Genomic DNA, 72089 nt, shown 5'->3' on the forward strand with positions numbered 1-72089 from the left:
GAAATCCTGGAATCTCTGTTGGGTGAAAGTGAAAATACAGTAATAGAAAAAATATATGATGTGAATACAGGACAAAATAGGACATTTAGGAATCCCTCAAACTTCTATCCCCTTCAATATCAGGGCCCCTTTGTTGAAAGTTTCTACTCTTCTACATTAGAGGAATTTAAGACCCTGTGTAAAAAACCGGGCTCCTTTAATAGTAAGGATAATTTATCTAAGAAAGAAAGGCAGGCACTTAAAAAGTTAATGGGTGATAAAAATATAATTATTAAACAGGCCGATAAGGGGGGTGGGTTGGTTATACAGAACATGCAGGACTATTTAGATGAAGCATGGAGACAACTCACTAATGATAAATTCTATAGGAAACTTGGGCATAATCCGACATTAGAATTCCAAATGGAATTAAAAGTAATGCTAGATAAAGCCCTGGAACAGCATGTAATTACAAAGGAAGTCTGGCAGTTTTTGTTTAATCGATACCCGGTAACACCAGTTTACTATCATTTGCCCAAAATACATAAGTGCCTTATACAACCCCCAGGACGCCCGATCATCTCAGGGATAAATTCGATGACCTCAAACTTATCCTCATATGTGGATGCCCAGTTACAGGAACATGTATTATCTTTAAAATCCCATATTAGAGACACCACGCACTTCTTGCAGAAGTTAGAAAGTGTTGAGTGGAAGAGTACATATAAACTCCTTTCGTGTGATGTGGAGGCTCTGTATACAAATATCCCACATTCCACAGGATTGTCTGCAGTAGATTATTATCTGAAGCAGGATACCACAAGGTCAGAAATATCACGGGAATTTATTTTGACAGCCATTAATTATATACTCATGCACAATTATTTTTTGTTTGATACACATTATTATTTACAGTTGCACGGGACCGCGATGGGGACCAGGTTCGCTCCGAGTTTCGCCAACCTATATATGGGACTGTATGAAGAACGTCTCATTTGGGGGGGTGGACTCGGGGCGAGCCTGGTCCTTTATGGCAGGTATATAGATGATTTGTTTTTTATTTGGGATGGGGATTTTGAATCCATTACACGTTTTGTTGAGCACCTTAATACTAATGATTTTGGATTAAAGTTTACGAGTACATGTAGCGACACGGCTTTGAATTATTTAGATATATCAATAAATATAATTGATGGGAAGATATGCACGTCAACTTTTACAAAAAGTGTGGACTGCAATAGATATTTGAACTATCAAAGCTGCCACCACAAAAAATGGAAGGAAAATATTCCAAAAGGACAGTTCCTGCGATTGAAAAGAAACTGCTCCAGACAGGATGTATTTGAAACACAAGTAGATGTATTATATAAATCCTTTTTAGAACAAGGATATCCGGATCACCTTCTCCAAAAAGCCATGAAAGACATAGAACAGGTAGAGAGAACAACACTCATTAAAGAGAAGTCACCTAAGAAAAGTAAAGATAATAATACAGTATCCTTTATCACGCAGTATAACTCAGAGGCACATAAAATAAAAAAGATTGTAGAGAAGAATTTGGGGATATTAAAACATGACAGAATTTTAGCCCCCCTGCTAGAGGATAAAAGGAAAATAGTGTTTAGAAAATCCAGAAATTTAAAACAAAAATTGGCACCTAGCATGCTACGGCGAAAGAAACTAGAGGACCCATTAATTGAGAATTTACACTGGTTACCGCCTAAACCTAAGGGATTTTTCAAATGTGGGAGAAATGGGTGTATAACCTGTAAACATGCAGAACATAGGAGCACAGTGATTGTGTCTAATACGGATGGAATTTCCTATCCGTTAGAAGATTTTATGAATTGCCAGTTCTCTTATGTCATCTATGTTCTGACATGTGGATGTGGGATTCAATATGTAGGTAGGACCATTCGAAATTTGAACGTTAGGTTTTTGGAGCATAGGAGGGGGGTTATAAATGGGTCCAAAATTCATAATGTACCAAGGCATCTTTTGAATTGCAGTAAGGGTTTGATTGGAAACCTGAAAGTCAAAGCGATTGAACAGGTTAAAGTTACAGCTAGAGGAGGTGATAGATACCAAGAGTTATGCAGAAAAGAGGCTTTCTGGATATTCAAGTTGGGTTCCTTGGAACCACAGGGTCTGAATGACACCATAGAATTAAATAACATATAGGATGCCATTGACTATCAGCTGTAGGAATACATAAAATGAGGATGAGTTTGAGGTATTGAAATAAAACTAGGGGGTCAAAATATAAGATGGGGATTAATTATGAACATATTTGAGGTTATTATAGGGTAATGGTAGTAAACTGGAATATATATTTCTAGGTACATCAAGCTCTCATGATGTACCAGTTTAAGGTAAGGCCTGCGTAATGCATCAAATTTGAAAATAAAAATAAAAATAATAATATAAATATAAATAAAAATAAAAATAAAAATAATAAAAATAATTAAAATATTGATAATCTAAGATCTAATATTAATAATCAAAACTAACAATAAACAAATAGTAACAAAAGGATAAAGATTAGAATAAGAAATTGGATATTTATCTAATATCGAAAATAGTATTGTCTGTCTCTGTCTGAATTGATATTATATGAATTCAATGTCTACAATTCCCTATAGATGGTGTATTTTGGCATATGCAGAGTGACGTAAAAATTATAACATATGCGTCCTCTCTCCCAAAAATCACTAATCCCAAAAATCATTAATTCTAAAAATCATTAATTCCAAAAAGCATTAATTCTGTATGCTTTGACAACATTGGATGGATTAATTATACATATGCACAGTGTGTTTATGTATAGGGATATATAATAAGTGGATATCCCTTCTCTCTCCCTGAATTTTGTAACTACATGATTGCATTTAAATGCTAGATAGAGGATAATAAATGGGTTGAATTTATTTATTTATAGAGTAGACGTCCATTGCTTATTCTGTATGTGCAAAGGGCCAGAAAAAACCTTTAGGACAACCAGAATTGGAGTCGTTCAAGTAGGTTGCAGTTATTTGCATTTAATTCTGTGTACGAATGATGGTTTGTGTGTGTCGGCTATTTTCTCTCTAAGATTTATTAAACAATTACTGTGATCATGTGTTTTAAATGGTATATTGATTGTGGTTGAATACGTTTTTATACTGAAATTAAAGGGTTAAAATAAACTAATGAGGTGCTAAGTGATTGGTACACCTGGTAGATAAGAATAGTGGATGGGAAAGGGAGTGTATTCTTCTGAGGAAACAGCCGTGATAACTGGGCTGAGAAACGCGTCAAGAGTTGCTCCCGAGCATTGTGGATAAAAGTTTTAAAAGCGGCATAGGAGTATCCTGCACGGGCTTCTAATCCTGCCAACCAAAGTAGATGTGACACGGTGAGCCCGGCCTAGAATACAGCTACCCGTCCTGAGGTCTGCAGTGAATGCTGACAGCGCGACCTGGACAGTGGAAGGCGGGCCATTTTACTTGGGACGGCAAAGGATAAGTTCCAACGAGAGGCGCAGCCGCAAGTAACACTCTGCCGGATACTGCAAGGTGATTGCCGAATCACCAACGGCGAGGAGACGGTGCAGTGCGCTTGGAATAAGAACTACATGCCCTTGGAGAGACGCAGCCGCAACTACATGGTGAGATACAACCAGTTTATTTTGAATACAGCCTGATAAGGATCACACCGATTACTGCTATCTTAAAAAAGGGGATCAGACTATACATTATCTAAAGACACGGGGACGCCCGTGAAAGATTACTAGATAAACATTCTGAACATTCCCGATAAAGCATGCACTGATTAAGCAACTATTGGTGATCCCAAACAAATTATTAGTGAAAATTCAGAGACACTGAAAGTTCAGAACAACAGAAATTCCCGGTCACGGGACCCTTCAAATTACCTATTATTTCAGATCTGACACTAACAACTGGGACTGTGGTTCTTTGAATCTAGGAGAATTAGAAAGGATTTTCAGTCACTATTTATTGTTGTAAATGGAGGGGAATATTTATGTCTAGGCTATAGAATACTGGTTGCTCTAATGAGATGATAAGATCTATTGAAACTGTATCCACTGTGTATAGTCATAATATCTAGAAGTGGTGTGGGGACACAAAAGGAGTCCCCAAAATACATATGAATATTGATTGATTTAATGGATACCTTTTAGATAATATTAATGTGGATGTATTCAGCATTTTTAGAAATTCATTTTTAATAAAAATACTCTTATAATTTGGACAGCGCTTTCATTATTTTCTGTTTCTTGTGTTAAAAAATTTGGGATTCAACACCCCATATTTGAGAGCAGCAGTCCATCTTTGGGAGGAATTGATTTGTTAAAAATCAAGGAGGTTGGATAGCCGACACACACCAGTCAGTTTAGCGCTTTCTCAGATTTTTTTTGTCTCTAACAAAAGACTGAGACTTGCGTGAGCAATCCAAAGGCCGACGCACGCAGCATATATTACGCAACGGAGCGTACGGGTATGCCCACGTAACTCAAATCACAAGTTTTTTTTCTCTCCTCTCAACGCGATAAGTAGCGCCACGCGGTAAATAACGCCAGGCGATAAATCGCGCAAATCTATTTTTTTTTAAATTCAAAATTTAAATTAATAGATCCTTCTCCTAATTTGTAACACATCTGGTCTAAAGAGAAATTTCTGCGCAGAAATAGAAATAGAAACAAAAGTGTATATGCGGTGAATGAGTGTTTGTTTTTACAATTTTAAAGGTTGAACCACAAGAAAAGTCGAGTTCTCGTGAGGTACATGCGTGTAAGTGACGTACATGGTGGCTAGGGAGGCATCCCTGGTTAAAACATACAATTTGAGCATTAGAGTGTAGCAGACCAGGAGGTCATACTGTAACAGACCAGGAGGTCATAGCAGACCAGCAGGTTCAGGTACAGCAGACAAGGAAGTCCGCTATACAGTCCACAGGCACAACACCAAGAAAGGGTTGGTGCAACACCCATATAGGCCATACAAACTCTTGCTGAAGGAATTCGCAGCCGCAATTTTCGATTCCACTGGTCGCTCCGTACATAAGATTAGTTGCTTATGTGCTGAACGATTGTACCACACGTAATTGTGTACATTAGTAAACCTGACCGGTACTATTTGTGTACGAAGGTCATAAACGCTATTTGTACATTCTAACGTGATTTGTGTAATTTTTTTTATTTTAAGGGAAGTTCGCTGCTCACTCAGGAACTATCCAGCAACCAATAGTTACTGGAAAGAGTAAGTGTTCTTCGGATCACCCTCACAGGTTCCAGTAAATAGAGGTTCAGGTCGCAGGGGCCCTAGGTCGAGTACGCCAGCACCATATCGGTGTGATCAGGTCGTATTGGTCGGCGTGGGCGAGTGAGTGGGGTACTCGGTAAACCGCCACCGTCAGCCTATTTTGGACATTTGGTTTGCGTAAGGGTTGGCTGGATAAAGCAACACTTTCGAACTATGGGGGCCACTTGTTCAGGTAGGGGGCGATCAACCTCGGTTCGGGTTGATTCAGTGAACCGACCAATTGGGTCGGCAAGGTATGTAATGTGTGAGAAATACGGAAGTCACACAGAAGCTTTATGTGATGAATGGGAGAGAATGACAGTACATGACGGGGAGAAATTCCCAAGAGTAGGTAGCTTCAGCACAGAAGTGTTAACGAATTTAAGGAGAAGGATATGTCTCATTAAATCAGCAAAGAGACGAATCAAGCATTATGATTATTTGCAGTTGTGGCAACAGGAGGGTGACATACAGAGAGGATTGGCTCAGGCGGCGGGATCTGGCTCAATCAGAAAACTGATAGCCACGGCCCCACCACCACCATATATATCGGGAGAGAAATTGGTTGCGGAGAATGACGCACTAAGGTGTAACACACAAACACTTAGCAACTGTGTAAATGTTAAAGATAATGTTAACCAATTAACCAATGCAAGTATTAACCCGTGCAAGTTGTACCCTGTTTTGAACTTTCCTCAGGAGTGTGATCAAGAAGACGAATCGGCAACAATTTCAGCGCTCTCTCTAGCAGCCACCATAGCAGAGACCACAGTAGGCACAGCTCCACCCACGAGATTAATAACAAGGGCCCCTAGCGGAGGGATAGGTGAGGTCGTATCTACAGGTAAGTACGGCACCATACACTATGCTGAAGCCATTTCACCACAGGCTGTAGAACCCACACAGAGTGATGTTGTTAGAGTTACTCCTGTTAGAGTAATAGCTGTTCCAAATGGGAAAACTGACACATCAGGAGTCACCCCTGTGAGGAACATTGCCATGTATAGCCCATTTTCCAGAATGGAATTAAGGACCATAGTGTCTGAATTCCCTGACCCTAGAAAAGACTTAGTTGCCAGTCAAAAATACATCAGAGATTTAGGTAACACTGTAGAGCCCAACAATAAAGACTGGCAGATATTGCTGAGAGCATGTTTACCCTCCAATGTTGACGCAACTCAATTTTTAGCTGATTGCGGATTAGATCAGGATGTACCTCTTACAGATGTGTACAACAAAGATAATGTAAAAAGAATAAACTTACAGTTAAAAGAGTATTTCCCAGCGGTAGTCAGATGGAACAAGATATTCTCCATTAAACAGAAGGAGTCAGAGACAGCTGCAGAGTATTTTCACAGAGCATTATAAGAAATGGCAAAATACACAGGCATAGAGGACATTAAAACAAACATAAACCATCGAGAAGTAGCAGTATCGGTACTGATGGATGGTTTAAAAGAATCATTAAAGACTAGGGTACAGACCACACAACCATGTTGGCGAGGTCTGTCTGTGGCTACTTTGAGAGAGGCTGCTATTGATCACGATAGGAACATCACCAGACACAGGGAACAACAAAGTGATAAGTTAATGGCAGTAAGTATACAGGCCCTGACCACAAAACAGCCTGTGTTAACATCACCAAACCCTGTGGGTAAGTCAAATGTGGTAACATGTTATTTTTGTCACAGACAGGGACACTTTGCACGAGACCGTAGATCGAGAAATGTACAAAAATCTTATCAACCCCCTAGACAACGACACGACACACGACATTGGGAGCAAGGTCCGCAGAAACGGAGTTATGAGCCACATGCAGGGGAAACAAAAAGATACCCCCCAAACAGAGATTGGCAAACCTCTGGTAGTTCCCAGCTAACTCCCTCACAAGTAGTTGCTGCCAGCAGGATTCAGGGAGGTCACCATACCCAATAGGGGTGTGGCCATACCTGTAATCTGCAGCCAGTAAAATTGATTGCAAGTCTTGGAAGTGAACCAGAAATTGCAATCAATGTAGCTGGTAAATCATTAAACTTTCTTGTAGACACAGGGGCGGCCAAATCAGTGATAAATTCGACAGTGGGCATGAGGACCACTGGTAGGACAATTCCAGCCGTAGGAGTAACAGGAGTAGTCCAGCATTACCCTGTTAGCAAACCAGCAGAGATTACAATAGGGCCTTTACATACCAAGCATTCCTTTTTGCTGGCTGCATCGGCACCGACCAATCTCCTGGGAAGAGACTTACTGTGTAAAATGGGGTGCGTCATTTATTGTACTCCTGAAGGTGTATTCTTGGACATACCTGAGAATCACGCTCAGGAAGTACGAGACATGTTAGACTCCCCGTCAAAATTAATGTCACATACCGTTATGACAAATAGGACTCCCTCCCAAGTAGAAGAAATGACATCTCAGATACCAGAGTCACTTTGGACAAAAGATGGACAGGACACTGGATTAATGGCAAACGTAGCTCCGGTAGTTGTACAAGTAAAAGATGGTAGGATAGCTCCAAAAATCCCACAGTACCCTCTGAAGCCAGAGGTGGAGTTAGGAGTTTACCCAGTAATAGAGCGCTTGCTACAACAGGGCATTCTGGTAAGAACGTCCAGCACTGCTAATAGTCCCATCTTCCCTGTGAAAAAGAGTGGGGGGAGGGGTTTACAGGCTAGTGCAGGATCTAAGGGGGATTAACAAAATAGTTGAGAGTCAGTTCCCCGTAGTGCCAAATCCAGCTGTCATCCTAATGCAAATCCCTCCCACTGCGAAATTTTTCACTGTTATTGACCTCTGCTCCGCTTTCTTTTCGGTACCTCTGCACCCTGACAGTCAATATTTGTTTGCATTCACATACAGAGGAGTCCAATACACATGGACTCGATTACCACAAGGTTTCATAGACAGCCCAAGTATATTTTCTCAGGCTTTGCATGATTGTTTACAGTCTTTCCAACCAGTGAGTGGATCAGTATTAATACAGTACGTGGATGATCTACTACTGTGTTCTGATTCATTGGAGGCATCCCTGAAGGATACGAAACAGCTCCTGTTTCATCTTTCAGACACAGGACACAAGGTTTCCAAAGACAAGTTGCAATTATGCCAAACTAAGGTAAAATATTTGGGAACTGTTTAACACAAGGACTGAGACACCTGACCGCTGATAGAATTCAAGCAATTAGAGACATGACTCTGCCACAAACCCAGCAACAGATCAGAAAATTTTTAGGAATGTGTGGGTATTGCCGTAATTGGATCCCAGGGTTTTCCATTTTAGCGTTACCTTTGCAGGAGATGGTCTCCTCAAACAAACCTGATCGGATTTCGCATACAGACGAGTCTGAGGCAGCATTTGAGAGACTTAAACAGTGCCTAACACAGGCACCAGCATTAGGTATGCCGGACTATGGGAAACCCTTTGAACTATACGGAACAGAAAGTGCTGGTTGCGCGGCAGGCGTACTAACCCAAAAGCACGGTGATGCCAGCAGGCCGGTAGCATATTACAGCGCTCAGCTAGATACGGTAGCGCGATCCCTCCCCACATGCTTGCGAAGCGTTGCTGCGATAGCATTGCTAGTAACGAAAAGCGAAGACGTCGTGCTAGGTCACAACCTCACAATTCATACACCACATGCAGTGTCAGCCTTGTTAAATTCTGCCCAAACCAGGCACGTCTCATCAGCGCGGTTTACAAGATGGGAATTGGCACTAATGGCCCCCGTAAACATCACCATAAGGAGATGCAGTGCATTAAATCCTGCAACATATCTCCCAGGTGTGCCTGGACAGGCACAAAGGGTGGAGGATGAGAGTGGTGGGGAAGGAGGATTTAATACAAAGGAAGACACTCATGATTGTATGGAATATTTGACCCAAAATTTTACCGCAAGGCCTGACATCAGTGACAACCCACTGGAAGATGTAGAACTTACGTTCTACACGGACGGTAGTTGTCATAGACAGTCAGACTCGGGAGACTTGTGTACTGGATACGCAGTCGTAGATGACCAAGGCACCATAGAAGCAGAACCGCTAGGCCCACCTCACTCAGCCCAGGTTGCTGAACTGGTCGCCCTAACCAGAGCATGTGAATTGGCTAAGGGAAAATCAGCCAATATCTACACCGATTCTAGATACGCATTCGGGGTAGTCCATGATTTCGGAGCCCTATGGCGCCTCAGAAATTTCATGACGGCAGCTGGTACACCGGTAGCGCATGCAGCTCACATAAAAAGGCTTCTAACAGCGATACAGGAACCCGACAGAGTGGCTGTTATCAAATGTAAAGCACATACATATAGCCAAGACCCAGTATCGCTTGGTAACAGCCGAGCAGACGAAGCTGCTAAATTAGCAGCTGCTACCCCCAGACAGACAGACACCACACAACTGATGGTATTTAATACCATCAACACACAGAAGTTGTGTGAGATGCAAAATTTGTGTTCCACACAGGAAAAGGCAGTCTGGAAGGCAAAGGGATATGGCCAGGAGTCCTCAGGACTCTGGACGGATGGACATGGTAAACCAGTGGCCCCCAGAGCATATCTTCCGTGTTTGGCTGAAGCAGCTCACGGGCTGACTCATCTAGGCAAGGAAGGGATGTGCAAGTTGGTAAGAGCATATTGATGCGCCCCAGGATTCTCCTCTCATGCGAGTAAAAGAGCCATGTCATGCCTTACCTGTTTGAGAAAGAATATTGGAAAGGCAATACCTACAGAACCATCCCATATCCCACCTGCCGGCGGTCCTTTCCAGGTAATACAGATTGACTTCATTCAATTACCCCCTTGTCGAAATTTGAAATATGTACTTGTTTGTATAGATGTTTTCTCAAATTGGGTCGAAGCATTTCCGGCGGCCACAAATACCGCTATGTTTACTGCTAAGAAAATTGTGCAGGAATTTGTATGTAGATATGGTATCCCTAGAATTATCGAAAGTGATAGGGGTACCCATTTTACAGGTGATGTCTTTCAAGGAATGTGTAAATTGATGGGAATTGATAGCAAGCTGCACACTCCATACCGTCCACAGGCGAGTGTGAAAGTGGAAAGAGTGAACAGCACTATTAAAAATAAACTGAGTAAAGTGATGGCAGAGACAGGATTGACATGGCCAGAAGCTTTACCCATTGTACTGTACAGCATCAGAACCACTCCCAGGTCCCCTCTTAATCTGTCTCCCTTTGAAATCTTGTTTGGTCGACAACCGCATGTTATGATTAACCCTCAGGATGATTTGAAGTGTAACAATGAAGTGACTGTAAAATACTTGATTAACATGAGTAAACAGTTAAGGAATCAAAATGATAATCTGAAGTTAGTGATTCCTGATTTACCAGATAGTAATTGTCATGACATTGAACCTGGGGATTATGTAATGATACGGAATTTTCTACGCTCAGGTTGCCTTATTGACAGATGGGAAGGACCATACCAGGTCTTATTGACTAGCACTACAGCATTGAAGGTTGCTGAGAGAGAGACTTGGGTTAATTCGTCCCACTGTAAGAAGGTCATTGATCCAGAGAAATCCTGTGATAAGGAACAGACGGTAGAGGTTGTATCACTAGAGTGTCTGTTCCAGGAGGACTAAGGCGGCACCTGAGCATCGAGAACCACAAGATCAAAAGCAGTTGTCGATCCCCTGTTCCCTTTTATTGTTTTTCTCCACTTCCCATCCCCTCTCCCTCAAATTATTTTTCCCCCCTTCTCATTCTTCTTCGTCTCCTCCTAAGATGGACTTGCCTCAAGAGACTGTGATCCGGATTTTCCTGTTGACCATGATGTTGACTAGAGCAGTCTGTTCCGGCGAGAGTACCATGGAGTTCGAGAGAGGTTCTGGAATGGGTTCTGATGACAGAGATGGAGGCGTAGTTTTCCAAGAACAACTTAACCAACAAGTAAAGGCGAGTATCAGAAAATGATCCGATAGCATTGACCATAGAAGGAATTGTGAAGGATTGTTAGCTGAAGAAAACTGTATCTGTCGGCTCTGTCACAATGTCATTGAGGATGGGTGCATTAAGAAATGCCAATCCAGTTTTAATATCCATATGGACCGGCATCCATTGAGTGACTATCACTCCTTAGTGGGTAGTGTGTTAAATAAAACAGATTGTTGGGTATGCTCCCAAGTACCTCAAGGTCATAGCAAATCAGGGCTAGTACCATTTCCTTTAACGATAGGGGAGGTACTTGAGTTAAGTGGTGGGAGACCGGTGGACAGGAGGTTTAATATCTCCAGCCCTCCTAGTTTGAAGCTCCACCAATACCATGTGGATAGGTCCCTATTATGTTTCAACATCTCCAATCCCCGAAAGCCGGGAAATTGGGAAGTGTCATGGAGTGACCAAACCATGACCTTTTCGCATAGAGCAGATAGAATGCCTACAGATACAGAGCTTGTACGCCACATAGCCAGTAGAGGAAAATCTTTCCGGTATAGGTATACCTTAGGAAATAGGATTACTAGAGTTGGAGAGGTATCACCAGGATACTGTGCACATATCATACAACCTGATACGTGTACTAAGCAGATGGAAGAATTAGGGTTAGGAGATTTCACATGGAAGGTGTGTAATATGGTTATGTCCTACTCCGTCCCATATGTTCTCCCCGATGATGCATATTTCATATGCGGGAGAAAGGCGTATAAGTGGCTTGCCCCAAACTCTGAAGGATTGTGTTATATTGGAAAAGTACTGCCTGAAGTAATGACTGTATCACATGACAAAATGAAAGACATACATCTTGGTGCCCAAGCTCCTTATACTCACACCCATTACGAGCACGTTGTTAAAAGGCACCTGATAGAGAAGACAGAGCATCCGGCCTCTGATCTGATAAGTGAATCCACCGGGATTCAATTCTTAATCGCGTTAGATTTCACCCGCACCGCTAGAGGAGTGCTGAATTATAAATACATATCGGCGCTCGCCAATTTGTTAGATAATATCACTGAAATGTATGATGACACGTTTAGGTATACTGGAAGGGAACTTCAAGCTTATAAAACAGAACTGGTACAGCATAGAATGGTTCTTAATTACCTCACAGCAGTGACAGGCGGATATTGTGTCACACTGGCAACACAATACGGCGTGAAATGTTGCACATATATTACGAATAGCACCGAGGATCCGGTCGAGGTCATAGACCAAAAGATGGACGATATTCTCCAATTGAAGTGGGAATTTCGCAGGAGACACAATCTCACTCTTGCTGCTGTAGGTAATGAGCTGACTGGTTGGGTGTCATGGTTGAACCCGCGAAATTGGTTCTCCGGTTTAGGAGAATGGGCCCAAGGAGTTATAATGGATGTTGGGAAGTTTCTCCTATGTATCTTAGGTGTTATCATAACGATTGGTTTGATATTTAGATGCGGTTAGGCTTTAATGAGGTGCAATCATCGTACTAGGGTAATGAGTTTAAGGAGTGAGGAAACTGTAATTCCAATGGACTTGATTTATGACCCAAATGTAGAAACAATGATGTGATGAAAATGCGATTTCTACGGTCCGTTTCTTTCACCTGTTTTTCCGTTTCCTCCAAGGTAAAAAAAGACCCACCTGGACGAGGAATTTGATGAGCCGATATACAGACAACAGATGGATTAAAGAAGAAGTTTTGACAACCTGAAACACAGATTTTGATGAACAATGCCATGGATCCCCAGTTTCCCTAGAAATTTTAAAATTACGCTAGCCCAACACTTTTGTAAATCTATGGACATTGACAGCTTTGCTCGCACCTTATGAGCAAAAGCACAAAGAAGACTGCATTCAACAGACACCAAACAAGACCTCAATCGACGAATGTACATTTACCTGACATAGAATACCACCGCATTTACCGTAATTATGTCTTTTCTTCATTTCTACAACCCTCAGGTAATGACACACATAGTCGATAGGGAATACAGGCACAGATATAAGCAATCACATATCTCCCCCATTCATGTATCATCAACTAAAATGTGCTCCCCCATTTTGTTACAACCAAAGCCGAAAAGAGCTCGGTAAAGTTTGACAGCCCATCCACAGACCCGTACCACGGGATAAGACGGAATTCAAATGTATACTTCGCAATACCTCGAAGCTTGATTTAAAACACGTACGGCACGATGATACATGACCCCCAAGCACGGATTCATACACACATGCTTCTGCTATCTCACTAGGTCATACCCTTTTCCTACCATCTCCTCTCCTCCCTTACCCAACCATGTAAATGTATTAACCCCTAACATATATTTTTCTCTTTTTGAAATGTTTTCAGGAAGTGGCAGTTATTTTTGACTGCCAAAGGGTGGACTGTCAAAGTCAGAAAAATATCTCTATGCACACTACCATATTTGCACCTCACACAGGTCCGTGCTGCGCATGCGTACGCTCTCCCGTACGTGCGCATACTCACAGTCGCGGGCACCCGCAGGCGCACGGTATGCGTATTTACGGTAGAGTTTATGTGATCGTAGCGTGCGACTCAATCATTACATATTTTCACTATATAATGTATTTATTAGATCATGGTCCCTTTGATAGATTCTGAAAGTTTGGTTAATATAGAATGTTCATGAACAGAGAAATCCCTCTTTGTTTGATACGAAGGGTCAGACAGGAGTAATACAGTGGTGTTTAGTATCCATCGGAAGAATATTTAATTAGAAATATTCCGGTGTTGGTTTGAAGCAGATCAATCGCTCGTGCGAATAGTTATGGACATAAGAAGTTTATGAACATTTACTTTATTTGCACTTTATTACCCATGCGGCGGGAAACCCAGTTTCCCTCCCACCTGAGCTGTTGGAAATAGTCACAGCCCACCTGTATGAATCAACCTATGACCTTTTGTTATAATGCGAGGAGGAATTCCTGTGTCCAATGAACAATGAGATTGTAGGGACCATTGAATTGCATTGTGTGTGGGGCATAAATAGAAAGGCCGATCACATCCAGCTCTCACTCTTCAACGGTTATCATTGCTGAAAATCGGGAGCTGGATGTCCAGAGGCGCATGCGATCGTTTCCTTTGTGCGTAAGTTTTTCTCCGTAATCATACTGTTTCTCTCTTGTTATTATGGGCCATATCTTTCTCTCTCTTCTCTTTCTCTCATTTTTCTCTTAAACTTAATTGTATTGTATTTACTGTGTAGTTACCTGGTTAGTTAGTCTATGTTATATTGTAGTGTATGATTTGTATTTGTATTAATTCTTTTGCAAGTATATCATTCAAAATATATATATATTAGGCGTTGGACCCTAAGCCCAGGTATCTGTGTATTTCTTATAGAGTTAAGTATTCTCAGAGCGTCGGTGACGCTCAAACTGCTTTTAAGCTAGTAAGGTTATACTGTGTTACATTTACACCATATCACTACACAAAGGGTTTACTGCATAATACACTGTTTATGGTTTAGATATAAAGGTTTTACATTGTGAGCATATGCGCCGCTGGTGATCTCCTCGTGGTCTCGAGCGGTCGCATCGCTATAGCGAATCATTACGGTATTCGGCAGCCAATAGCGTGCCTGCCAGTGATCTCTTGGCCGTGAGCGAACGTAACGCTTGAGCGTCTCGACCACGGCTAAGCGATTGTTACGCAACGTGCGTACCCTTACGGTACTTCATACGTAGTTAGCGTACAGTGTTCTTAGACCTCATAAAGGGTATTATATACGATAAATATTTAGCTTTATCAAACCGCAAACCATTATCACCGTATTTGGCGAGAATATGTTGCGTGGTGTGAGGCCAGGAAGGCCCCAACAGAGGAATTTCAGCTGGGTCGTTTTCTGCACTTCCTACAGTCAGGAGTGACTTAGGGCCTAAACTTGGGTTCCATTAAGGTCCAGATTTCGGCTCTGTCGATTTTCTTCCAGAAAGAACTGGCTTCACTGCCTGGAGTTCAGACATTTGTAAAGGGAGTGCTACATATTCAGCCCCCCTTTTGTGCCTCCTGTGGCACCTTGGGATCTCAACGTGGTGTTGAGTTTCTTAAAATCACATTGGTTTGAGCCACTTAAAACTGTGGATTTGAAATATCTCACATGGAAAGTGGTCATGTTATTGGCCTTGGCTTCGGCCAGGCGTGTGTCAGAATTGGCGGCTTTGTCATGTAAAAGCCCTTATCTGATTTTCCATATGGATAGGGCAGAATTGAGGACTCGTCCCCAGTTTCTCCCTAAGGTGGTATCAGCTTTTCACTTGAACCAACCTATTGTAGTGCCTGCGGCTACTAGGGACTTGGAAGATTCCAAGTTACTGGACGTAGTCAGGGCCTTAAAAATTTATATTTCCAGGACGGCTGGAGTCAGGAAAACTGACTCGCTTTTTATCCTGTAGGCACCCATCAAAATAGGTGCTCCTGCTTCTAAGCAGACTATTGCTCGCTGAATTTGTAGCACAATTCAGCTGGAGCATTCTGCGGCTGGATTGCCGCATCCTAAATCAGTAACAGCCCATTCCACGAGGAAAGTGGGCTCATCTTGGGCGGCTGCCAGAGGGGTCTCGGCTTTACAACTTTGCCGAGCTGCAACTTGGTCAGGGGCAAACTCGTTTGCTAAATTCTACAAATGTGATACCCTGGCTGAGGAGGACCTTGAGTTCTCTCATTCGGTGCTGCAGAGTCATCCGCACTCTCCCGCCCATTTGGGAGCTTTGGTATAATCCCCATGGTCCTTTCGGAGTTCCCAGCATCCACTTGGACGTTAGAGAAAATAAGATTTTACTCACCGGTAAATCTATTTCTCGTAGTCCGTAGTGGATGCTGGGCGCCCATCCCAAGTGCGGATTGTCTGCAATAATTGTACATAGTTATTGTTAACTAAAGGGTTATTGTTATGAGCCATATGTTGAGAGGCTCACTTATGTTTCATACTGTTAACTGGATATGGTGTCACGAGTTATACGGTGTGATTGGTGTGGCTGGTATGAGTCTTACCCGGGATTCAAAATCCTTCCTTATTGTGTCAGCTCTTCCGGGCACAGTATCCTAACTGAGGCTTGGAGGAGGGTCATAGTGGGAGGAGCCAGTGCACACCAGGTAGTCTAAAAGCTTTCTTTTAGTTGTGCCCAGTCTCCTGCGGAGCCGCTATTCCCCATGGTCCTTTCGGAGTTCCCAGCATCCACTACGGACTACGAGAAATAGATTTACCGGTGAGTAAAATCTTATTTTCTCTAACGTCCTAGTGGATGCTGGGAACTCCGAAAGGACCATGGGGAATAGCGGCTCCGCAGGAGACTGGGCACAACTAAAAGAAAGCTTTTAGACTACCTGGTGTGCACTGGCTCCTCCCACTATGACCCTCCTCCAAGCCTCAGTTAGATTTCTGTGCCCGGCCGAGCTGGATGCACACTAGGGACTCTCCTGAGCTCCTAGAAAGAAAGTTTATTTTAGGTTTTTTATTTTACAGTGAGACCTGCTGGCAACAGGCTCACTGCATCGAGGGACTAAGAGGAGAAGAAGCGAACCTACCTGCTTGCAGCTAGCTTGGGCTTCTTAGGCTACTGGACACCATTAGCTCCAGAGGGATCGACCGCATGGAACTGGCCTTGGTGTTCGTTCCCGGAGCCGCGCTGCCGTACCCCTTACAGAGCCAGAAGCAAGAAGAGGTCTGGAAAATCGGCGGCAGAAGACATCAGTCTTCACCAAGGTAGCGCACAGCACTGCAGCTGTGCGCCATTGCTCCTCATGCACACTTCACACTCCGGTCACTGAGGGTGCAGGGCGCTGGGGGGGGGGCGCCCTGAGCAGCAATAAAAACACCTTGGCTGGCAAATATATCACAATATATAGCCCCAGAGGCTATATATGTGATAAATACCCCTGCCAGAATCCATAAAAAAGCGGGAGAAAAGTCCGCGAAAAAGGGGCGGAGCTATCTCCTTCAGCACACTGGCGCCAGTTTCTCTTCACAGTGCAGCTGGAAGACAGCTCCCCAGGCTCTCCCCTGTAGTTTGCAGGCTCAAAGGGTTAAAAATAGAGGGGGGGCACTAAATTTAGGCGCAATATTGTATATACAAGCAGCTATTGGGAAAAATTCACTCAATATAGTGTTAATCCCTAAATTATATAGCGCTCTGGTGTGTGCTGGCATACTCTCTCTCTGTCTCCCCAAAGGGCTGTGTGGGGTTCTGTCCTCAGTCAGAGCATTCCCTGTGTGTGTGCGGTGTGTCGGTACGCCTGAGTCGACACGTTTGATGAGGAGGCTTATGTGATGGCAGAGCAGATGCCGATAAATGTGATGTCGCCCCCTGTAGGGCCGACACCAGAGTGGATGGATAGGTGGAAGGTATAAACCGACAGTGTCAACTCCTTACATAAAAGGCTGGATGACGTAACAGCTATGGGACAGCCGGCTTCTCAGCCCGCGCCTGCCCAGGCGTCTCAAAGGCCATCAGGGGCTCAAAAACGCCCGCTCCCTCAGATGGCAGACACAGATGTCGACACGGAGTCTGACTCCAGTGTCGACGAGGTTGAGACATATACACAATCCACTAGGAACATCCGTTACATGATCCCGGCAATAAAAAATGTGTTACACATTTCTGACATTAACCCAAGTACCACTAAAAAAGGGTTTTATGTTTGGGGAGAAAAAGCAGGCAGTGTTTTGTTCCTCCATCAAATGAGTGAATGAAGTGTGAAAAAGCGTGGGTTCCTCCGATAAGAAACTGGTAATTTCTAAAAAGTTACTGATGGCGTACCCTTTCCCGCCAGAGGATAAGTTACGCTGGGAGATTTCCCCTAGGGTGGATAAGGCGCTCACACGTTTGTCAAAAAAGGTGGCACTGCCGTCTTAGGATACGGCCACTTTGTAGGTACCTGCTGATAAAAAGCAGGAGGCTATCCTGAAGTCTGTATTTACACACTCAGGTACTAGATTGAGACCTGCAGATAGTGCTGCTGCAGCGTGGTCTGTAACCCTGTCAAACAGGGATACTATTTTGCGAACATAAGACGTCGTCTTATATATGAGGGATGCACAGAGGGATATTTTGCCGGCGGGCATCCAGAATTAATGCAATGTCCATTCTGTCAGGAGGGTATTAGAGACCCGACACTGGACAGGTGATGCTGACTTTAAAAGGCACATAGAGCCTTATAAGGGTGAGGAATTGTTTGGGGATGGTCTCTGGGACCTCGTATCCACAGCAACAGCTGGGAAGAAAATTTTTTACCTCAGGTTTCCTCACAGCCTAAGAAAGCACTGTATTATCAGGTACAGTCCTTTCGGCTTCAGAAAAGCAAGCTGGTCAAAAGCGCTTCCTTTCTGCACAGAGACGGGGGAAGAGGGAAAAAGCTGCACCAGTCAGCCAGTTCCCAGAATCAAAATTCTTCCCCCGCATCCTCTGAGTCCACCGCATGACGCGGGGGCTCCACAGGCGTAGGGGATTAGCGGCTCCGCAGGAGACTGGGCACTCTAAAAGAAAGATTAGGTACTATCTGGTGTGCACTGGCTCCTCCCACTATGACCCTCCTCCAGACCTCAGTTAGGATACTGTGCCCGGAAGAGCTGACACAATAAGGAAGGATTTTGAATCCCGGGTAAGACTCCTACCACTTCCTGGGTATGGACCCGTCACAGCAAAATCCGGCTCAAATCTTGGCTGGTCAAATACAAAATTTGACGCAGCAATTGCAAGATCTAAAGCTCCGAGTTTCCACCCAGGAAGAAACTAGCAGGTCACTGGTTGTAACCAGAGCTCCTGGGCCTGAACCAAAGCTGCATCTTCCAGATCGGTTTACAGGTGACCGGAAACAGTTCCAGAATTTCCGTGATAGCTGCAAGCTATATTTCAGACTCCGGCCATTATCGTCTGGTTCTGAGGCTCAGCGAGTAGGTATCATCATCTCCCTCCTGCAGGAGGAACCACAGTCCTGGGCGTTCAGATTGAAAATGGAGAATCCCGCCTTGCACACAGTGGATGCCTTTTTTAGCGCCCTAGGAATTCTTTATGATGACCCGGACCGAGCAGCTTCTGCAGAGGCTCACTTACGAGCCCTGAGACAAGGGAAAAACACGGCCGAGGTATACTGCACTGAGTTTCGCAGATGGGCAGGTGATAGTGGTTGGAATGACCCAGCCCTCCGAAGTCAGTTCCGCTTAGGCCTCACTGAGCATATTAAAGACTACCTTGTCCAGTATCCTACTCCTGAAACCCTGGACAAGCTCATGCAGTTAGCAATTCGAGTAGATCGTCGGATCAGGGAACGGAGGATGGAGAAAGGTGGAGGGTCACTATCTCCCTCAGCAGTAGCCTTGGAAGAAGCCGAAGATTCCAGTGAACCCATGCAGATTGGGGCCTTTCGTCTTTCTGCTCAGGAAAAATCTCGTAGGCGATCGATGGGCCTATGCTTATATTGTGGAGCAAAGGGTCATTTTGCTAATGTTTGCACCCTGAAGTCGGGAAAAGACAAGACCCAGGGGTAAAAGGGGAGTTACTCCTGGGTCTGGCTGGAATCTCTCCAAAAAATTCAGTCTTGCTTCCAGTTCAAATTAGTCTACCTACTCAGCAAGTTGCAGTCAAGGCTTTTGTTGATTGTGGTGCAGCTGATAAACTTTATGGATATCTCTTTCGCCCGGTCCTGGAACATTCCTATACTAAAGATGAAGCCTTCTGTGACTATTTGTGGCCTTGACGGTAACCCCCTCCTCAGTGGGCAAGTGTCTCAGCAAACTCCTCCTGTTCATTTAACTACTGGTCTTCTGCATTCGGAGAAGATTACTTTCCTCCTTGTCAATTGCCCCATGGCCTCCATAGTCCTAGGGCTTCCATGGTTGAAATCCCATAATCCATCCTTCTGCTGGAAGACAGGAGAACTCTTACAGTGGGGAACAGAATGTACAGGAAGATGACTGTCCTTGCCAGTGTGATGCTCTCAAGTTATACCAGAGGGGCTACCGACTCCATATCATTCATTTGCGGATGTCTTCTCCAAGAAAGAGGCGGATACTCTTCCCCCCCATCGACCTTACGACTGTGCCATCAGTCTGGTATCCGAAGATAAATTACCTAAGGGTAGATTACATGCTCTTTCTTTGCCAGAAACTAAAGCCATGGAAGACTATATTCAGGAGAACCTAAGCAAAGGGTTTATTCGTCCCTCAAAATCACCAGTAGGAGCAGGATTCTTCTTTGTGGCAAAAAAGGACGGCTCCTTACGTCCATGCATTGATTATAGAGGACTCAACAAAATCACTGTTAAGAATTCTTATCCTTTGCCTTTGATTTCCGTGTTGTTTGATCAACTCCGGATGGCGGAAATCTTCTCTAAAATTGATCTTCGGGGGGGCATATAACCTCATACGAATTAAGGCCGGTGACGAGTGGAAGACGGCCTTCAACACTCATTCTGGGCATTATGAATACCTTGTTATGCCATTTGGATTGTCAAATGTTCCTGGCGTCTTCCAAGATTTTATCAATGATGTGCTCCGAGAATTCCTGGGAAAATTTGTTGTGGTCTACTTGGATGACATCCTGATATATTCACGGTCACTGGAGCAGCATCGAGTCCATGTCCAGATGGTGTTGCAAAAGCTCGGGGAGCACCATCTATACGCCAAGTTAGAAAAATGTGAATTTGAAGTGAAGGAAGTCGCTTTCTTAGGATACATCATCTCTCCCAAGGGGTTCTCCATGGATCCCAGTAAGCTTCAAGCAATTCAAGATTGGGCACAACCTACTAACCTTAAAGCTATACAACACTTTCTTGGGTTCGCTAATTATTACAGGAGATTTATTCGTTCATTTTAAGACATTGTTGCACCTATTGTTGCTTTGACCAAGAAAGGTGCGGATCCGTCACATTGGTCACCTTCAGCTCTACAAGCTTTTCTCAAGTTAAAAAAAGCCTTTATATCTGCACCTGTTCTTAGTCATCCAAATCCTGACCTGCCTTTTGTTATGGAAGTGGATGCTTCTGAAGTGGGAGTAGGAGCAGTCCTATCGCAGAAAGATCCAGTGGATTCTAAACTTCACCCGTGCTCTTTTCTGTCCAGAAAGTTCTCTCCTGCCGAAGCCAACTATGATGTTGGAAATCGTGAACTGCTTGCTATCAAGTGGGCTCTAGAAGAATGGAGGCACTGGTTGGAAGGGGCGAGACACATGATTACAATCCTCACTGACCATAAAAACGTATCCTATATTGAGTCAGCCAAGAGACTGAATCCAAGACAGGCACGATGGGCATTATTCTTCACTAGATTCAACTATGTGATCTCCTATCGGCCAGGATCGAAGAATCTTAAAGCAGATGCCTTGTCACGAAGCTTCCTTACAATTCAAATTCATCCTGCTCTTCTGAACCAATTATTCCTGTTTCCAATATCCATGCTGGTCTTGCTCAAGATTTAGTCTCCCAGATTCAAGCCAAACAGTCTCTTGCACCCATGGTGACTCCCTCAGGACTCCTCTTTGTCCCTAAAGAGTACAGGAAAGCAGTTTTATCTGAATTTCATGTAAAAAGAATCTCTGGGCATCCAGGGATTTCTAAGACTCTGGATTTATTGTCTCGCTCAGTTTGGTGGCCTTCTATGTATCAAGATGTTAGAGAGTTCATTCTTGCTTGTGAGATCTGTGCTCAATATAAAACTCCTCGTAAAGCTTCCCTCAAGACCTTGGTCCCATATTTCTATGGACTTTGTGGTTGATCTTCCCAAGTCATCGGGGTACAATACCATTTGTGTGGTGGTAGACCGGTTCAGTAAGATGGCTCACTTTGTTCCTCTTTGCAAGCTCCCCAGTGCCAGGGAATTGGCAACCTTGTTTATCCAACATATCTTTAAATTACATGGATTACCACAGGACATCGTCTCCGACAGAGGAACTCAGTTTATTGCTCAATTCTGGCGAGCTTTCTGTTCAGCCTTGGATATTAATCTTAGTCTGTCCTCTGGTTATCATCCGCAATCCAATGGACAGACTGAGCGAGTGAACCAGTCTCTTGAACAGTATCTCCGTTGTTATGTTTCCAAGTACCATAACGATTGGGTGGACCATCTGGCATTTGCTGAATTTGCATATAATAATTCCAGTCACTCTTCTTCATCCATGTCCCCCTTCTTTTGTCTCTCTGGGTTCCATCCTAGGTCTAAAGCTTTTGACATCCTGCAGCAACAGACTTCTTCCCTTGATCCTGTAGCTCGTCTGAGGAAAATTTGGAGGAGAGTACGTCTCGCACTCAACCAAGTCTCTGTTCGTTCCAAACAATTTGCTGACAGACGACGAAGACCTTGTACTTTTAAAGTGGGTGACATGGTGTGGCTGTCCACTTGAAATATCAAGTTACGCCTGCCCTCTCAAAAATTTGGGCCTAGGTTCATTGGTCCAATCTGGATTATTAGACAGATTAATCCAGTAGACTTTCAACTCCTTTTACCAAAATCATTTAAGATCAATAACACTTTCCACTGTTCCTTGTTGAAACCAGCATTTATGTCCCAGAGATTTAGAAGATCTCCTTCCAGAAGGCCTGCCACTGTGTTAGTCCAAGGTCACAAGAAGTTTGTTGTGGAAAAGATTCTGGATTCCAAGTTCAGGAGGGGTCAAGTTCATTTCCTCGTGCATTGGAAGGGTTACGGTCCGGAAGAGAGAACCTGGGTACCAGAGCAGTTTCTTCATGCACCCAGACTTAAGAGGTCTTTCTTCTGTGAATTTCCGGATAAGCCTGGTTCTAGGGGTTCATAACCCCTCTTCAAGGGGGGGGGGTACTGTTACAATCCTGAGCACTCATATTTTGTTATTGTTATAAATTACCTTTGCTTCAGTTTGTGGAACTACAGGTCACAGCTAGCTCCTGCATAGTTGTCTCCCAGTGCCTTTGCTCCTGCACTCAGCAACTGACTTCACAGGTGTCTGGATTCTGTAATTACAGCTCGTTACCTGAAAACTACTATTCAGCTTGTCAGCCTGCTCAGTCTGCACTGCAGCTGCATGTTATATCAATTACTGGGGGCCTGTCTGGTGCTCATAACTGATTGGTCCAGCCTGTTCTTTTAAGCCTCTCAATCCCAAGAAGCTTTGCCAGTTATAACTACTCCATGTGGTGTTCTGCTCTCTGGTTCCTCTCTGGTCTCAGTTCATCTGTCCAGTGGGTATTGCCTTGTTCCAGTATTGAATTCCAGCTTCAACATCTTGCTGACGACTTTAGTCTGCCGACTGCCGTTACCCTGTCTCCAAGTGTCTGCACCCCAGTCCGTCCGTGTGCCGCTACCTCCTGTGTCACCCCTGGAGTGCCTGCTGCTGTTCCATCTCCACGGCCCCAGCGTACCATCTGGCCATGTGCACCCTGCCACCTTCTCCAGTTCCTGTTTGTTCCTGTGTATCCCTGCGGCTGATCATATACAACACCTCTACCATAACTCTAGTCCAGTTCAGGTATCAAGTGACCCAGACAGGGGGCCGCGACCTGAACGTCGGAAGCCGCAAAGCCCATATCCCCTTGCGGGGTTCCCTGGTGAAAACCTTCTGGCGTGTTAGACTCCGCGCCTCTGTTCTGGGTAACGTCAACCACTTGGTTCCGGATTCCGGATTCTGCACCAGTTCCTGACAAGTTGGGGCCACTCGCACTTTGCGGGGAAGTGAGTTCCATAGAGTCGGAGCCGCATGACTAAAAGCTCTACCCCCCAGATGAATTACGGGAGATTCTAGGTACTGCTAAAAGTCCTTCATCTACCGATCGCAGTAATCGAGTGGGACAGTATGGGGTCAGAAGCTGTTTCAGGTACCTTGGGCCTTGGTCATGTAATGCTTTGAAACTCAGTAAGCCAATCTTGAAGATGATTCACCATCGTACAGGCAGCCAGTGAAGGGAGTAGAGGATGGGTGTTATGTGGCTAGAACGGGGCTGGTTGGTTAATAGCCTGGTAGCTGTGTTTTGCACCAGCTGTAAGCGCTGCAATACTTTTGCTGGTAGACCAAGGTAGAGGGCATTACAGTAGTCTAAACGAGATGATACAAATGCATGTAAGACTTTTGGCATATCATCTGAGGGAATTAAGTGCTTGATTCTGGCTAAGTTCCTCAGGTGAAGGAATGAGGATTTGATTGTGGCTGATATGTGATGTTTAAGTGTCAAGCCACCATCCAGGACAATGCCAAGATTCCGCACACGATCACTGGTCTGTAATTCTGAATCCCAGAGTGTAAATCCAGTTGGTTGGCTATGCTGCAGTCTTGTCCTTTGATGTTGCGGTCGTATCATAAGGACCTCTGTTTTATCCAGGTTCAGTCGCAGCCAACTGGCGCTCATCCACTCCTGTAGTTCAGCTAGACAGCCATTTAGGGTTGCTATGGGGTTATCAGTGCCCGGAGCAAAGGACAAGTACAGTTGTGTATCATCTGCATAGCAGTGGTAGACCAGGCCATGGCGCCTGATTATTTCGCCCAATGGGAGCATGTATACTGCAAAAAGCATGGGGGATAGTATAGAACCTTGTGGGACACCACATGGCAATGGCACTGGTGGTGATGAGTATAATCCAGATGATAATCTCTGTGACCTGCCGGTGAGAAATGATTTGAACCAGTTTAGGACTGTGCCAACCAGACCACAGAAATGTATCAGTCGCTCAATCAGAAGCCCATGGTCCACGGTATCAAATGCTGCCAAGAGATCCAGAAGGATTAATATTGAACAGTCACCTCTGTCTTTTGCCATCAGAAGATCATTTAACACACACATGCTGTTTCAGTGCTATGTCTTCTCCTGAATCCTGATTGAAATGGATCATAAATATCATGGGTTGTCAGGCGGGTTTCCAGTTGATTTGCAACGACTTTCTCAATAACCTTTCCTAGGAAAGGAAGGTTTGATACCGGTCTGTAGTTGGTCATGCAGTCGGGATCTAAATTAGGTTTTTTAAGAAGCGGTCTAACAATTGCTTCCTTTAGGGGTTCAGGAAAAATGCCTGTCTGCAAAGAGCATTGAACAATTTTTGTAAAGACAGGACCAATTATATCCATACAACCTATTTGAAGCTTGGTTTAGGCTGGGTCCAGATCACAGGTGGTGGGACGCAAAATCCGAGCAATTTCAGCAGTGTCCTTTACATCCACTGGATCAAAGCTGGTCCATGAAGGCAGGTAGCTTATATTGGCAGGCTTTGTAGTTTGGCACTCCTTTGACGGCACTGTGGAGATTCCAGCCCGGATGGTGGATATTTTATCTGCAAAGAAGTTTGCAAACTCTTTGCATCTTGCCTGGGAGAGGGTCTCATCAGTCTGCAGGCATGCTGGCTTGCAAAGCATCTCCACTGTGCGGAAAAGTTGAGCTGGCCTATTGTTTGCTGCTGTGATCTCATTTGACAGGAACTGTGCTTTCTTACGAGTGATTGTCGATTGATATTCTTCGTTATGCTTTATTAGTTTTATTTTGTCATCCACTAGGTTATTCTTCCTCCATCGTTTTTCCAGTCTACGCCCCCTTTTCTAGAGCTCACTAACACTGTTGTCGAACCATGGAGCTTGACGTTGTGGTTTACGAGGTCTTAAACGCACAGGGGTGATAATATCAATTGCAGCCATAACATCCCTATTATAATAACGGACTAGGGAACAGGGATCTTCACAGGCACCCAGTATAGCAGAGAGATCCAGATTTGCTGCAAGAGCCTGGGGAGTCATACCCCTCCTTGGACGATACCTGGTCAACTCCACGGGCAGAGATCTTATTTGAGGGGTTGCAACTGAGAACCAGAGGGAGTAGTGGTCTGACCAGATGACTGGGTTTATTTTTAGGTCAGTGACTTCTAATCCAATCTGAAAGACAAGGTCGAGAGTGTGACCACTTTTATGTGTGGCAGAGGGAATGACCTGTGTGAAGCCCAGACCATTCATTGTGCACAGGAGGTCTTGGCCAAGGCGTGAGAGCTCATCATCCACCCATGCATTGAAATCCCCGAGGATGAGCCATCTTTGATGTTCCAGAACCAGGCCAGCAACAGTGTCTGCAATTTCTTGTAGAAATATCTTTCCATCTCCAGATGGCCGGTAAATGAGAAATACTCTGAAACCTAATCCTGTCGAACTCCGGGCAGCAATGCACTCAAATGAGTGAGTAATTTCAATAGGGTGGACCCTAAGTTTAAGTTCTTTTTTGAAGCAGATAGCCACCCCGCCACCCCTGCGGTCCAGTCTTGGGTTGTGGATGACAGAGTAGTTTGTTGGTACTGCAGCCTCCAATATAGGTGCTGCATTTTCATCTAGCCAGGTCTCTGTAATACAGTCTAGATCTGCAGATCCTTCTGTGCAATTAACTCCCTCCAATGTCTATGCTAGTCTCTCCCCACCTACATCTTCTGCAATCCTTCTAGATACTGTATCTGTGCAATTTTGTTGTTCTATTTTTACCTATGATAGTTATTATTCCACTGTATCACCATGTGTGCCATGGTGTCTGCATCTTTGTCTTCTCTTTGTGTGTGTTTGTAACTCTTTGCCCACATTGCCCTCACTTTGCATTTATGCATCCCGGAATTGTGTTTGTTTATAGTTTTATTAACCTCCTTTGTGTGTCTGTGTTTCTGAAATTATCACTACTATCATATCTATAGTATCATTTAGCCAGATTAAGACAGCATGGATTCACTTGGGGGAGATCATGTCAAACAAAATTTATTGACATTTTTGACTGTGTGACAAAAGTGATGGATAAATGTGGAGCAGTGGATGTAGCTTATCTAGACTTTAGTAAGGCTTTTGACACTGTTTCTCATCGCAGACTGCTAAATAAACTTGACAGCTTGGGATTGGATACTAAGATGGTTGAATGGACAAGATCTTGGTTGCAGGATAGAAAACAGAGAGGTGTAGTAAATGGAGTGCATTCACAGGAGGGAAATGTTACCAGTAAGTAAAGTACCCCAGGGATCTGTACTCAAGGGTTCATTCTGAGTTGATCACTAGCTGTCGTTGTGCACTGCGCAGTGATCATTTAAAAAAACTGATAATGAAAACGGGTATCTGACGTCAATTCCGGGACCTTCATCGCAGCAATCATCGCACAGAATAAGTAACTACAGGGCTGGTCATGTTCTGCACAAAATGTGTTTGTAACCGCTCTGCTGCACAGGTGTTCGCACTCTTGCAAGCCCCGTGGGCGGCGACTATGCATTTGCACGGCTGCTAAAAGTAGCTAGCGAGTGATCAACTTGGAATGAGGGCCTTGGACCAGTGCTTAATAATATCTTTATTGGTGACATTGCAAATGGCATTGAAGAGAAAGTATGCCTTTTTGCAGATGACACAAATGTATGCAACAGGGTAGACAAACCAGCAGGGGTAAAACAAATGATTGAAGATCTAGGTAAACTAGAGGAATGGTCAAGAGTGTGGCAATTACAGTTTTGTGCCAAAAAATGAAAAATCATGCACCTCAATCTCAAAAATCCAAAGGTTAGATATAGTATTAATGGAACCATACTTGAAACTACTGAGGAGGAAAGGGATCTAGGAGTCACTATTTCAGGTGACATAAAGGCAGATGAGCAATGTATCAAAACAATGAGGAAGGCTAGTCAGATACTTGGCTGAATTGGGAGAGGAATCAGCAGCAGAATGAAAGAATGAATAATGCCACTGTATAGGTCATTGGTACGGCTTCATCTAGAATACTATATTCAATTTTAGAGGCCATATCTTCAAAAGGATATTAATACATTAGAAACTGTACAGACAAGGACAACTAAAATGGTGCATGGCCTACATCACAATACATAACCAGAAAGACTAAAAAATCTCACTATGTATAGTTTGGAGCAGAGAAGGGAAAGGGGGGACATGATGGAAATATTCAAATATTTCAAGGGTTTTAACAAAGTCTAGGAGGGAAACAATCTTCAAGTGAAGAGAAGCAATAGGACACAAGGACATGTACTGAGACTGGAGTGGGAGGTAGGTTCAGGGGAAATTTGAGGAAAAATTACTTCACAGAATGGGCAGTGGACAAATGGAAAAGCCTCCCCACAGATGTAGTAGAGGCTAAGACAGTAGAGCAATTTAAACATACATGGGATAGACATAAGGATATCCTTACAAAGAAATAAGGATCAAATAAGGTTTGAGATAAAAATATGGTTAAAAAAAAGGGGCAGACTAGATGGGCCAAGTGGTTCTTATCTGCCGTCAAATTCTATGTTTCTATATTTAAGACTACTTGGGGCAGAAAGATAATTTATAGCCCCATTCTCTTGAAAATGTTAAACAAACAAAACATACTATAAAACCAGTTTTAATAATGCTTCTGTCCCCTCATTATCTTTACAATTTGCTGTCAAAAAGCAGGTTAATACTTTCTGTATTGTATGGAAGACACTAGGAATATCACTGTTTTGTACAGGATGCCTTCTGTATTGTATGGCTGTTAGTGGGATGCTTTCTGTGTTTGCAGTGTCTATGGTTACATGTTAAATATTCATTTTATGAGTGAGTGAATTCATCTGACTACCTAATTTGTTATTTTCTTCCTACTTTTAAAGGTCTCTGTCATACATGAAAACACAATCCTCCTCATTTTAGGCCATGGGGCACTTCCAGTATTTAGTAAAATCATTGATGGTCTATGACCGTTGTCGAATACTTTTACCATCGATGGTGGAGAACCAGATGGTTTCCTGCCATTGATGGTTCAGTGGGACCAAATAGTTTTTTTTATCTCAAATTGTCAGGGCACGGAGATTAGCCCCATCACCTGACACCCACAAAGCCATGCCCCCTGGTTCTGATTTAAAAGTAATGCAGGAATGGCCAACCCAAGGGGTAGAATTTGCTGGCAGGCATTAGCCCGCCAGCTCTAAAATCCTCTCCATCCCATCCTCACTTTTTCTCCACTCAGCTTGCCGAGTTTTGCAGAATGATGCGATTGCTTCATTCTGCATAAGTCCACAGGCCAATTGGAGTGCAAGGAGGGGGGAGGGGGGAGCAATGGCATGCTCCAGAAAAAAAATCCGGGATTGCTAGTCTGCGCAGTGCAGCTGGACCCGGAAATATTCCTGGCATGCCACCGAAGAGGTTAAATATGGAGACTGACATAGGACATTTCAAAAAAGATAAGCATTTATTATCTAAATTACAACAATGACAACATACAAATAATAACAAATTATATATACTCAGCTGTTTCTCAGATGTTTAAGGATTGTCCTGGAAAATGGTCATCGGTTATACAGTAAGTAGTTTCAAAGAATTAAGATTCAGTCATAATCAGGGTCCCATTTTAGGGTCTAATTCAGACCCGATCACTGGTACAATAGTGAACGCAGCCTGAACCAGTAAGATGTAAAAGCATCTCAGGGCTACGATCACCTCTGCCTGATTGACAGGCAGAGGCGGTCACCGGTCGTGAAGGGGTGTGCACGGGTGGCCCTCTGCTGGGCATCCCCCCACATGTCAGAAAAACTGAATGTAGATGTGCTTAATTTAGCACATCTATGGTTAGATCTGAATCACCTCTTATTAACTTTGTGTGAGTTATTAAGCTTAAGAGGGTTTGTCGGAAAACAAATTCCCCTGCAGACAGAACTAGCTCCAGTTAGAACCGATTTCCTATGTTTAAACCTCTAGGCTTTATAGCACACCATCAGGAACACTCTGACATTGTCTTAAAAGATATTACTTTCAGTGTCAGTAGTTGTTTACATAGGTTCAATTTTCTTAAACCTGACAGATTCCCCTTTATTACACATATGAACATAATACCTTAAACATAGCGTACTAACACAGGGCTAGTTGGCTTCACATTTCAGACTGACCCCCAGAAGTACAAAAGCTTCACACAGCGGCAATGCTTTTTCACTTCAGGAGTAGATCCCGGCCAGCGCAGCCGGGAGCTGCCAGGGTCGCTGAAGCTGCTGCCTGCCCCCCACATGGTCTGGCCATGCCTGTGTTGGCCGGACCGTGCCCACAAAACGGTGGCCAAACACCGCCATGCCACCACCTCCTGCCCAGCAAACACTTCTGCCTGTCAATCAGGCATAGGCAATCGCTAGGCAACGACAGCCATTGGCTATCAGCCATGCGCCGGCGCACTGCGGCACCGGTGCATGCGCATTTCTGACCTGATCGCTGTGCAGCAATGAATGGCAGCGTGTGATCAGGTCATAATGACCCCCTATGTGTCTTCAAAGCACTAATATCATATAAAAATACATTTATATATATATATTTATACTGTATACAGCAGTCATAAATGACTACTATACAAGGAGCATGTGCTGAACAAATGTAGCAGGTACTGTATACTGTATTCAAAGAATGTTAGTTTTCAAATTGAATGGCTCTGTACACAAGAAGTGACTGGGACATGATGATTTCATCCATGAATTGAAAATAATTCATTTTATACAACATTCATATCACAAACTGAGCAATACATACTCAATACTGTACAGTGTAATAAATAAAAGCCATAATAATATTATGTTGGAATAAAACTAGCATTGCCCATTCTCCCTCCCATAGTAATCATTAATGATTATACACTGCCACTTGTATATCATGTATCATTTAATTACATTTTGAGTTTTCCACTATTTGAAAAAGTTTATTGTGTATAAATGCCATAAAAATTTTATATTACAATTTTACAAATATATTTCTCAAATGCTTTTTTCATGTCTTTATTCCTCAAGCTGTATTTTATTGGGTTTGTCAATGGGGTAACCACAGTGTAAAACAAAGAAAAGACTTTGCTTATACTCCGTGACTGTCCTCTTGTTGGAAGAATATAAATACAGAACAGAGTGCTAAAATATATGGACACAGTGGTCAGATGGGAGCTACAGGTGGAGAAGGCTTTCTGTCGCTCGGTAAAGGATGGTAGCCTTAGGATAACCTGTATAATATACACATAAGATACAATTATTAATATGAAGGGCAAAATAAGCACTGGTAAACTAATAAATATTACTTCCAATTGCAGAACAGAGGTATCAGAACATGAAAGCTCTAATAAAGGTAGGTAGTCACAAAAGAAATGGTCAATAATTTGGGGTCCACAAAAGTGCATCAAACCCATTGTTACTGTGTCACTCAAAAGCAGTGAGAAACTTATCAGCCAAGATATAATAATTAATTTTATGCATAAGTTACTGTCCATTATACAGTTATAACGCAGTGGGTTGCAGATGGCTAAATATCTGTCATATGACATCACAGTGAGGAGGAGACACTCTGAGCATTCTGATACTGCAAAGAAATAATATTGAGTGATACAGCCTACAAAGGAAATTGTGCCCACTTCATTTACAATGGTATGAAGCATGTTGGGGACGATGGCTGTGGTCAGCATGATGTCAGATGTGGAGAGCTGAGTGAGGAACAGGTACATGGGGGTCTGAAGGTTCTTGCTGTAGAACACCAATGTAATGATTAACAGGTTTCCACATAGAGTCATGGAGTAAATCACAAGAATGACACAGAAGGACATTGTTCTGAAGGTTTGGAGACTCTGAAATCCCAAGAGAATGAAGTCATTGTTGGAAGTGAAATTGCTCTCCTGCATTGCTTGAAAATACAGTAAGTCAAAACAATTAGCAAACTGATACCGATTATCACATCTTAAAAAAGGATTCATTTTCATATTTACGTCTCAGTGATTTCAAATCCCCCTCCAGTACTGCTTGTCTATTGAGGTTTGTGGAGTAATTCCATATGATAATGGCTTCAGCTAAAGCTAGCAAGCTCAAAGAACCAATTGTTGGAGCTTGTTACATAGGGTCTGATTCATAGACGGATACAAAAATTATATTGTACGCAGTGGAGTGCTCTTATGCCAATGCACATGCATAGGAGTCACATTGTGCAGTCACAGTGAGGAATTATTTAGAAGGTAAATGACAGTCAGGCACCGTTTATGGGTTCTAAACTGGATGACACATGATTGCATCATTGTGGCCCTGCCCCCTGCTATTCAATGCTCAGATTACCGGCATTGAATGGTGGTGGACAGGGCTATGATGACGCAATTTAGAGTGAATCACATCATCGGCCTTCCCGGACCATCCACTACAAAGGATGGATGAGGACGGCTACGGGGGTGAGGCTGGATCCGGAAGGCCTATCTATCTTTCAGATGGCTGTGCATGCTATCCTATTTACAGGAGCCTCACGGCTGATCCTGGAGGGTAGGCAAGTATGATATTCACACCATTTTGGGGCCAAGCAACTGCATGTGACTGTGAACCCCTACTCACTCACAATGGCTCCAACATCTCAATTCTGTTTGCCAGTCTGCACGGCCATAGCTTTACTAGAATGGTTCAGTATTGACTTATGTGTTGTTGGTGGTTGCATCTTCCAGCACAAGCGGTGGATCTGCGACCCCTTAAGTGGGCATCTCAATACAAATCTAGGTGGTTGGAAAATTTGCATATTTTCACACAGCAGCTGTGTACAGATTTGCAGATGCAAAGGCATTTGTGTCCATCCATCAGCAGTCTTCTGCCACCTGATACTTATTCCAGTGTCATCTGCTGATGTAACTATGTTTATTTACCCTGTACTTGTCCTATACTGTCATCAACTGTAAGTTGCTGTTTTCCTGTTTGATTATTTATGTACTCTGTAATTGGGCGCTGCCGAACCCTTGTGGCACCATATAAATAAAGGATAATAATAATAATAATAATAATAATAATCCTGGTATCTGGCCCACAACCACTTAACGCTCCTTTAAACACTGCTGATAAGAATGTAAAAGGTGTGCCCAATATCTCCTTCTTTCTATCTTGACAAATATGAGTAATACTGTACTTCATTCTGTAGCTATACATGCAACTGTACATCAAGCAAATGCCACATACAGTATACAGTACTTACATAAATTTTTTTTACCTTTGTGCTTCAGAAATGTGTATTTCCTAATAGTCTTTAATAAAACAAAAAGATCACTTTACCCTCTCATGAACTGAAGATAAATAATTTCTAAAACATGCACACAATAATATAGTGTATTGTATGAGTAACAAATCAGATTCACACAGGAATTTGCATTCAGCCAATGAGAAGTAGATGACCATCATCATCTTGGTACCTGAACTTGTGCATCTATGAGCCATACATTTTGTTTGGGTGTATATGCATCTCTGTGGTGGTGTACATATGTTTGAAATTATGGAAACTGGGTCTCAGCTTAAATTAGTGAATAAAACATAATTTATTTGAAAATAATAATTCTCTCCCAAACCAATAATTAGAGTGTCGTATTAGTGATGTATTATATACTTACGTATCTTTAAAATATATAATAGAAATATTTGTTTTGCTTTAACCCAGCTCCATGAGTTCTGAACTTAAAGTATTCCACATATCAATGTTTCTAAAATGTTAATATTTTAGTTTAGTGCAGGTATTTTTTTTTGCTTATCATTTTGATGGGGTAATAGTTTTTTTTTATTTATCTTTATTTTTTCATTTATTTTCTGTTCAATTATTTTCATCAACTAACAGAATTTTTTCTCTGTATTTGAAACCACTAGAAATTTTGCTTAACCTGGACAAATATTATTTTTGGGCTGCCTCTCTTGGCTATTGACTAGACCACTCTGATTGCTGACCACTCTCCAGACTGCAATGAGTGCATTAGTCTCTGTTCTACAGTGCATCCAGAAAGTATTCACAGTGCTTCACTTTTTCCACATTTTGTTATGTTACAGCCTTATTCCAAAATTGAATAAATTCATTTTTTCCCTTCAAAATTCTACACACAATACCCCATAATGACAACATGAAAAACGTTTTTGTTGTGACTTTTGCAAATTTCTTAAAAATAAAAAACTAAGAAATCACATGTACATATATATTCACAGCCTTTGCCATGAAGCTCAAAATTGAGCTCAGGTGTATCCTGTTTCCACTGATCATCCTTGAGATGTTCCCACAGCTTAACCCACCCATCCACCTATGGTAAATTCAGTTGATTGGACATGATTTGGAAAGGCACACACCTGTCTAAATAAGGTCCCACACTTGACAGTGCATGTCTGAGCACAAACCAAGCATGAAGTCAAAGGAATTGTCTGTAGACCTCCGAGACAGGATTGTCTCGAGGCACAAATCTGGGGAAGAGTACAGAAATATATCTGCTGCTTTGAAAGTCCCAATGAGCACAGTGGCCTTCATCATCCATAAATGGAAGAAGTTCAGAACCACCAGGATTCTTCCTACAGAGGGCCGGCTGTCTAAACTGAGCGATCAGAGGAGAAGGACCCCAGTCAGGGAGGTGACCAAGACCCCAATGGTCACTCTGTCAGAGCTACAGCATTCCTCTGTGGAGAGAGGAGAACCTTCCAGAAGGACAACAATCTCTACATCAATCCACCAATCAGGCCTGTATGGTAGAGTGGCCAGACGGAAGCCACTCCTTAGTAAAAAGCACATGGCAGCACGCCTGGAGTTTTCCAAAATGCACCTGAAGGACTCTCAGACCATGAGAATAAAAATTCTCTGGTCTGAAGAGACAAAGATTTAACTCTTTGGCGTGAATGCCAGGCATCATGTTTGGAGGAAACCAGGTACCACTCATCACCAGGCCAATTCCATCGCTACAGTAAAGCATGGTGGTGGCAGCATCATGCTGTGGGGATGTTTTTCAGCAGCAGGAACTGGGAGACTAGTCAGGATAGGGGGAAAGAAAAATGTAGCAATGTACAGAGACTTCCTGGATTAAAACCTGCTCCAGAGCGCTCTTGAACTCAGACTGGGACTATGATTCAACTTTCAGCAGGACAACAACCCTAAGCACACAGCCAAGATATCAAAGGAGTGGCTTCAGGACAACTCTGTGAATATCCTTGAGTGGCCCAGCCAGAGCCCAGACTTGAATCTGATTGAACATCTCTGGAGATATCTGAAAATGGCTGTGCACTGACGCTTCCCATCCAACCTGATGGAGCTTGAGAGGTGCTGCAAAGAGGAATGGGTGAAACTGCCCATAGGTAGGTGTGCCAAGCTTGTGGCATCATATTCAAAGAGACTTGAGGCTGTAATTGCTGTCAAAGGTGCCTCAACAAAGTATTGAGCAAAGGCTGTGAATACTTATGTACATGTGATTTCTTAGTTTTTTATTTTTAATAAATTTGCAAAAATCACAAAATGTCATTATGGGGTATTGTGTGTAGATTTTTTATGGGGAAAAATTAATTTATTCCATTTTGGAATAAGGCTCTTACATAACAAAATATGACAAAAGTGAAGCACTGTGAATACTTTCCGGATGCACTGTATGTTGTGCAAATCCTTGCTAATAGATGTGAATCCACCTTTGGTTACATATAACACCACCTTCAAAATACTGTAAGTGTGAGTACTCTCAGAGAGTAATCACCATTTTGAGATATGTTACATTCTTGTCTGTACTTATCCAATTTGTCATCTAAAATACTGCTAATGAAAACAAATAATGTGTTCCACAGGTTACACGACCCACCCATGAAAGGTACTGTGCAAGGCAGCCATTCTGGGCACTCTACATAGGTTACCCTGGGTGGAATAGGCAATGAAAAGTTATAGTATTAGCTATCACACCACCGAAGCTTGAGATGTTCTAAAACTATAAAAATGGATCTATCTGGCTCTGTATCAACATAATGAACCAGTAGATCTGTAATATCAGTAGACATTTTATATCAGTAGATCTGTTGTAGTGATCCCTACTCCATAAATTGTTGGAAATGTTATACAGAAAGGTGATATTTTTATTATCATATTATTATTATTATTATTATTATTATTATTATTATTATTAACTTTTATAAGGATGTTCATGTTGTACATGTTGTTTGTGTACATCAGTGGCAGCAATACTTGTTTATGATAAGAAGAAAGCCATTGTCATGCCTTGGCTTAAGACAAAAAAAATCAACCTCATACTGCATGTGTGGAATTGTTTTAACCCAAATCCTGACAATTTTGAAGCCATCAATGTAAGTATAGGTAAGGATGTTAACCATCTAGGCACTCCTTATATGTTAAATAATTTGCAAAGAATTCATAAAAAGATTTTGTCAAAATTAGAAAAATCTGCAAAAACAATACCATGCTGTTCAGCTAGCTACAATCTCCTCAGCTAGATTCCAATCTCTACCACCAACACCTTCATCTATATCCTCATTAATGATTGGAAGTAATCCTCTTGCATCCAATATGCTAAGGCTAACTGACTCCTCCTCTATCCACAATTCCTCAGAAGAATCCTTGAGCTCTTGGCTTGCTGCTGCTGGGGGTGAATCTTCATCCCCGAAGGGGACCAAGAAGACTACTAGTAGTTTCAACAATGATTGAATGTAAAACAATGCTTTGCAATAGGAAGCTGTGATCCAGTTACACAGTGGATCAGTGAAGCCATGACGGCTATGCTAGTATTAGATCTGTTGGCAATATCTGCCATTAGTGCATCTGGTTTTAGACAGTTTATTGAGGTCCTGTGTACCCGCTACCAAATTCCATCTTGGTTCTATTTTACCCCATATCACGACAATAAGAAGAAACAAATTATTTGCATACAAAATGTCATTGTACCCACTGTCCACTTAACAAGAGATGTGAGGACAAGTGGTACTGGTTAAACTAAAGATTACATGAATATGACACCTCACTAAGTGGGTGTAGTGCCTTCAGCAGTAGCAGCAGTATGTAACTCAAGATGCCACCTCATTCACAAGCAAGTTATTCTGTGTATCACCATCTTCACTAAGAGGCACACCAATGTCAACCTGTTAGAAAGTCTAAGAGATGCTATAGCAAAATAGCTTACCACACTAGGACTCTCCTGGGCACTGGCGTATCTATAATGGGTACAGTGTGTGCGGTGCACATGGGCCCCTGAGTCCAGAGGGGGCCCACACCGCACTCACTGCACCCATTTCTTCTATACTTACCTTTCCGGCGTCCATTGGTGACTGTGTGTGGGCCCCCTACTCTCCTGTAGCCGTCACCGCTGCTGCTAGCACAGTGAGCAGTAGAGACACTGGCACAGTGCCAGAGTCTAAAGCGCATGCGCAGGACTCCGGAAAAATGGTGTGGCGGCCATTTTTCATATTCCTGCGCTCGCGCTGTAGACTCTGGCACTGTGCTAGAATCTTAGCGCTGACAGTGGCGGTGACAGCCACAGGAATGAAGGAGGCCCACATACAAAGTGTGCACACGGATCCCCTCCTCTCTAGAAACGCCGCTGTCCTCGGGATTTGTAATGTTTGATAACGGCAGTAATATTGTGAGAGCATTGCAAATGGGAGAAATTAAACACACATCCCAATTTTTGCGCGCACAATCAACTTGGTGGTACAGAATTTATTTACAAAAATGACAGGGGCATGCAGGAGATGCTGTCTGTGGACTGAAAATTTTTAGAACGTTCAGCAAGAGTATGTAGGAGATTGCAGTGGCTTCAAGAACAGTTTATTTTAAAACACCACAAACTGAGTAAAAGAGGTGATAACAAGGTAGAATTCCACCCTTTAGATAATTCAGTGAATGGAGGAACAGCAGCAAGTCATCCAAGCATACACAATATGCCATGACAAAGGGAGAGGAGGCGAATGAGTGCCCCAGCAAAAAGAGTCTTCTTTTTCTTTTTCCTACATGTTCTATTTTGTATGACTCTTGGAAGCACCAGCTAGTGGTGATGCTATTAAATTAATTAAAATGACACTGCTTTAAATGTTGACTTAATATACTACAACATGTGGATCCTTAGGGATCAGGTCTGTGTAGAATCTCAGACTTTCCACGTAAAGGGGAATGTACTGCACCTTAATCCAAAATCGTGGATAATTCTTACCATTTTATGCAAGTTACTGAAATTATTCAAAGTAGTAATGTACAGTATGAAGTCAGTTCAGACAATGCCAGTTTGAGTCAGGTGATTCCCTTATACCCTTTCAGACAGAGAAAAAAAAACAGTAATTTCCCGGCTCAGGAAGGGTCGACCCAGGATTTTTTTCTTTCAGAAAGGGTCAACCCGGTACTGAAATTCTGGGACTTTGACCCAGGTTTCTACCTGGGTTTTCCCCGGATCGTACACGGGTTGCCAGCTTTCTGAAAGGGTCCGACCCGGTATTTTACAATACCGTGCTTATTGGCTGAGCTGGCAGGGCACTGGTGATTGGCTGAGCTGGCAGGGCACTGGTGATTGGCTTAGCAGCAGAGTCTCTCTGATTGGCTGAGCAGGCGTGGCACTGGCATCTGAGGTCACAATTGTGATGCAGGGGAGATGGAGAGAGGCAGCATGGCGCACTGGAAGGAGGAAGAGATAAGGGAGCTTCTTTCTGTTAGAGGGGAGGGGGAGATCCAGAAGCAGATCATTGTGACAGTGAAGGATGCCACAGTGTACACCAACATTGCCAAGATACTTACCTCAAGGGGCATTGAGCGGCCATGGTTAATGCAATGCTGTGATCAAGATGTACAACATACGTGCTAGCTTCCTTTTCCAGTATCAGCAGCTGCAGCACGTACGGGACACGGGCACACAGTGCTCAGCCTGTCTTTCTCCAATAAGCCTGCTCGCCGACTCCCATTGACTGGTTTCACAGAAGTCTGTGGGCGGACTCATTGAAGATCGGCAGGCTGAGCACTGTGAGTCTGTGTCCCATGCGTGCTTCGGCTGCTGATCCATGGGTAAGGAAGTCAGCACATATGGCATACAACTAGACATGTATGTTTATATGTGCTTGCCAGCTCTGCCCAGCAGTCTCTGGTAGACACTGCAGCCGAGTGGTAGCAGCCGCCGCTGGTTGGCACACATAGTAACAACAGAATAATAACCAAGGTAACAAAATTGAATATGAGTGAGGTCACATTTTGGGGAAAAAATTTAATACCACACAATGATACTTGCGGCAGTTATATTACTCTGCATACTTGGAATGACATAAAGTGCAGCCTTCACAAATGCAGGCCAATAAATATCTTAAAGCCCCATGTAACCTAAAAAAGATAGTCTAAGCAAGAGTATAGGAAACATTATGCTAAGGGACTGGTTGACATCCAGCATATCATGCATCTGGGAGACACAGGCATAGTTTGTCTCCACAGCTATCCCTCCATGACCGCCCATCACCCCAGTAATCTCCGGTTCCAGTCCCTGCTATCACTCCTGATCTCTCTACTGGTCATGACAGAGTACATACTAGCACAGGGTAGGCACAGCAAAGTGCAGGGGACAGTCACAGGCCGGTACCCTTTGTAGACCTGTCCTGCATGAGATGGAATTGTGTGTGCAGTGGCTTCTTATTGGAAGCTCTGCCTGCTAATCTCACACTGCAGTCTATGCTACAGTAATAGGTTAAGAAGATTCAAAGTACAGTAAATTATCAGTATGTGAAGTACTCTTTGCAACTAGCAGTATCTAGGCAATTGCAGTCCACCCTTAAGTCTAAAGGTAGGATCCACCACTGTTTACCAGTCTATTTAATAATGCAACACAAAAATGGACAAGTGGTGCATGTCTACAGTAGATAGAAAGTATGGAAGCTCAACATTGATAGTCAGGGACATAAGATTCAAAAGTTTAGAAAGGGATAAAGTGGAGAGAGTTAAAGTACCACCCAATTATCTCATAACTTCCATGTTACAGACACTGTTTGAAAAATGACAGCTAGGTTGTGATTGGTTGATACTTATCTCTCTCCACTTTAGCGCTCTCCCCAAGTTTTGATGAATCTCCCACAAAATATGGGAAAGCAAATATGGCTAAAACAGCATTGGTAAATGCAGAAAGTAGTCCATTATGCAAATGATTGAATATATAAATAAAAAAAAATTCACTAGTCTGTCTTATACTGTATTTTACAGTCCTGAACATTTCAAGGTGAGCAAATACTGGCTTAGATGTATTAAATCAGGAGAAGTGATAAAGCAGTAATAAAGAAGTGATAAGTGGAAGATGATAACCCACCAGCCAATCAGCTCCTGTCATTTTTTAAACCCGTAATGATTGGCTGGTGCATTATCACCTTCCACTTATAACTGCTTTATTACTTCTCCAGCCTTAATATATCTGCCCGACTGAATCTAATGTGCAGTAGAATTTTAGAACATGCTCACCAAAAGGAACCCTTATTTAAGAGATGCAGCAAAATGCCATTGACATGGATCCAGGGGCATATTGATACAGGAGGGAGCAGTCTCCAGTGTTGAACACTAGTAGACTCCAGCACTGTGCTAAAGTCTCATGAACATGTGCAAAACACCGGGAAATGGCTACCACACCATTTTTCTGGTAATTTGTGGATCACTGCCACTTGTGACTCAAGATAAACAAGTATTAAAAAAATGGGTGCTCAGGGTCATTTGTGCACCATTCCCCCTGCGCTCATTATAGATATAGTATGACACTGCGTGGACCTAAGATTATCTATCACCATGCTTGAATGTTTTTTTAATAGATCCTGTTCCTATGTCAATGCAAATTATTCAGTCTCTCAATCAAGAGAAGGAATCATGTCAGAGAAAAAATATTGTGGTCTCAACAACCTCATATCAGTGGTATTTCTGTAGATCATTTCCACAACTCACAAACAAGAGACTTAGGGCCTAATTCAGACCTATTCACTAGGCGGTGTTCTCATACAGCGGGCGATCAGGTCTAAACTGCGAGATTTACAGGAAGAAGGAGTTTGTGGGTGGCAACTGATTGTTTTCTGGGAGTGATTGGAAAAATGCAGACATGTCCATGCGTTTGCAGGGAGGGTTCCTGATGTCAATTCCGGTCCCGGACAGGCTGAAGTGATCGCAGCGGCTGAGTAAGTCCTGGGCTACTCAGAGACTGCACAAGATCTGTTTGTACAGATCTGCTCCACATGCATTCACAAACTTGCAAAGCTAAAATATACGCCCCTATGGGCGGCGACTATGCATACGTAGTACTGCAAAAAAAAAAACTAGCAAGCAAACAGATCTGAATTAGCCCCTCAAGCTAGGCACACACTATACAATTATCTGTCAGATAATCTGGCATATCTACAGTAGCTGGTTGGAATGAAAATCTGGTAATGGATGAGAGCAAATGTAAATCGACCATTTGCTCCCAAACACTGGAAAACGAACAAAACCTGTCAGTCATACAAATTGGTTAAACACAAATTAAACCAAATTGGATGAACAACTGTTTTTGTCTGTTTTGCAGTGTTTTGGAGCAAATGATCGATTGTTATTTGTTCTCATCCATTACCAGATTTTAATTCCAACCAGCCAGATCTGCCAGATAATCGTCTAGGTAATTGTATAGTGTTTACCTAACTTAAGACAGTCAAGATATTTTTCAACTGGAAAAATGACATATGCAGACTATTGAAAAAGTCCACACAGTAAATTCCACAATGGAACCATATTTAATAATACATACATACTTCTATAATAACATATAATGTATAATATATAATACTATAATAATAATAATAATAATAATAATAATAATACATACTACATAATGGTGGAACCATACTTTTATTGCATGATGGTACACCCCCCAGATTATTAACTACATGTAATATTGTCAGAAAATGTTTAACTATTGTCAAGAACTGTCAAAATGTAGTACTATAATACATTCCTGCCAGGTTCTAGTAGCTACATGCTCTTGAGGAAACTGTTACATAAAAGTGCAGTCAGTAATCTCAGCAAAATTTGTAAATGAGTCAACTATGGGGTGCCTTTCTATTTTCCTCCCCTTCCCCAATTTGTAAGATTTAAGAGAACTACAGTATTAGTTGGCTATATAAAACAATTCCATAATAGGTGTCACATTACTGTACATTGATTTTGACAAAATAAACAAATGAACTAGAAATTTCTATTAATAATTGTATAACTTTTCATGAAAACCCTCTTCAAAGCCATTGATAAGGAGTGCAGGAGAGATGGTACAAATAAATAATAGAGATGAGCGCCTGAAATTTTTCGGGTTTTGTGTTTTGGTTTTGGGTTCGGTTCCGCGGCCGTGTTTTGGGTTCGAACGCGTTTTGGCAAAACCTCACCGAATTATTTTTGTCGGATTCGGGTGTGTTTTGGATTCGGGTGTTTTTTTCAAAAAACCCTAAAAAACAGCTTAAATCATAGAATTTGGGGGTAATTTTGATCCCAAAGTATTATTAACCTCAAAAAACATAATTTACACTCATTTTCAGCCTATTCTGAACACATCACACCTCACAATATTATTTTTAGTCCTAAAATTTGCACCGAGGTCGCTGTGTGAGTAAGATAAGCGACCCTAGTGGCCGACACAAACACCGGGCCCATCTAGGAGTGGCACTGCAGTGTCACGCAGGATGTCCCTTCCAAAAAACCCTCCCCAAACAGCACATGACGCAAAGAAAAAAAGAGGCGCAATGAGGTAGCTGTGTGAGTAAGATTAGCGACCCTAGTGGCCGACACAAACACCGGGCCCATCTAGGAGTGGCACTGCAGTGTCACGCAGGATGGCCCTTCCAAAAAACCCTCCCCAAACAGCACATGACGCAAAGAAAAAAAGAGGCGCAATGAGGTAGCTGTGTGAGTAAGATTAGCGACCCTAGTGGCCGACACAAACACCGGGCCCATCTAGGAGTGGCACTGCAGTGTCACGCAGGATGGCCCTTCCAAAAAACCCTCCCCAAACAGCACATGACGCAAAGAAAAAAAGAGGCGCAATGAGGTAGCTGACTGTGTGAGTAAGATTAGCGACCCTAGTGGCCGACACAAACACCGGGCACATCTAGGAGTGGCACTGCAGTGTCACGCAGGATGTCCCTTCCAAAAAACCCTCCCCAAACAGCACATGACGCAAAGAAAAAAAGAGGCGCAATGAGGTAGCTGTGTGAGTAAGATTAGCGACCCTAGTGGCCGACACAAACACCGGGCCCATCTAGGAGTGGCACTGCAGTGTCACGCAGGATGTCCCTTCCAAAAAACCCTCCCCAATCAGCACATGATGCAAAGAAAAAGAAAAGAAAAAAGAGGTGCAAGATGGAATTATCCTTGGGCCCTCCCACCCACCCTTATGTTGTATAAACAAAACAGGACATGCACACTTTAACCAACCCATCATTTCAGTGACAGGGTCTGCCACACGACTGTGACTGATATGACGGGTTGGTTTGGACCCCCCCCAAAAAAGAAGCAATTAATCTCTCCTTGCACAAACTGGCTCTACAGAGGCAAGATGTCCACCTCATCTTCACCCTCCGATATATCACCGTGTACATCCCCCTCCTCACAGATTATCAATTCGTCCCCACTGGAATCCACCATCTCAGCTCCCTGTGTACTTTGTGGAGGCAATTGCTGCTGGTCAATGTCTCCGCGGAGGAATTGATTATAATTCATTTTAATGAACATCATCTTCTCCACATTTTCTGGATGTAACCTCGTACGCCGATTGCTGACAAGGTGAGCGGCGGCACTAAACACTCTTTCGGAGTACACACTTGTGGGAGGGCAACTTAGGTAGAATAAAGCCAGTTTGTGCAAGGGCCTCCAAATTGCCTCTTTTTCCTGCCAGTATAAGTACGGACTGTGTGACGTGCCTACTTGGATGCGGTCACTCATATAATCCTCCACCATTCTATCAATGTTGAGAGAATCATATGCAGTGACAGTAGACGACATGTCCGTAATCGTTGTCAGGTCCTTCAGTCCGGACCAGATGTCAGCATCAGCAGTCGCTCCAGACTGCCCTGCATCACCGCCAGCGGGTGGGCTCGGAATTCTGAGCCTTTTCCTCGCACCCCCAGTTGCGGGAGAATGTGAAGGAGGAGATGTTGACAGGTCGCGTTCCGCTTGACTTGACAATTTTGTCACCAGCAGGTCTTTCAACCCCAGCAGACCTGTGTCTGCCGGAAAGAGAGATCCAAGGTAGGCTTTAAATCTAGGATCGAGCACGGTGGCCAAAATGTAGTGCTCTGATTTCAACAGATTGACCACCCGTGAATCCTTGTTAAGCGAATTAAGGGCTGCATCCACAAGTCCCACATGCCTAGCGGAATCGCTCCGTGTTAGCTCCTTCTTCAATGCCTCCAGCTTCTTCTGCAAAAGCCTGATGAGGGGAATGACCTGACTCAGGCTGGCAGTGTCTGAACTGACTTCACGTGTGGCAAGTTCAAAGGGCATCAGAACCTTGCACAACGTTGAAATCATTCTCCACTGCACTTGAGACAGGTGCATTCCATCTCCTATATCGTGCTCAATTGTATAGGCTTGAATGGCCTTTTGCTGCTCCTCCAACCTCTGAAGCATATAGAGGGTTGAATTCCACCTCGTTACCACTTCTTGCTTCAGATGATGGCAGGGCAGGTTCAGTAGTTTTTGGTGGTGCTCCAGTCTTCTGTACGTGGTGCCTGTACGCCGAAAGTGTCCCGCAATTTTTCTGGCCACCGACAGCATCTCTTGCACGCCCCTGTCGTTTTTTAAAAAATTCTGCACCACCAAATTCAAGGTATGTGCAAAACATGGGACGTGCTGGAATTTGCCCATATTTAATGCACACACAATATTGCTGGCGTTGTCCGATGCCACAAATCCACAGGAGAGTCCAATTGGGGTAAGCCATTCCGCGATGATCTTCCTCAGTTGCCGTAAGAGGTTTTCAGCTGTGTGCGTATTCTGGAAAGCGGTGATACAAAGCGTAGCCTGCCTAGGAAAGAGTTGGCGTTTGCGAGATGCTGCTACTGGTGCCGCCGCTGCTGTTCTTGCGGCGGGAGTCCATACATCTACCCAGTGGGCTGTCACAGTCATATAGTCCTGACCCTGCCCTGCTCCACTTGTCCACATGTCCGTGGTTAAGTGGACATTGGGTACAACTGCATTTTTTAGGACACTGGAGAGTCTTTTTCTGACGTCCGTGTACATTCTCGGTATCGCCTGCCTAGAGAAGTGGAACCTAGATGGTATTTGGTAACGGGGCACACTGCCTCAATAAATTGTCTAGTTCCCTGTGAACTAACGGCGGATACCGGACGCACGTCTAACACCAACATAGTTGTCAAGGACTCAGTTATCCGCTTTGCAGTAGGATGACTGCTGTGATATTTCATCTTCCTCGCAAAGGACTGTTGAACAGTCAATTGCTTACTGGAAGTAGTACAAGTGGGCTTACGACTTCCCCTCTGGGATGACCATCGACTCCCAGCGGCAACAACAGCAGCGCCAGCAGCAGTAGGCGTTACACGCAAGGATGCATCGGAGGAATCCCAGGCAGGAAAGGACTCGTCAGACTTGCCAGTGACATGGCCTGCAGGACTATTGGCATTCCTGGGGAAGGAGGAAATTGACACTGAGGGAGTTGGTGGGGTGGTTTGCGTGAGCTTGGTTACAAGAGGAAGGGATTTACTGGTCAGTGGACTGCTTCCGCTGTCACCCAAAGTTTTTGAACTTGTCACTGACTTATTATGAATGCGCTGCAGGTGACGTATAAGGGAGGATGTTCCGAGGTGGTTAACGTCCTTACCCCTACTTATTACAGCTTGACAAAGGGAACACACGGCTTGACACCTGTTGTCCGCATTTCTGGTGAAATACCTCCACACCGAAGAGCTGATTTTTTTGGTATTTTCACCTGGCATGTCAACGGCCATATTCCTCCCACGGACAACAGGTGTCTCCCCGGGTGCCTGACTTAAACAAACCACCTCACCATCAGAATCCTCCTGGTCAATTTCCTCCCCAGCGCCAGCAACACCCATATCCTCCTCATCCTGGTGTACTTCAACACTGACATCTTCAATCTGACTATCAGGAACTGGACTGCGGGTGCTCCTTCCAGCACTTGCAGGGGGCATGCAAATAGTGGAAGGCGCATGCTCTTCACGTCCAGTGTTGGGAAGGTCAGGCATCGCAAACGACACAATTGGACTCTCCTTGTGGATTTGGGATTTCAAAGAACGCACAGTTCTTTGCGGTGCTTTTGCCAGCTTGAGTCTTTTCAGTTTTCTAGCGAGAGGCTGAGTGCTTCCATCCTCATGTGAAGCTGAACCACTAGCCATGAACATAGGCCAGGGCCTCAGCCGTTCCTTGCCACTCCGTGTGGTAAATGGCATATTGGCAAGTTTACGCTTCTCCTCCGACAATTTTATTTTAGGTTTTGGAGTCCTTTTTTTTCTGATATTTGGTGTTTTGGATTTGACATGCTCTGTACTATGACATTGGGCATCGGCCTTGGCAGACGACGTTGCTGGCATTTCATCGTCTCGGCCATGACTAGTGGCAGCAGCTTCAGCACGAGGTGGAAGTGGATCTTGATCTTTCCCTAATTTTGGAACCTCAACTTTTTTGTTCTCCATATTTTATAGGCAGAACTAAAAGGCACCTCAGGTAAACAATGGAGATGGATGGATTGGATAGTTTACTAGTATACAATTATGGACGGACTGCCACGGTTAGGTGGTATAAAAAAACCACGGTTAGGTGGTATATATTATAATAATAATACAATTATGGATGGACGGACTGCCTGCCGACTGCCGACACAGAGGTAGCCACAGCCGTGAACTACCGCACTGTACACTGGTTGATAAAGAGATAGTAGTATACTCGTAACAACTAGTATGACACTATGACGACGGTATAAAGAATGGAAAAAAAACCACGGTTAGGTGGTATATATTATAATAATAATACAATTATGGATGGACGGACTGCCTGCCGACTGCCGACACAGAGGTAGCCACAGCCGTGAACTACCGCACTGTACACTGGTTGATAAAGAGATAGTAGTATACTCGTAACAACTAGTATGACACTATGACGACGGTATAAAGAATGGAAAAAAAACCACGGTTAGGTGGTATATATTATAATAATAATACAATTATGGATGGACGGACTGCCTGCCGACTGCCGACACAGAGGTAGCCACAGCCGTGAACTACCGCACTGTACACTGGTTGATAAAGAGATAGTAGTATACTCGTAACAACTAGTATGACACTATGACGACGGTATAAAGAATGAAAAAAAAACCACGGTTAGGTGGTATATATTATAATAATAATACAATTATGGATGGACGGACTGCCTGCCGACTGCCGACACAGAGGTAGCCACAGCCGTGAACTACCGCACTGTACACTGGTTGATAAAGAGATAGTAGTATACTCGTAACAACTAGTATGACACTATGACGACGGTATAAAGAATGGAAAAAAAACCACGGTTAGGTGGTATATATTATAATAATAATACAATTATGGATGGACGGACTGCCTGCCGACTGCCGACACAGAGGTAGCCACAGCCGTGAACTACCGCACTGTACACTGGTTGATAAAGAGATAGTAGTATACTCGTAACAACTAGTATGACACTATGACGACGGTATAAAGAATGGAAAAAAAACCACGGTTAGGTGGTATATATTATAATAATAATACAATTATGGATGGACGGACTGCCTGCCGACTGCCGACACAGAGGTAGCCACAGCCGTGAACTACCGCACTGTACACTGGTTGATAAAGAGATAGTAGTATACTCGTAAACTAGTATGACACTATGACGACGGTATAAAGAATGGAAAAAAAACCACGGTTAGGTGGTATATATTATAATAATAATACAATTATGGATGGACGGACTGCCTGCCGACTGCCGACACAGAGGTAGCCACAGCCGTGAACTACCGCACTGTACACTGGTTGATAAAGAGATAGTAGTATACTCGTAACAACTAGTATGACACTATGACGACGGTATAAAGAATGGAAAAAAAACCACGGTTAGGTGGTATATATTATAATAATAATACAATTATGGATGGACGGACTGCCTGCCGACTGCCGACACAGAGGTAGCCACAGCCGTGAACTACCGCACTGTACACTGGTTGATAAAGAGATAGTAGTATACTCGTAACAACTAGTATGACACTATGACGACGGTATAAAGAATGGAAAAAAAACCACGGTTAGGTGGTATATATTATAATAATAATACAATTATGGATGGACGGACTGCCTGCCGACTGCCGACACAGAGGTAGCCACAGTCGTGAACTACCGCACTGTACACTGGTTGATAAAGAGATAGTAGTATACTCGTAACAACTAGTATGACACTATGACGGTATAAAGAAAGAAAAAAAAATACCACGGTTAGGTGGTATATATTGTAATACAATTATGGATGGACGGACTGCCTGCCGAGTTCCGACTGCCGACACAGAGGTAGCCACAGCCGTGAACTACCGCACTGTACTGTGTCTGCTGCTAATATAGACTGGTTGATAAAGAGATAGTATACAATACATACAACAATGAATATACTACTATACTGGTGGTCAGGCACTGGTCACCACTAGTCACACTGGCAGTGGCACTCCTGCAGCAAAAGTGTGCACTGTTTAATTTTAAATTAATATAATATTATGTACTCCTGGGGGCTCCTGCTATAACAACCTGCAGTGCTCCCCAGTCTCCCCCACAATTATTATAAGCTTTGCCTTTTATACATTGATGTGCAGCACACTGGGCTGAGCTGAGTGCACACAGACTGAGTCACACTGTGTGACTGGCTGCTGCTGTGTATCGTTTTTTTTCAGGCAGAGAACGGATATAGCAGAGAACGGATATATATTAAAATAAATAAAAGTTAACTAACAACAACTGCACTGGTCACTGTGGTAAACTCTGTCTGACTCTGCACAATCTCTCTCTCTCTTCTAATCTAATTTCTAATGGAGAGGACGCCAGCCACGTCCTCTCCCTATCAATCTCAATGCACGTGTGAAAATGGCGGCGACGCGCGGCTCCTTATATAGAATCCGAGTCTCGCGAGAATCCGACAGCGTCATGATGACGTTCGGGCGCGCTCGGGTTAACCGAGCAAGGCGGGAGGATCCGAGTCTGCTCGGACCCGTGAAAAAAACATGAAGTTCGTGCGGGTTCGGTTTCAGAGAAACCGAACCCGCTCATCTCTAATAAATAAACTGCAATACTTAAGGCTTCAGACCTTTGTATCAGAATGGTTAGAAAAAGCACAAGGAAAAGCTAGCCAGTGTGGCTTGCAAGTGTAGTGGCAATTTTTGCGAAATTAAAAGAGATGGCCTTCAGGAAATATAAACAGACTCAGAATAATGAAGACAAAAAGGTGTACATTTTTCAGATGTGCAAATGTAAAAGCTGAAGAGAAATGACCAAGTCAGTAGGTAAAAGGGGCAAAACTGTTTTCTAAGAATATAAGTGAAAGAAGAAAATCAAATGATGGAATAAAAAGGCTTAAGACAGAGAGTCTACTCAAGGGAGACAAGACAGTTGCAGATTTTCTAAATGATTATTTTTGCTCATTATTCACTACAGAAGTAGAGGGGAAGGAGCATCAGATAAATTGCAATAAAAAATGAGATACAAAGAAATATACTTACAGAGTAGAAGGTCTTAACTGATCTTTCAAAACTGAAAGTAGATAAATCAATGGAACCGGATTGGATACCTTCAAATATATTAAAAGCGCTTAAAGGGGTGCTGGTAGTACCATTAACAGAATAATTTAACCAGCCACTAGTTACTAGAGCAATTCCAGAGGACTGGAAAAGAGTGAATGTAGTACCACTGCACAAAAGTGGAAGCAAGGAAGAAGAAAGTAATTACAGACCAGTAAACGTAACATCAGTAGTAATGAAGTTCATGGAAATACTATTAAAATAAAGAGTTCTGGAATATCTCAAATTCAGCAATGTCCATGTAAAATTGCAGAATGAAATACTGTAGCTAAATGTTTATTTCCTATATTTTGTTTCACTATATTATGAATTAAACTTGGAAAACAACTCACCTCTTTATACAGCTGACTATTTTTGGCTATCAGAAACCACTGAATAAACAAAATTGTTGTCCCTTATAAAAAAATTATAAAATGCTGTGACACTTGTGGTGCATACAGAATAATAGCATGCACCCAGTGCAGTGCTAGATCCACTTTTATACAATGTGCATCTAAAAAAAACTGACTTGTAGGAATCTGTGGAGAATTTATTATGTTGTTATGTGTATTGCGTAATGACACCATGGAGGTGGATTTAATGTGACTCTGAACACTTCTAAATAAATTCTATAATATGCAATATTTGAATTTTGCTAAATGTTATATGAGTATATATGTTAGCAACATGTCCATGGTTTCTATTGATTTTCTAAAATATTTGTATTTATCAATATTTACATGTTGACATTCTTTAATACAAGTTTCCATGCTTTTGTTTCATGACATGTGTTTCTTTGTTTTAATCTATATTAAGATATGACATTATGTAATTCTTACAATGGTGCTAGAAAATGTGTAAGGTTTTGGGATTATTTTTTTAATTCTGCATAAATGGGACTTTAAATCAGTATTTACAGTATTTCATAGAAAACAGATAAAAAGAACCCCAATAATTTAAATAATCCACAAATGTGTATAGCTTTGCATTTGTTTAACAAACTTTTCATATATCTTTACTCAAGCTTCTGTTTCTGCACAAGTTCTATAAAAATCTTCCAAAGGCTCCTTAGATTCAAACTCAGCATATAGTGGGATTTGAAATTGAAAGAATTTTATTTGATTGCAATGGATATGGACCAGATGAAAGAGCTTGGGTCAACTCTGAAGATGACCATGCTTCATGATGAATCAAATCCTCTAATCTTAAACAGCCACACAAACCTAGAAAGTGTACAGAGGCTACTTCAAAAAGGAGAGGGGGTACAGTCACAAAATATACAAGAGTTACTGATGGAGGTCCCCGGTGTCTGATGGTCCAGGGTCCAGCTATACAGAGAGTCATGTGGTCCTTTGCACTGTCAGCCCATGGTGGTAGTATCTGCAGTTTCTCCTCATGACTGTCAATGTGGTCCTGGTGTTCCTTCTGCAGTGATTCCTGCCAGCACCATCTGCTTGGTGAAGCCATGTTGCTCCGTGCTAGGTGACCCCTGCACAACCAATGACAAATTGGAAATGTTGGAAGGAATTCTAAGGGATAGCATACAGGATAATCTACAGACCACTATGATTATTAGCAAGAACCAACATGGGTTTGTGAGGAACAGATCATGTCAAACTATCTTAATTAGCTTCTACGAGGAAGTGAGCAATAATCTCAACCAGGGAAAAGCAATGGATGTGGTCTACTTAGATTTTTCAAAAACCTTCGATACATTGCCTCACAGGAGACTGATCATCATATTAAAGGAGCTTGGCCTAGGAAAAACTGTTTGCACATGGATAAGTAACTGGCTGGATAACAGGGTACAGCGAGTAGTGGTCAACGGGGAGTCCTCAAGCTAGACCCCAGTAGTCAGTGGAATACCACAAGGGTCCGTACTTGGGCCACTACTGTTCAACATATTTATCAATGACCTAGAAATAGGCCTGGAAAGCACAGTGTCAATCTTTGCAGATGATACTAAACTGTGTAGGGTAATTAATTCGGAAATAGACATAGAGTCTCTGCAGAATGATTTATCTAAACTTGAAACCTGGGCGTCTAAATGGCGAATGAGGTTCAATATAGAAAAATGCAAGGTTACGCATTTTGAGACTAAAAACAAACTTGCATCCTACATATTAAATAGGGAAAGTCTAGGGGTAACAGTATTGGAAAAAGATTTGAGAGCACTCCTTGATAATAGGCTTAATAACTGTACACAATTTAAAAGCGCAGTAAAAAAAAGTCAAGTAAGGTGCTAGTGTGCATAAAACGGGTAATTGAGACAAGGGACAAGGATGTAATCCTGCAGCTGTATAAATTATTGGTACGTCCGCACCTGGAATATTGTGTTCAGTTTTGGGCACCACTGTATGCAAAAGATATTGGTGAACATGAAAGGGTTCAAAGACGAGCTACTAAATTGATTAAAAGGACTAGAGGGACTGGATTACAAGGAAAGGCTTGCTAGGTTGAATATGTATACACTGGAAAAGAGGCGTCTAAGAGGATACATAATTAATATCTTCAAATATGTAAAGGGGCATTACAAAGAGTCATCAGAGGAATTATTTATTAAAAGAACACTTTTTAGGACACATGGGCACTCACTAAGTCTGGAGGAGAGCCAATTCCGTATGCAACAGAGGAAAGGGTACTTTACTGTTAGGGCAATAAGCATTTGGAATTCACTGCCAGGGAAGGTAGTAATGGCGGACTCTGTAAATGCATTTAAAAAAGCATTGGATAAATTTCTGATTAAAAATGATATCCAAGGTTATAACATTTAAAATATTGATGTTGTAAATCTGGGAGTAACATGATTTATAGTTGTTAACTAGTCATAATACATTACTACAGCAGGTACATTATAATCAACACAACTTAATTTAGGTTGAACACGATGGGCATTTTTCCTCTATTCAACCTCAATTACTATGTTACTATGTATGTAAGCACCTGAGTCTGGAAAAAAATCCCTGGCTATCCACTCCTATAAAGGTACTTCATGGTACAGTCATAGGTGGCCATTGCAATGTTGTCCATAATACATGCTGTGTTCACAGTAGCTGTGTCTCTTTGAGTGATTCTGCTGTGTATGCCACTGAGACTAACAAACCTCAGTTATTCGATACTAGCAAGTCCAGTTCAAGCCCAGTTCATAGCCAGTCTAGTTCCAGTGTGGTTTAGAGCAAATCTGGTTCCAGCCCAGTTCAGAACATCAGAACAAGTCCAGTTCCAGACTGGTTCAGAACAAGACTGGTACCAGTTGGTTCAGAGCAAGTCTAGTTCCACCAAGTCCATTTCTGTCCCTGTTCACAGCAAGTCCATTTCTGGTTTGGTTCAGAACAAGTCCAGTTCCAGACTTGTTTAGAACAAATCCAGTTCTGGCCTAGTTCAGAGGAAGTCTTGTTATAGCCTAGTTTATAACAAAGCCAGTTCCAGCCAATTCCTAGATAAGCCAGTTCAACCTCTGCTATACTCTCAGCTCTAGTTGATTCTGAAATCCTAATTTCTACTTTATGATTGTGATCTCCAGTTTTCATTTCTCCACAGATTATCTGCAGACTTCTCAATTCCGGCTGTGGTTTCCTTCATCTGCATTCTTTACCATTTGGGGTCTACTATTTTGATCGACTGATTTCTCTTGCCAGCTCAGCCATTTTTTCTAGTGCTTCTGTTCATGTATATTGTTCCTATGTCCTTGACTATGAGAAAGAATGTCATGAAGCCACCCAGTATCCAGCCTTTAATCACTCTCCAATCAATGATCCTCTTCCAGAAGCACAAACTCAAACACTTGTGACAGTTTGCACTGACCCTATGGACTCGGCAGTTGGTTCAGGAATTGAAGCAGATGTTATGTGGAGTAGTGCCAGTTGTATGGGGGGTTTAGAGGTTACACAAGAGCTACTGGCACAGTCTTCAGGAGCTGGCTGCTTGTCAAGATACAGTCATTTCCAAGCATCTCTCTCTGGAAAAGGAGCTCCCTCTCCTTCTTCAAATCTGTCTGATTCAGGATCTGCCTTACCAACAGATGCAATGCCTGTATACTTACTACAGTTATTTTTGCCATGTAATTTTTATGGGAATTCCAGTTTCTGTCAACGTTTCTAAATAAATACAAAGTTCACGAATGCCAAGACATGAGTGGCTCTGATTTTATCAATACTGAACGACTAAACACTTGATTGTATCTCACCCTTATTGTAAAGATAGAAACATAGAAACATAGAATTTGTCGGCAGATAAGAACCACTTGGCCCATCTAGTCTGCCCCTTTTTTTTTTAATATATTATTTTTATCTCTAACCTTATTTGATCCTTATTTCTTTGTAAGGCTATCCTTATGTCTATCCCATGCATGTTTAAATTGCTCTACTGTCTTAGCCTCTACCACCTCTGATGGGAGGCTATTCCACTTGTCCACTACCCTTTCTGTGAAATAATTTTTCCACAAATTTCCCCTGAACCTCCCCCCTCCAGTCTCAGTGCATGTCCTCGTGTCCTATTGCTTCTCTTCATTTGGAGAATGTTTCCCTCCTGGACTTTGTTAAAACCCTTGATATATTTGAAAGTTTCTATCATGTCCCCCCTTTCCCTTCTCTGCTCCAAACTATACATATTGAGATTTCTTAGTCTTTCTTGGTATGTTTTGTGATGTAGGCCATGCACCATTTTAGTTGCCCTCCTTTGTACAGTTTCTAATGTATTAATATCCTTTTGAAGATATGGCCTCCAGAGCTGAATACAGTATTCTAGATGAGGCCGTACCAATGACCTATACAGTGGCATTATTACTTCTTTCTTTCTGCTGCTGAATCCTCTCCCAATGCAGCCAAGCATCTGACTAGCCTTCCTCATTGCCTTGTTACATTGCTTACCTGCCTTTAAGACATCTGAAATAGTGACTCCTAGATCCCTTTCCTCCTCAGTAGTTTCCAGTATAGTGCCATTAATACTGTATTTAGCTTTAGGATTTTTGAGACCCAAGTGCATGATTTTGCATTTTTTGGCATTAAACTGTAATTGCCAGACTCTTGACCATTCCTCTAGTCTACCTAGATCCTCAATCATTTGTTTTACCCCACCTGGTGTCTCTACCCTGTTGCATACCTTTGTGTCATCTGCAAAAAGGCATACTTTCAATTTAATGCCATTTGCAATGTCACCAATAAAGATATTAAAAAGCACTGGTCCAAGTACAGATCCCTGGGGTACTCCACTGGTAACATTTCCCTCCTGTGAATGCACTCCATTTACCACAACTCTCTGTTTTCTATCCTTTAACCAAGATCTTATCCATTCAATAATCCTAATATCCAATCCTAAACTTTCAAGTTTATTTAGCAGTTTGCGATGTGGAACTGTGTCAAAAGCCTTACTAAAGTCTAGATAAGCTATATCCATGGCTCCACCTTTATCCATCACTTTAGTCACACAATCAAAAAAGTCAATAAGATTTGTTTGACATGATCTCCCCCCAGTGAATCCATGCTGTTTGGGATCCAGTAAATTGCCGTATTTGAGATAATCTACAACTCTTTCTTTTAAGAGTGTTTCCATCAATTTCCCTACTACTGATGTAAGACTCACTGGTCTGTAGTTGTTTGCCTCTTCCTTGCTTCCACTTTTGTGCAGTGGGACTACGTTTGCTCTTTTCCAGTCCCCTGGAATTACTCCTGTAGCTAATGACTGGTTGAATAATTCTGTCAATGGTGCTAACAGCACCTCTTTAAGTTCTTTTAGTATCCTTGGATGTATCCCATCTGGCCCCATAGATTTGTCCACTTTCAGCTTTGAGAGTTCTGTTAGGACCTTCTCCTCTGTAAATGTACTTGTTTCATTTTCCAGAATATCCCTGCAACTTAACTGTGGCCCCTTCCCCTCTCTTTCAGTAGTAAATACTGAGCAAAAATAATCATTAAGATGATCTGCTTTTAAATTGTCTCCTTCAACAAGACTCCCAGTGTCCGTCTTTAGTTTTATAATTCCGCCTTTTGTTTTTCTCCTTTCGCTTATATACCTAAAAAAAGTTTTGCCTCCTTTACCCACTGACTGGGCCATTTTCTCCTCAGCTTGTGCCTTTGCACATCTGATTACCTTCTTTGTCTCCTTCTGTCTAACAAGATATATCTTTTTGTCTTCATTATTTTGTGTCTGCTTATATTTCCTAAAAGCCATCTTTTTTGCTCTCACAATATTTGCTACTTCTTTTGCAAACCACACTGGCTTCCTTTTCCTTGTGTTTTTCCTAACAGTTTTGATACAAAGGTCTGTTGCCTTCAATATTGCACATTTTAATGTTTCCCACCTCTCCTGCACTGTTTCCAAGTTCCTCCATTCTGCCAAAGAATCGCTTACACATTTTCCCATCCCTACAAAATCAGCCTTCCTAAAATCCAACACTTTTGTTTTTGTATGGGACGAGTCAGTCTCTGTCTTAATGCTGAACCATACTGCTTGATGATCACTGGATCCCAGGTTTTCACCCACTTTTACGTCCGATAATCTGTCTCCATTTGTAAGTATTAAGTCTAATATTGCGTCTTTCCGAGTGGGCTCCCTCACCAATTGGTGGAGGGATGCTCCCTGAAGGGAATTTAAAATGTTCCTACTTCTAGTGGAACTAGCAACAGACACCTCCCAGTTTACATCAGGAAGATTAAAGTCTCCCATGATTATTACCTCTCCTTTTAATGCCATTTTAGTTATGTCCTGCAATAGGTTCTTGTCAAGTTCCTCTTCCTGGCCTGGTGGCCTGTATATCACGCCAATACGAATAATCAACTTTTCCCCTGTTTCTATGGTCACCCAAAGGGCCTCAGTTTTTTCTTCAATACTTTGTATTAATGTAGTATTTATGGCATTTTTTACATACATTGCTACCCCTCCTCCGATTTTTCCAATTCTGTCCTTCCTAAATAAAGTATATCCCGGTATAGCTATGTCCCAGTCATGATTTTCATTATACCATGACTCTGTAATTGCCACAATGTCTAGATCATCCCTTGTCATTATTGCAGTTAGTTCTGGGATTTTATTCCCTAAGCTCCTAGCATTTGCACACATAGCTTTTAGAGTTTTGTTTGTGCTTTTTCTGTTCCTTGCTATGTTCTTCTCTCTGCCTATTTTTATTTGGTTTTGATCTGAATTATCTTCTGTTGCTGTGGATCGGATCCATTATTTTCCTACTTCACAAGGTTTATTTCCACCTTTCAAAAAAACTTTGATGTGCCAGGAAGATCAACTTCAGCCTCAGTGGATATTATGCGGTTGTGACAGGGGAACAGGATGGTGGTGTGTTCAAATTAGGCAAATGTAGCCACAATGAGCAATCTGAGTGATTTTTCTCAGGAATGACCAAATTAGATATCATTCAGCTCCTCAACCAAGTTTTCCACCTCCTGAATCAACAGATTGGGTTGCTCTTGAGAATATTGTTGCAACCAACTTACTTATTTTCTATCCTCACACTAATAACACCATCTCCACTAGCCCTTAAGTGCACTGTCTTGGAGTTAACAATGACTCCTCCCTACCCTTCAATTTGCACATTTATTACTTTTTGTAATCCTGCTGTTTATATCACAAAATATTTCTAGGATCAGACCCTTCCTCACCCTGCATGCTACTACAACACTCATCTACTCACTGGTCATCTCCAGATTAGACTAATGTAACCTTCTCAAATCTGGCCTTCCTGCCTACCACCTCTCTCCACTTCAATCTGTTCTACATCCTGCTGCCTGGCTCACATTCCTCTAGAAACATACCTTGTCTATCCCTCCTCTCTTACAAGCACTATACTGGCTCCCCTTTCCCCTTCAGAACCTAATTCTCACTCATTTCTCACACTCGCATAAGAAACCCTTATCCATTGATGTCCTATTTACATATCTGACCTTATTTACTTTAACATTCCCACCTTTCCTCTTCACTTCACAAATGAATTCCGCCTATACTGCCAAGGGAAAACAGTACTTCCTCCCATTCCCACCTCCAAGATTTTCCCTACCATTGGTTTTCTTTACCTCTCGCTATCAGACTCTCCACCTCTCTACAAAACTTCAAACAGGCTCTCAAGACCTGCTTCTTTATCAAACCCAGTTATCTCTCATCCTATCCCTCTGTTCCAAGTTCACTGTCTACCCCATCTGTGTCAGTCCTGTATGCCTGCCCCTCCCCTTTAGAAAGAAAGCTCTCACAAGCTGGACCCTCTTCCATCGTGTGCTTTGGCTTCCCATACTTATACTATCATCTACTTAATGCTCTCTTCTCCCACTCAGTGGAATGCCCTCCCACGCAAAATTATACTCACCTCTAGTATCCAAACCTTTAAACGTTCTCTGAAAACTCACCTCTTCAGACAAGTCTATCAAATTCCAGACCCATCCACATAACCACCAGTGCTTCCCTATCTAATTACATCTTCTCTGTACAGTACACATAACATCACATATCTTGTCTTTCTTTACTCTCACACCCTACTGACACTTGGCCAACATTGCAGGGTGATCATATCATACAACCCATAAGAACCTAGCAATATGGTGGACCATTATGCAATAGGTAGCATCTATCCTTGTGTATCAATGCCTATTTCCCTATAGATTGTAAGCTTGCGAGCAGTGCCTTCCTACCTCTATGTCTGTTTTTACCCAGTTGTGTTCTTTTACTGTTGTTCTAATTGTAAAGCGCAACTGAATATGCTGCGCTATATAAGAAACTGTTAATAAATAATAAATAAAAATGAATGCTACCTTCATTGACTACTATCCTATGGTTTCTACCACCCTGCTGCTCATTTCAGTGCTATGACCACTGATGCAGCAATATTTATAAACCATATACTGTACTTATCTTGCATTGTCTTGTACTATAGAGTAAGTCACTGTTTCCTTGTGGGATCATTCATTTATGTACATTGTGAACTCTGTTTTGGAAATACTAAGTTTAAGGTGGCGAGATGACATCCAAGATGAAACAGCAGAGAGGCATTCAGTGACCCAGACCAATACAGATAGCGACAAATCAGAGGAGTATAGGTAGATTTGTGTATCTTCAGATGGCAGCTGTCAGCCATGGAGAGGGAGGGAAGGCTTGAGCTGGAATAAGGCTCCAGAGGCCAGGCCACTTAAGAGAAGGAACCATCATCGACTAAAATAAACAATAGCTATATAGATTTTTAAAAGTGCAAGTGTATTAATGCATAATAGATACAGCTAACATCAGCTGTATCTATGAAGCTTTAATACACTTGCTCTTAGAAAAAGTCTCTGAGTGTCACAGTTTTACACACAAAGAATACAGAAATGCACACACACACGCACGCACGCACACACATGGAGTATGGCTATGCACCCTATAAAAAAATCCAAACAAAAAAATGCTCTACCATACAGCAGGCACCGTGCATGCTGGGTCAGTAGAGGTAGGTGCATGGGCCTAATTCAGACCTGATCACAGCAGCAAATTTGTTAGCAAATGGACAAAACGATGGGACTAATTCAGACCTGATCGCTAGGCTGCACTTTTATACAGCAGGCAATCAGGTCCAAACTGCGCATGCATATGCACCACAATGCGCAGGCGCGTCGCACAGGTACAAAGTGGATTGCCGCTCAGCGATGGGTTTGTGCGAAGGATCCATTATCATGGGCGTTTGCAAAAAGAGAATGACAGGAAGAAGGGGTTTGTGGGTGGCAAATGACCATTTTCTTGGAGTGTTTGGAAAAACGCAGGTGTGTCCAAGTGTCTGCAGGGAGGGTTCCTGACGTCAATTCCGGTCCCGACAGGCTGAAGTGTTCGCAGCGGGTAAGTAAGTCCTGGGCCACTCAGAGACTGCACAACATCTGTTTGTACAGCTCTACTACACATGAATTTGCACACTTGCAAAGAGAAAATACACTCCCCTATGGGCGGCGACTATGCAAAAAAAAAAAAAACCTAGCGAGCGAACAGGTCTGAATCAGCCCCCATGTGCACTGCGGGGGGGTGGAGGGGGGGGGGGGCATATCTAACATGTGAAGAGATAGTTAGATTTTGGTGGGTTCTTTTTTTCTGTGCAGGGTAAATACTTGCTACTCTATTTTTACACTGCAATTTATATTTCAGTTTGAACACACCCCACCCAAATCTAACTCTATCTGCACATGTTATACCTGCCCCCCTGCAGTGCAATGGTTATTGCACATTTGCTAACAGATTTGCTGCTGAATTAGGCCCATGGTCCGATAGTTGGAGACCACTGACGATACGGTATGGGGGTCCTTTGCGGCTAACATCATAAAAAAACATGCATGCATGCAAACAGCCTGTAGAGGATGGCAGGGACATGTGGAACCTGAGATAGGGTCCTGAGGTAATGTACCCCCTTGGCACCCTCTTAATTCCATCTCTATGGTAGGCATAGGCACGCATAGAGAGGTAGCAGAGGTACAGATGGGGAAAGGAGTAGAGGCAGCCAGGCACAAATGGAGGGGGAGAGGGGCACATGGGTGGGCAGAGGTATATGTGGCATAGGGAGCAGAGGCACAGAAGGGGGAAGAGGGGTGGGAGTATCAAAGATATGGATGCAGAACATACCAAAGGTATACAGACTGTACAGTATTTTGGAAAGTGTGCAGAGGCTGACCACGCTGACTGCTCAAGGTTTGTGCAAAAAAAATATAAAATTGCTAACATGCCATTCGCCTCACACAGTGGCAAGGAAAGGCTCAGGCCTTGGCCTTTACTGTATTTCTGAGTGGTGGTTCTGCCACTGTCAGTGATGCACCTTCTTCTTCCTCTCATGAAGATGCTTGACCTTTTCACTCAGTCTAGAATAGGTGTAAAAACAATGAAAACCACTAAGGCAGTAAAACAAACTGCGTTCAGAAACAGAAATGTTGGGGTGTGTGGCCTGAATGGGATGGAGAGAAGATGCTTATCCTTAGAGCTCCTGTGTTTCTCCCCTGTAATCTGGGATATTACCTCCCTACACAGCCTACCTCTCAAGCTCTCGGGATCAGAGTGGTTAAAGCTGCGGAGCCAGGAGACATAATAATCCTTCCCTGCAGGTTGTGGCTTTCCCCATGTGTGACATGGGCCCTTCATCCCGCCGGGAATCAGGCCGCTGAGCTCCGTGCATCGGAGTGCAGCACACAGGAGCTACACACCGCACGGGCTCCTGCTGAGACAGGAACACTGGTTCCTTCATCTCCCAGTGTGGAGGCCTACCTGTTGGATTGGTAACCTCCACGGTGGTCTGCGGTAAGAGGCATGTTGTGCCTTACATTCTTCTACCAGCTGAAGCAGCCACCTCTTCTGCGGAAGCCTTTACCCCCCTGGCGCTGCCTTACACTTGCATGCACTTTGTGTCTGTAGTATTGGGGGAACCTGCTGCAAGAAATTGGTCTGGGAGGCACTTGGGGGTGAAGCCTGACATGCTGTATGTTGCATGGGCTGCTTCGGCTTTGCACTCCAGGAGGCATACATTGAAGCTGCATCTAAAGTAGCCGGTATGGAGGTGCAGCTGGAGATCTTAGCTGTGTATCATCATTTTGGATATTCGGGTGACTTTTGGATGTCTCTCTATTGCCAGATGTAGTTGTACATTTTCATGGGCCATTTTATGACCCACCCCTGCACCCACCATTGCTCTGAAATGATTTATTAGGGCTGCCTAGAGGAAGTCTCCAAATTGCCCCCTCTTAATTCTCCTTGAATACATCTGATTATTTGTTTACTTCACCATGACTCCAAAGAAACATATGGTCTCAAAATCAGTTTCATACTGTAAGTAGCATTCTTCAAACTGTCACCTCAACGTTCTATTACCCAGGTGACCACTATGTAGTGTAGTGTAGCAGCATCCTCTCCATCCCACAGTGATGCTGCTCCACTACAGATGGGAGATAATGACGCCTTAACAGTTAATACCATGACATTTCTTCTCACTTAGTTTAAAGAAGAGGTTTTGGCAGATTTTCGCACCATGCTCCAAGCCTGCCAACAATCTATAGATGATCTTGGTGAATGCACCAATCACCTGGAATCTAAAATGGGGGAAGTGGTTGGGTCTCACAATGACCTAATTGTCTCACACGAAGCCCTTGAGTGTGAAGTAGCACTTCTATGTGACAAACTCGCTGACCTGGAGGACCAGTCGCGTAGAAACAAACGTAAACTTTGAGGTGTTCCTGAAACTGTATCTAACAGTAGCCTAAATGATGTCGCTCTCAAATTATTCAGGAAACTATTGCCATGTGCTTCTACCTCAGATTTATTAATAGATCATATTTACAGATTGCCAAAAGCCAAGAATGCCCCTGAGCGGGTTCCACGGGATGTCTTAATGAGAGTCCACTTCTTCCATATTAAGAAATCTCTAATAAAAGCTGCAAGACCTTTGTCTGCTTCTGCGGACATCCTGGGACATTTGCAGCTCTTTGGAGACCTTTCTCGGACTACCCTACTTATAAGACCCTCATTTCAGCATATTAGAGATGCTCTTTGAAAGGCGAATATCGTTTACCAATGGGGCTTTCATACCTGGCTATTGATCTCTCGTGAGGGGTCTACTGTGTCCATCGCTACCGTCGAGGAAGGTTTAAAGCTCCTTACTAGATGGAACTTATCCGAAGACTCGGGTGCCCCTTCCCCAGACCGTTAACTTCAGCGGGACTGTTCAATTGTTCGGAAGTGATAGTATGCTTCTCTAATATATGTTGCTAAACATTCATGCTGATTTCTGAGTTCGTTATTCCATACTGGACTTCTTCTTCAGAGTTGGTTGTATATGCGTCTTAGTAAATTTTGTGTTGAGTTATATTTTACTGTTAATTGGGCGGGGGTGGGGAGGTTGGCCGCTACCCTCCTGTACTTAATGGGTGAGGTGTTTATACTCTGGTGCCATACTATGACTCCTCCTGGAGTCGGTATTCTTATTGTTCTCCTTTTTGTTACCCCAATTGTGTCTTGTGTTCTGTCTTTCCCTTTCCTGTACGTCAGACATGTGCTACTTTTGTTCATCTTTCATTTATTGACCTGTAATTTTACCATAACTATACACCTACTATGGTTAACAAGGTCTCAATTAATGCCAAAGATTTAAACTCTGCGCAGAAGTAGAAATTAGCTTTGTGCTCCATTCATAAGATGAATGCACATATTGTTGCAGGCCAAGAACTGCATGTTAAGAATTCTTACACCCCCCCACCCATTTTTTTGATGGACGATACCCTCGCTGCTATATGGCTAATGGTCCCACCAAGAAGGCGGTGGTTGCCATTCTTATCTCACTTCATTGCCCCTTTACTGTAGCATCACAATATGTACTGTAGATCGTGAGGAGAGGTACTTGATTTTGGTCAGACGACTTGAAGATACCAATGTTACTTTAGTCTCATTTTATGCATCCAGCTCCAGACAATTGCCTCTTTGTAGGAAATTCTGTGTGGTTCTCCAGAGATTTGCTAGGGGGACCATTATGATACTTGGAGATTTTAATATGATTTTGGACCCTCTTGTTAACAGATCCCGTGCGACTGTTTTGAAAAAGGATGCACCTCTAGAACCTGTCTCTGTATTTTGTCATCTGCTGGATTAATATGACCTTTATGATGCATGGCGATCTAAGCACCCGACATTTCGGGATTAATCATTTTATTCCCATGTCCATCGCTCCCATTCTAGGATTGGTTTGGTATTGACAGATAAATGGACCCTATCAACTACACATCGGATTGATATATTACCAATGGCATGGGGCCTAATTCAGACCTGATCATGGATGTGCGAAATTTAGCACATCTACGATCAGCTTCCCTGACATGCGGGGGGACGCCCAGCACAGGGCAAGTCCACCCAGCTTGTCAGGCCATGCCCCGCCACACAAGTACAAAAACATTGCACGGCTGCGATGCTTTTGTATTTGAAGAGTAACTCCCCACCAGTGCTGCTCCTGCACGCTGGCAGGGAGCTACCCATCACTGTGAGGGTCACAGTGGCTGCTGCGGCCCACCCCTCCACACAGTCTGGGCACACCTGCGTTGCCCAGACCACACCCCTAAAATGGCAGCCAAAAAGGCAGAGGTGATCAAAAGCATGAGAAGGCCGTCGGCTTTCTGGCATGTGCCTGCACACTGCGGCACCAGCGCATGCACAGTTCAGACCTGATCAGCTGCTGTGCGAAAATGCACAGCACCGGTCAGGTCTGAATTAGGCCCATAGTCCAATTACTCCCCATTATTTGTTGACTGTGACTTAGGTGACCATAGAGCAGCTCTTTGCCCTTGGAAGTTGGCAATTATATACTGTCTCAGCCGGAGGCTCGACAGGCCATTCAGCAATCCATATCCCTGTACCTACATACCAGTCACCCGAGGAGACACCTAATTTACTTGCTGGTGTTCCCTTAAAGCCGTAGTACGTGGGTCTGCCATTGAAACTGGTAACAGACTTAAGAAAACCATAGACTTAATTTTGAATTGGCAGAAAAAGAGGTTGCTAGATTAGAAGCTGTGCATAAAGCAGAGCCCTCCAATAAGTCTATTTTTAAACATCTCCTACTGGCACGAGAGAAGGTTAAGTCGTCTCTTCAAGAAACTCAGCAAAATTTATCCCATCTCAATCAATGGTTTTATGTATTTGGTAATGAGGTGGGCCATCTTTTAGCCAAAAAGTTGAGAAGTCGCAGTGCAAAAGCACGGATCTACCATGCATATACCTTTAGGGTTACTAAACTGTCTGACCTATATGATATAGCAACTGCATTTGTGGAATGCTATTATCAGTTATACAATCTAATTTCTGACCCTAAGACTGCTTTTTTGAGTGGTCTAGACTTGCCGGTATTGGATTCTGAGACCTGCCTGTCACACTTTTCCCCCTGGTCAATGCCTGAGATGGAAGCAGCTATTAATGCCATGCCAGCGGATAAGTCTTCTGGACCAGGTGGCTTCCTGCCAAATCTTTATAAACATTATAAAAATAGCCTGGCTTTGATGCACTTAGTGGTTTTTAATGAGACATCTGAAACTAAGGGTTTCCAGAAAAAAATGCTGGAAACACAAATTGTAGCAATTCCAAAACCTGGTAAAGCTCCCACCTCGGTACAGGATAGCTTTGCTAGAAACAGATGTTAAATTGTTTGCTAAATCAATTGCTACAACTTTTTGTCCACTTCTCCCCTCGTTGATTGCTGCTGATCAGGTTGGATTTCTTCCGGGCAAGCAGGCTCCAGATAATACTCGTAGAGTGTTTGATGTCATAGAATATTGTAATTTTAGCAAGGAGCCTTTATTGGTTCTGTCTTTTGATGCTGAAAAAGGCATTTAACAGACTACACTGGGCTATTTACAATCAGTATTGACACAATTTGGCCTTTGAAGTCAGATTTTAGACTCCATTTTTGCTTTGTTTACTGCTTCCTCTGCGAAGGTCTTTGTTAATGGCTGCCTCTCCTCTGGGTTTGATATTACTAACAGTACCAGACAGGGGTGTCCCTTGTCTCCCCTAATTCTTGCTTTGGCCATTGAGCTTCTGGCTGAGAAAATAAGATCTACTGAAGAAATTAGAGGACCCGAGATAGGAGGACTCTCCCATAGAATCAGCTTATTCACTGATGATATTCTCTTGTTTATTGCAACCTGAAACATCCTTCCTTCAGCTCCGTTTAGTCCATGATATGTATACAAATATTTCCTTCTATAAACGATATACATCCAAGACTGAAGCCATTCCTTTTAATATCCCTGAAGCGGTTGTTACCTTGCTTAAGGACACATAGAGGTAAGCCTGGCAAGCCTGATCTATCAAATATTTGGGGGTTCATTTATCTAGAGACTGCGGCTTATTTGACTGTAACTATAATCCATTGTTGAGTGCTTTTGAGAAGTTGGACAAAGAATGGTTAATATATGAGATATCTTGGTTGGGGCGTATTGCAGCTACCAATATGGTTCTATTGCCCAAAATCATGTATGTTTTTTTTTTGTGCTATCCCCAGGTCACTTCCAAAGTCCCTTAGCAATTAATTTAATAAGATTATCTCTCAATATGTCTGGAAAGGTGCTAGGCCCCGTAAATCCAGGCAAACCCTTGTCCTTCCCAAGTCTGCTGGGGATGTTGCCTATTCCAATCTTGATAGCTACTGTATCACTCAGCCTACATGCTTAATCAGATTCGAGACACCAAAACCTTGTGTGCTGCTAGAGTGTTCCTTTTTGAACCCATTAGCCCTACTAGATTGACTTTGGCTCCCTCCACAGGCTGTCCCAAAATTAACTGGACCGGGGTGCTGAGATTAGAGCCACTCTCTTAATATAGCATAACATTGTCTCTGCAGATACTGATATATTCCTGCCTACCACAGACCTATGCCTTTTGATTATTGAACAGCTCATTCCTAGCTTAATACTTGACTCATGGAATGTGGCATGTCTCTCACAATTAAAAGATGTTTTTCAGCAGGAAGTTTAGCATCCTTTTCCCAAATTCAAACACAATTTCATATTCCTAAACAAGACTTTTATAAATACCTTCAGTTGTGTCACTGGTTGAATACTTACAGTATCCTCGAAGAGTGCATAATATTACCCAATTCCCCAAATTATTGCATTCTAGATGACTGACTTCCCTCCCACACAGGGGAGGCATAACAAGGTGTTACCAATACATGTGCTGAACACTATAAAAAGTGAAACTACCGGCCCATATTTATTGGGAAAAATATTTTTCTAGAACACCCCTTGAAGATGAATGGTATTCTATATTTTACACTTGTTTAAAAATGTCCAAATGTTTGAGCCATTCTGAGATGTTTTACGAATTGTGTCAGAGGGCATACTTCAAACCAGAATGGCAACACAGTATATGGCCTTCCGCTTCCCATTATTGCTGAAGGAACTGTGGTTGCATGGAGACTGTTTATCATATGTTTTGGGAATGTCCGGTGCTGCAGCCGAGCTAGTCTGAGGTGTTTTCTCTTATAAAAGATGTGCTGAGAGTGACTGACCCTGCTGATCCTGTGGTGGTATTATTTCATCATACTTTAACAGCTTCTAAGCGGTGTTGTTTACCTTTTAGGAAATACTGTATATGTTAATATCCACTAAAGCTGCTATTGCGCAACTGTGGAAATCAGCTTCAATGCCCTGTATATGATTAATTGTAATTAAAATCCATAAACATTTTCTATTTGAAACAGCTAATTGCAAATATTCTTCATCAGCCATTTCAATAAATATGAAGTAGTTTAAATAGAGTGAATACTGGGAGAGACAGGGACAGTCTACTATATATAGTGGTCCTGTAGACCTCTCCTTTTTACATTTCCCTGTAGATGATACGGATTCTTGATCTGATTTGGATTTAAACTGTTTCATGTATAACAGTCGGCAAGTCTGACCGACTTCCTATGTTTATCCCTCTGTCTGTCCCTGTTTGTCTTTGTCTACCCCTCTTATTTTCCACACTCATTTAAAGATTGTTAAGCTTTTCACAAATGATGTATATCTGTGATTCTATACCTGTGACAAAAATAAAAGGTACAGAAATGTGACAAGTCTAAGTGTAACCTGAGTACTATGTGTGAGCATGACCTTTCTGATACTGTACTCAGAGAGAAACCGCCATACACCATTACTGCTTCCTCGCAAATGTGGGGATTAGCAGCAAACGTAATGCTGATGGCAAAGAAATTGAGGCTGCCACTGTGGAATTGCAAGAGGATGAGGGGGATATTTGTGTAAATGATGCTGGTGCTAATGAGGATGTTGCTTGTGTAAGTCAGGCAACAGTGCTAGCAGCTCTTATTCATAATAAGATGGCCATTGTCATACCTGGGCATACAGTATGACCAACAAATCCACCTCGGATGTATAGAATTATTTTTACCTAAATCCTGACAACATTTGTCAAGCTATCTGTAGCCTTTGTGGAACCACAGTAAGTAGAGGTAGGGATGTTAAACGGTTCCGGTATGAATGGTCGACCATGTTATGGTCGACAGTCATTAGGTCGACCACTATTGGTCGACATTGACATGGTCGGCATGGACACTTGGTCGACACATGAAAGGTCGACACATGAAAAGGTCGACATGAGTTTTTTAACTTATTTTGGTGTTGTTTTTTTCGTAAAGTGACTGGGAACCCCAATTAGTGCACCGCGTCCCTTCGCATGGCTCGCTTCACTCGCCATGCTTCGGGCATGGTGCCTTCGCTTCGCTCGGCACAGATTACCGTTCCAATCGTAGTCCACATGGATCGTAAAGTATGGAAAAATTCCCCAAAAGAAATAAAAGTTAAAAAAACTCATGTCGACCTTTTCATGTGTCGACCATTTTCATGTGTCGACCATGTGTCCACGTCGACCATGTCAATGTCGACAAATAGTGGTCGACCTAATGACTGTCGACCATAACATGGTCGACCATGTGAACGGATACCATGTTAAACATCTAGGAACCTCTACCCTATTACAACATTTGCAGCAAAGTCGTGACAAGTTTTTGATAACATCAAAAGCTGGTGAAAAAAAATAACAATAAGCAGTCCATCATCAGCTAGCTTCCTTCTCTCAACTAGATCCCAGCAGCTGTAATTTCCACCACCAAAAACCTTCATCCTCAATATTCTCAGTAATCATCAGAGGTAGTCCTGCATCCAATTTGTTAAGGCTAGGTGACTTCTTCACATTCCAAGATTCCTCAGATGAATCCATCAGTACTAGGCCTGCTGCTGCTTGGGGTGATTCTTCATTCCCGAAAGGGGACCAAGAAGACTACTAGTAGTATTGTTATATAAACATCCACCATTAATGCAAGGGGTTTTACACAGTTAATTGAGGTCCTGTGTCCCCGATACCAAATTCCATCCCGGTTCCATTTTAGCTGAAAAGCCATTCCTCGGATGTACAAGGACATTAAAAAAGTGCAGTACTAGTTGCTGAAGTGCTTGGTTTGTTAAACTGTGCATGCTTTATTTAATATCCAAAATAAGAGTACAGTAGGTGGGAGGGCCCAAGGACAATTCCATCTTGTAATACTTTTCATTTCTGCAACTGCTGTGTGGCAATGTTTCTTAGATGTGCTATAAACTGTGTATGTGCTGCTACTCTGTCGCATAGTAAAAAGCTAGTTTGCTGCAGTCTTTAGCTGCTATTGATTGTGGACTGACCTCCTCTCTTCTTCTCATTAACAGGTAAACTTATTCTGAGATCTGGACATCACTGCAGGCTATCACACATGAGCAATTGCGTTATTAATGTTATTATTAGGTAATCTTCTTTTATCTTTTATTATGTTTAACAGTTTCATATATAGCACAGCATATTCTGTTGCGCTTTGCAATTGGACAATACAGAAAGAGAGCAAAACAGGGTAATAACAAACAGACATAGATTTAGGAATGCCCTGCTTGCAAGCTTACACTTTATAGGGAAATAAGCATTTATACTCAAGTATAGGTGCTTTCTGTTGCATATTGGTACACCAGATTGAAAAAGGTTCATGGAGGGCTGTATGATATGGTCACACAGTAATGTTGGTCAGGGGTCAGGATGATGGGAAAGTGAAGAAAGAGAAAATATGTGAGGATATGTGTGCACTGTACAGAGGGGATGTAATTTGATAGGAATGTTTATGAAGTTTATGTGGGTGGGTCCGGACTTTGATAAGTGTGATTGAAGAGATGAGTTTTCAGTGAATGCTTGAAGATTTGGTGACTATAGGAGTATCTTATTGTTCATTGTACGACATTCCAGAGTGGGTGCAACTCAAAGAAAGTCCTGCTATCATTAATGGGAGAGAGTAATATGTGTGGATGATTGATGCAGATATTGTACAGAACGGAGTGGTCGGGAAGGGAGATATTTTGATAAAATGTAGCAAAGAGATGTACTTTGGTGTATAGATGGAGCCTTTGTTATCTTTGCTGTTTCTCCACCTAAAAGGTAGATTAGTCGCACCTAGGCAATAGCTTAGGTTGCTGAGTTTATGCACAGACAGGCGCGTTGAGGCACGACAACATACTCAGCATACAATACACATCTCCACCACTGGGTGGCTAATGCTTCACTAATCCAGTATTGTACTTTTGAGCAAATAGTGGCTGAATGATCTCCAAAAGTCTGGCAAATGGTCAGTGATGACTGTAATGTTAATGTACAGTACTATATGTACAATGCTGTATGCTGTACAAGCTCTGGCAAATGGTCAGTGATGACTGTAATGTTAATGTACTGTACTGTATGCTGTACACACAGACCAATGGTCAGAGAGTTAATAAAAAATATTTTAAAAATTATTTTATACAGACACAAATGAACGTGTTAAAACACTTGTCTGTAGCCGTGTTACTGTTTGTGAGCATCCAAGTCCCATATACAAAGCAATAGATTTAAATAGTGTATACAGACGTAAAACAATAATGTAGTTCATTGACGTTGGAGTATGTACAGTGTACTGTATGGTTTGGGCAATATGAGCATCCAAGACCCATAACGGCATGCAAAAAAAAAAAACACTGGGAAGGGATCACTGCTTACAGTACATTTTACACATGAGCTTGTATATCTACCATAATGCATCGTGGGCAAGCGGTGAAGTTTTTCACATCCCATGCTTAGAGTCCCGGGTTCGATTCCCAAAGTGCAAATACATGTATATATTTTTCTGACACTCTATTATTATTTTTTAAATCTGTATTAATATTCCTTCACATTCAATAGAAGTGTGCACACAGGTTTTACATAAATCAGGGTAAATCTGCAGGAGTGTCTCATTCTGCCATCTAAAATACACAATGGCAATGAGTTCCCATAGATTGTAGTTCATTGACTTTAGAGAGTCTGTGCCATATTGTACTGTATGTGAGCATCCAAGTCCCATAGCACAACATAAGCAAAGGCAATAAGAAGGGATCATGAGATTGCATCTCTATCAAAGCGACTGCAGTTCTCTATCTGATCTTTATTTACATACAGTATACTGTGTTATACATTTATTGTAACCTGACCTCCCTCCCTCCCTGTCTATGAAATGCGCAGGCTCTAAGGGGGAAGAGGAAGGTGGTTGCTAAATACTGTGTTCAAAACAAGGCACAATCAAAACCAATATGAACTGACATCCTGGGTGCAAGATGAACAACACTTGGGATGCACACCGTCTGGAACACCCTCAGTCTAGGATGCATTCCATCTGTGATGCACATCTGGGATGCAGCACATCATCCTCTGGAATCATGGCTGCCAGAGACCGTCCCTATAGCATAAGGTAATTAGGACTCCTCGTTAGCTGGCAGGACCAAGCTCTCACCAGCAATGAGTAGAAAATAAGGGCCTATCGGAGAGCCAGAAGGTCAATCCTCCAGAAATGCAACCGAAGCAGGATGGTGCGGTCACTCCAAAGGAGATAGAGTGACCTTGTCTGGAGACCCCCAGACGTCTCAAGGCCATAAGGGAGTATATGCACAGTACAGTAGATTACTGTACTTTAAGTTACTGTAATTACAGGTACTGTATAAAACAGGGTCTGCTATAGCAGCAGGTATACAGGTCTATACAGTACCTGTGGTAAACAAATGGTCAACACTTTTTTTATACATATTTCCAACTTTTGCTGCATTTACTATCCATGTCAAAAATGATATCCGGACTCTGGGTCAACACCAATTGGTCGACAGTAACTATGTTGACACCAGATATAGGTTGACACGGCCATTAGTTTGACATGAGATTTTTCAAATTTACATGTATTCACACTTTGGGAAACGAACCTGGGACTTTGCTTATACTCCGTGACTGTCCTCTTGGTGGAAGATTATAAATACAGAACAGAGTGGTATAAAATATGGACACAGTGGTCAGGTGGGAGCTACAGGTGAAGAAGGCTTTCTGTCGCTCGATAAAATATGGTAGCCTTAGGATAACATGGATAATATACACATAAGATACAATTATTAATAATAAGGGCACAATTAGCACTGGTAAACTAATAAATATTACTTCCAATTGCAGAACAGAGGTATCAGAACACGGAAGCTCTAACAAAGGTAGGTAGTCACAAAAGAAATGGTCAATAATTTGGGGTCCACAAAGTGCAGCAAACCAATTGTTACTGTTTCAATCAAAAACAGCGAGAAACTTATCAGCCAAGATATAATAATCAATTTTATGCATAAGGCACTGTCCATTATACAGTTATAACGCAATGGGTTGCAGATGGCTAAATATCTGTCATATGACACCACAGTGAGGAGGAGACACTCTGAACATTCTGTTACTGCAAAAAATATACAGTAACTCAGCAATACACACTACAAAAGAAATTGTGCTCACTTCATTTACAATGGTATGAAGCATGGTTTCCACATAGAGTCACGGAATAAATCACAAGAATGATATAGAAGGATATTGGGGGTAATTCAGAGTT

At 42.6% G+C, this 72089-nt stretch overlaps 1 protein-coding gene across 1 annotated transcript; it reads right to left on the bottom strand.

The window, feature by feature from the left end:
• Window positions 1-30865: 30865 nt before the first annotated feature.
• Window positions 30866-31798, bottom strand: LOC134934079 (olfactory receptor 11L1-like). Its single transcript, XM_063929588.1, has one exon. It carries the CDS (start codon window positions 31796-31798, stop codon window positions 30866-30868), a length of 933 nt encoding a protein of 310 aa, XP_063785658.1.
• Window positions 31799-72089: the final 40291 nt, after the last annotated feature.

This window comes from Pseudophryne corroboree, chromosome 6, assembly GCF_028390025.1.
Source record: "Pseudophryne corroboree isolate aPseCor3 chromosome 6, aPseCor3.hap2, whole genome shotgun sequence".
Classification (NCBI taxonomy): Eukaryota; Metazoa; Chordata; class Amphibia; order Anura; family Myobatrachidae; genus Pseudophryne; species Pseudophryne corroboree.

Excerpts from the sequence above, each read along its gene's own strand:
- LOC134934079 (XM_063929588.1), bottom strand. The coding sequence starts at position 31,798 with ATGCAGGAGAGCAATTTCACTTCCAACAATGACTTCATTCTCTTGGGA.